Below are 69,918 nucleotides of genomic sequence, written 5' to 3'. Positions count from 1 at the left end.
TTTAGTAGTATTTATTTATTTTTGAGTAAGGGTGTGAACTGTGAACATTTTTTTAGTAAAGCTCATATGAGTTTTTGCCCAAAATATTTCTTCACATTCCTCAAAAAAAAAAAAAAAAAAAAAAAAAAAAAATCTTCACATGGAGAATAAATAAACCATTGGGAATTTGGGACAACTCTCCGAGGTAGTGCTATCGGAAAATCTGAAAAATGTCCACCTCTTTGGGATTTTAGTTTGTTTACAAAATTATAAAATTTGAAAAATGTCCTAAACCAAACTAGTAAGTCCACATTTCCAAATTTTAACACCGAGCTAGCACCCTCTTGTTCCGCCGGAAAAAGACTTTTCCGACACTATTTGCAAACTAGTAAGTCCCTCTTTTTACAATTGTTACTTTATTTTTCATTTCCATGCTAATTTCTGAATTTTTGAATTATCAATCATATTGATTCTCTCTACTTCTTATTTTATAATTAAATGATGAAACCTTGATTCTGTTCTTGTTGTTGCCGGCACCTATAACTCTTACAATTTGAAATTGCTCCTGTTGTATTAATGGAAATACCAAATCTTGATGATAGTTATACTGTACTTCGAGCCATTTTAATTGTTACTCCTCTGTGTTTTTTGAAGTACCCCAATTTGTATATACCATTTTGACTAGTGTTTATTAACCTTTTTTAATTATATTTATTAGAGCGTATCCGTGCTAAACTGCTAATACTGCTAATCCATGTATGTCTATTAAAAGAAATAGAGAAGTAGACTAAGGGCTTGTTTAGTTCACCTTATTTTTACTTATTTTAGAAAAAATAAGTTCAGATCGGATCAGATGAGAAAAAATAAGTTCAGATCAGAAAAATAAGTTCAGATCAGATCATCGTTTTATGTGCAGTTTTTGATCGCTAAATATCTCTAATTTTGTAATGAAAAAAATTCTGAAAATCACATATTAATAAAGTACTCATTATTACAAATCTAACAAGACCCCACTTGATATATTTTCAGTATAGATTATCGTATATTTAAGGTCAAAGTTTGGTCAGATTTGACACTCAGATTAGATCAGACCAAATCAGATCAGACTAGACTAGATCAAATAAGTTTAGATAAGCAAATATAAGGCGAACCAAACAGGGCCTAAATCATAAGATTTTAGAATTGGGTTTTGTGAGGGGTCCGTGTGGTTAAGTGTTAAAAATGACTGCGGGCCTGAGCTGAACAGAACTGAACTGAACCGATTGAAGCTGAACTGAACTGAACTGAATTGAGCTGAAATGAATATTTTATGTGAGAGGGAAATTAAGAGCTGAACTGAACTGATTGGAACTGAACTGATTGGAGCTTAACTGAACTGAACTGAAATTAAGTAAATGTGAACAGGCCCTGCAATCTTGTACTCCGTACAAGATTGCTATGTAAAGATAGTATTGATCTCCATGGTGGCAAATGTGTCGGTCAAATTAGGACATTTAAAAAAAACAAGGTGGGAATGGGAGTATCTTTAGCATTTGTATAATAATTTTATTTTAATGAAACAAACTCAAATTATAAAGACAAACTATGTTACTCGAACTCGGATAGAACTATAGAAGTGTTGTGTCAAGGGTCTGTTTTCAAGTGTCACACATAGCTAAACAGCCATTCTATAATTTCTTGCATGATTTTGGTTCAAGGTGGTACTTGAAGATAATGAAGAGTCTGAGTAACATAGATTAAAATTCATAATTACTTTGTTGATTATTATTATAAGTTGGGAAGAGTTGATTTTGGCTGTGCTAATTTGTACAATTATATATTGTGCAAGTTTTTTTTTTCTTTTTTTGCAAGGACCAACATTTTAGTGAATTATTTTTGTATGGTAATTTGAGCAGCTTTGATTGCATGTTATCTTGATCAATGGAAAAGACGAAGATGGAGGATAATTTGTGCCTTCCACCTGCAGAGAGATCACCCTATCTTGTGTATACGCTCCGGAATGTATGTGGGGATGATGATGATGATGAGTCTAAACCAACTCAAACATTCTGCACTATTGATGAGGGTAATGATGTCAGCGATTACTCGTATATCAAGAGTATCCCTCAACTGCGCGGTAAATTTATTTGTGCTTCTTGTCATGGCTGGTTAATCTTAAGCGATTTTGTAGACATTCTTATATTATTTATGGAATCCGCTCAAATTGGAACTTTTAGCACTCCCTCCGTTGCCAAGATATTACACAGATGATGAGGATCTTGAAATTGATGACCATCCTGAAAAATATAGAGCTTACACATTGATTACATTAGGTGATGAGGATCTTGAAAAAAATAGTGTTGGTAATAATGTGTCTGTAGTTTTATTGTTTTTTGGTGACCAAGTCTTTTCTTATCGACTTAGCTCAAAAAGTAGTAGTGATATAAGTTCTAGTTGGATCATTCATGGACTCGAACTTTTTGACAAGAAATTAACAATACACAATGTTATTACAGTGAACAAGTCGTATATGCATGGGCTCATAATTTTAATGGAGAGGATACTGATGGACCTGATCGTCCATCCATTTTGTTAAGTATTGAGGTTGCCAATGACGCTACTGACTCATTCACTATAAAGTCCTTGCAAATTGATCCGCTGCCACAAAATGGCTTAGTTAATTTTGATAAACTTGTGGACTATTGGGTTGAATCTTGTGGTCATGTATACTATATCTGGTATCTTGTCCGCCGGTGTATGGATTGTCGTATCAGGATGGTGAAGATTTACGAGTTGGATTTGGTGGGAAGTAAATGGGTGGAGGTGAAGTCTTTGGATGGCCGCGCCTTTTTCTTAGGCCAAGATTGTAGCACCTGGTGCTGGGGAAGTAACTCAGGTGATGGCAGTAAATGTGTCCGAGGGGATTGCATTTACTTCACTGTTCCAAAAAGAGATTATTTTGATAATACTATATATTATTGTTACAGCCTGAATGAGGGTGCTTTGAGTATGAAATTGTTCCGCTCAGAGCTACCAAGACATTATGCTCCTATTTGGCTGAATTTGATGCCGCAACATCACAGGTTAGTATTTTAATTGCATTGTTACTTCTACGACATTATCTCTTCACCTGACTTTATTAAGCTGTATGTTTATACACATTATAAGTAACTGATTTTATAAGGTCTTAATTTTTCTAATTGTGGAGCATGCATACTTTGGAATACTGTATGATTTTGAGCATATGATATGGTAAACTAAATTTATGTTTGTTGTATCTTTCTCTGTTTTGGGCTTTCATAGTTTATTCGGCGTTCAGGATACGAAAGGCAAAGAATTGACTCAGATTAAGGAAAATGTAGATGGTCTTGACTGTGAGATGATTAGTTGTAGTGCAAGCTACGATGAGTGCCACAGAGAAGAGAACAAAAGACGAGGAAAAAGACTGCAACTCTGTGAGCTTCCACTCCATCTTATATATCCGATTTCAAAGTATATGCATTTGTTCGATCTCTGGAATTTTCGAGTATGCTGTAAAACCTTTCATGATGCAGTACCTCAACCCCAACACAGAACCAATAACATGCTTCCGTTGTTTGTCGTCTTGAAGAATGATGGCAGATCTTGTGAAATAATAGACCCATCACTTAATTATTCATGTTCCAGCATTTTGCAACTTTCTTCTGACCCTTTTGCTATTGAATTTTTCAAGGATGGGTGGTTACTTACATCTGTTGATTCTAAAACACAATTGAAGTACTTTAATCCCTTCTCAAGAGTTACTGGGGATTTTCCTTCTGATGTTGATATACATCGCTTTACACGCATCGGATTCTCTACATACCCTACTTCTCCTGATTGTGTCACGGTTGCAATTGATGATAGCATACCTTGTGCAGTCAAAATCTACTGCATTAAATATGGGGATGAACTATGGGATAGTTTTATGTTTCGCCGCCTTAACTTTTACTTTGGATCAAGCAGCCCAATTTATATAGCAGGAACATTATACATTCTCGACTCATATGGAAATCTTGGAGCATTTACATTGATAGATGGTAAAGGAAGTTGGAGGGTTTACAATAGGCCGTACATTATTCGGAATTGTAAACGTACGAGGGCCTATTTGGTTGAGAGTGATGGAGAACTACACTTTGTGTGTATTCATGATGATTGGGGACCTTGGATTAAAGTGTTCAAGTTCAATCTTCTCGAGGTTAAATGGCTTGAAGTTAAAAGCCTGGGAAACCATAGCTTTTTCTTGAGTCATACATATTCGTTTTCAGTAGAAATTACAAAGGCTGGGATGCAAAATAGGATCTATCTTTCAAGGCTCAAAGGGAATGGTATACTTTTCTATTCGCTTGAGACACATAAGTATCATGTTTTGGGGACTGAAGATTCCATGGAGCACTTCTCCGGTACCCGGGAGCCAATGCACTGCTGTTGGCTTTAACTTATATACATTGTGCCGTTTTGTGAAATCTTCTTCCACATAATGTAAATCTAAGGATCAGTTTTCCAAAGCAATCTTTCTTCTGTATGCCTGCTTTTGTATTTGAAGCTGGTATTATGATTCCTTCACATTAGCTACTTTGACAAGAACTGAACATCTGCTGGTTTCTGCTGCGGCTATAATACTCGAGTCTTGACAGTTGACATTCCTTGCTTACTGGATTTATCTCTCTAGTTGCTGTCTTTTATAACTTGTTCAATGAAGTTCTTGATCATTTTCTAGTAAAGTAACCATTGAAGCGCCCTGTGTTATTTAGTTTAACAAAGCTCCTTGACAAAGCAAACGAGGTCCTCCCTTAAAATTCTGTTTCTTGCCTTCACTGTCAAATTCTCATGTCTTGTAATAAACTAATAAATGCGTCTTTGTGTCCAAACTCCAAACATTTACCTCGGATGAGGTTCACTTGTGTTTAGCGGGCTGAACACATACACAAATAAGCACGTAAGCTGGCCTAGAGCCTAGGGGGTGCGTCTGAGAAAACCCCTCCGATGTCTATATTAGCTTGGGTATACTACGATTGAAAGAGTATTATTGGCTTAAGAGAGCAAGTGCAATAAACGCTAATAGGAGAATAGGATATACAATTGAAATGCTACTTGGAGGCGTAATTAACTAATTATAGGAAGATGGACCTAGTAGAGTAGTAGTCTAGTACAGTGTTAGTTGGACCTATTAGTGACCTCTGGGTCTAATTATTGGATGATATTAATATTGACTTGTCCAAGCTACCTCAATTGGACCATGGGAGGCCCAAAAGTTGTTATTATGTTTGGGAGATATATATACTGTACACAGAGCAATATTTAAATTTATACTTGTAATTAAAATGAAGCGGAATATATATATATATATATATATATATATATATATATATATATATATATATATATATATATATATATATATATATATATATATATAGATATATTGTCTTTGTTTTTTTTTTGGGGGAAATGCTTCTCACGTTATGTGTGTCAATGAAAAACTTCAATCATTATATGTTTAATTATCAATAAATAAAAATCGTGATAATTGAATGTTATATAAATAAACTATCGATTGAAACAATTCCAACAAACACACAAAAAATTATAATTAATTTCAAATATTACTCAAAGCAAAATAGGTCAATAATGCAAAAAAGTCAAAATATTTCACTTAAATAATACTAAGAGGGTATATACAAAGTACATTACAGTGATTACACTTGTTAATTTTATCACCGTTTTTTTAATTAACCTCAAAATAAATAAAAATTATCAGTACAAGATCCAAAATTTAGCTTGGTGGATGCATATCTATTTTAATCTTTAAAGTTACACATTTCCAACGGATACGTAAAGCAACAAAACAAAGTCTAAAAATGGTATAAATGCCGAAAATTTTCCAATCTCTTTTCGATGTTACGCCAAATTGAATTGATTGAATTAACTGCAAAAAATGCATTTGTATTCTAGTTGATTTTAAGTGCAATGTATTTTGATTGATCACATTGTGTGGAGATTATTGTTTATATAATCATAGGTTAAATTGACTAGTGCCAATTATGAAGATGAGTGCATTTTCTTTTTTTTTGTGCATTGACAAGTTAATTAGGCTATACCTCTAATTCTTAGCCAAATCTTTATGAAAGCTTACACAACTTTTAATATATGCTCCAAATAATTAATTATCTTTTTCGGGGATTAGATGTTATTGCAGCAAAATTGCAAAAGTTGCATAAAACATCGTAGTCTATAGTTGAGTGGCAAAAGAACTAGTTTTATGCAAAAATGACTAGCACTTCCTTATTTTTAGAAAGGGAGAATAATGTGCCGGTGCTAATGAACGAAATATATTACATCCTTGTAAAAGTTTTGTGTAGAACGGACTCACGTGAGTCCGGTCATACAAACAAGGAAAAAAAAATTAAGGAAAAAATAATCTTGATGGTCAGAAATTAGATAATAATAGTCAGATAATAGATTATAATAGTCAGAAATTAGATTATAATGGTCAGAATTTAAATAATAATAGTCAGACATTAGATTATAATGGTCAGAAATTAGATTATAATGGTCAGAAATTAAATTATAAATATAAGATTTTAGATAATATTGGTAAGATATTAAAGTATATTGGTCAGGTAAAAAAAAACCAAGCACCCATCCTATCAACTCCTCACCTGAAGTACCGTCCACCACTCGCTGAAGAAATCTAAGAAGAAGGAGCTGACACTATTATATAAGGTACTGAAATTGCTTGGAGTAAGATAAAAGTATTACCAGGAAAGAGTCTTGGAAAATCTTGAGGAATTATGTGTAGAAGCTAGACTACTGATCTGAAGTCGTCAGATCATGAAAACATTATGAAATACTTCCGTTATTGGATTGATGATGACCAGAAAGTCTTCAACATGATTACTGAATATTTTTTTTCCGGAAATCTGACAGACTACAACAGAGATAATCTTGTAGAAAATACGGCGATCAAGAATTGATATAGACAGATTTTAAGCGAGTTACATAATCTTCATACTCATAAACCGGACTCACGTGAGTCCGTTCTACACAAAACCTTCTCTATATCCTTTGCGATGATAGCCAATGTTAGATACTTAGATAGTTAAAACTTGATAGAGAAATTAATTAGTAATTTACTCTCCATTTTTTTTCAACACACTTTTTTTACGTCGTTTTTTTTTTTTTAAAAAAAAATGTTTTTCTCACTTTGTTTCACTCTATTTATGTTATACTGTACCCCTTTACTATTTTAAAGTCACAATAATTACACCTTTTCATACTCTCTCTTACTTTAATCACCTTTTTCTTACATCCACCATTATACATTTTCGCTCTTGATCTTACACTCACATTCTTCAACAATTCCTTAAAGCGAGTAAAACATAAAAGAACAAGGTAGTAACTTGTTACTACATTTTTTTGAAACAATTGTTACTAATTAAAATTTTCTTTATAAAATGGATTGTGTAGAATCTAGAATATAAGTAGTGAAGCTTTAGAGAGTTGTGGTTACATGTTATAAAATTAATCGAAATCTCTATCTATAAAATTAAATAAAAACTCCGCACTAGGTAATTAAATCAATAGAACTATATAAAATCTTGCATAAATTACTAGTTTTAAATATTCTTTTGTGTCCTTAAGCAAGCCGTTTAAAAATTTCTCTATCCACAACCATTGTATATTTGTATCAAACATATTTAATTGACCATCAAATATTAACTATGATTATTAGAACAAATTGATTATTATAATTATTATTTTTATATATGATTAGTAAATTCTACTAATAATAACATTATTATTTCTCAAGATATATATGGTATATATAAAATCGGTCAAAAGTTCATTCTTGGTACATATACATGGCAAATGATGAAGAACTTTCCATAAATCTTAAACTTTGACACAAGTTTCTTTCTGTTTGAGAGCATCACTGTCAATGAAATTTATTGGGTAATTTTGGCTTGTACTTTAAATCGATACCTTGAGATTATGAGAAAAAATAGGTTATTTATTGCATGGAATTTTTTTAACCATTCAATTTTGCACATGTAGTATTTCATCCTCCCACATAATCATTTAAACCAGTAAAAAATTAAATGAACGGAGGGAATAATAAAGAACGAAGGATAATAATAATCATTAATTCATTAGGTAAGATTATTCTCAATATATAATTTCAACTTTTTATAATATTTGATAACAATGATCAAATACTTCGTATGTTAGTAGTTTAAGTATTCATCGATAATGTACACATTAGGAATTTCCTTTGTAAGGACAGTTTTCTAATTTTTTTTTTCTTCTGACCTTAAAAAAAAGTATGCAACGATAACATGACTTAAATGTGTCAACTTAAAAGAAACGGTTAGTTGAAGTACTCGTTACTAATAATGTTTGTATGATGGGATGTAGCATTTATGGAATTGAAACATTTGACTATGTTTTTTTTTTTTTTTTTTTTTTTTTTTGGCCTTTAACTTTCTTATAAAGGAGAAAAAGTAAGCCTCTCAAAGCCTAAAACAAAAGTGAAAAAATAGGTTGATAATATTATCTGAGAATGTTTTATTTGATACTTCGTATATTTTATGATGCTTGACCGCATTTTTGTTGTGTAGCAAAATATCAAAAGCAAATTGCTAATATGAGATCATCTTCATCTATACTTTACATCTTATGTTCATTTTATTTTTGCATTTATAGGCCATGTCTAATTATAACCCTACTTTATAAAGCAATAATTTCGTCAAAAAAATATGGCTAATAATAATAATCTCAAAGTTGTTGAAATTTGGTCCTATCAATATATAGTTCAAATCAATTCAAAGTAGGGGAAAAATATAAAGTTGTACATGAAAAGATATCATACAAGCAAAGTTTTAACTGTTTAATTATTTGTATCATATAGATGAAACTTTTGAATCCAATTATTTGAGTCAAGCTTTGTAATAGTTATGACAACTTGGATTTCAGTGGAGTAAACTCAATTCATTTTCATCACCAGCTATCTAAAAATCCGTATAGTACTTGCAAAAATCGATTGTGATCAAGTTGGATATGATAATTATCTATCTAATTACACTACTTGTTGATCTTGAATGTGCAATTGCCCTAGTGTGTAGGAGAGTGTGTGTATGTGTGGATATGTAAATAGACGATATTGGAAACCAGATGCATAAAGGTAGAAAACATGTAGCATGGATCATGGTTTCGATTCAAGTTAATATGTGCAGGTTTGATATAACATCATCATGTATGTATGTTGTTAGTCATAAATGGAGCTAGCTATATAGCAAAATTTTGTAAGAAGCAACTCTTTTATTATTATAATTATATGCAATACTTCTTCTATTCAAACTTCATAGTTAGGGCCTATTCTCATTGACTGAACTCAGCTGAACTGAACTGAACTGAGCTGAGCTGAAATGAACTGAACTGAAAATAAACGTATGAGAACAGGCCCTTAGTCATTTTTGATAATATAAATCAAATCAATTATATGACAACTAAATTAGGCAAAAGAAGTAATAAGATTGAAAATTTTGATCTCAAGATGTAATAATTTGGACTAATCCAACCCACAAGCAAGAGGTATCATTAGGTCAATATATTCAAAAGTTAATCATTTTGATGATGTAAATCAAATTAATTATATGACAACTAAATTAGGCAAAAGAAGTAATAAGATTGAAAATTTTGATCTCAAGATGTAATAATTTGGACTAATCCAACCCATGAGCAAGAGGTATCATTAGGTCAATATAGTCAAAAGTTAATTATTCTCATACATACTCTATATCACGAGCAAGGGCCTGTTCATATTTACTGAACTGAGCTGAACTGAACTGAACTGAACTGATTGGAACTGAACTGAACTGATTGGAGCTGAACTGAACTGAATTGAGCTGAAATGAATATTTTATGTGAGAGGGAAATTAAGAGCTGAACTGAACTGAACTGAACTGATTGGAACTGAACTGATTGTAGCTGAACTGAACTGAAATTAAGTAAATGTGAACAGGCCCCCAAGTCATGTTTTTACTTCACCTTACAAAAATAATACTAGCTCCGTTTCTTTTTAGTTGACACGTATTCCTTTTTAAGAAGTTTCTTTTTAGTTGACACGTTTTCATTTTGGGTAAATTTTTTACCTTGCATTTACAAGCTACCCCACTTGCTTTTTCATCCTCTATCACTCTCTCTCCTCTCCTTAATATATGTGCCTAAATCAAACGCGTCAACTAAATAGAAACGGAGGAAGTATTAAGTAAAACTAATTTCAGTTCAGTTAAGTTTAGTTCAGTAAATTAATTTCAATTCCACCAGTAAAAATCAGTAACTTTAAATTAAATTAAAGAAGAAATATTTTAGAGAATCAGTAAAAATAATTTCAGTTCTATAAATAATTTTAGCTCATTAATATTAATTTAAGTTCAGTAAAAATAATTTAGTTTCAGTAAAAATAATTTCAATTCATTAAAAATAATTACAATTCAACAAAAATAAGGTGAAATGAATAGGGCATAAACCATAATAGAACCTAATACATTACAAATTTCAAGCTCTTATACTTAGTGTTAACAATGTAAAGAAAGCAATCTAATTAGTGCATTTCAACCGTGATCCTTATAATTAGGCTTTAAGTGGCAATTTTTGTATACTAACTACTGCAATCTATTTTGCAATTCATGCATGGATTACACTCATGTGATGTCACCAACTCATCTTTAACGTGTTAATATTATGTCATGTTCTATTTAATTTTTCCCTCGTAATTTATACAAATTAATACACAGTGTGTACTCATCGCCTTACACGTCGAAAATGCATCAACTAATACGTTGGTTTACAAAATCTGTTCGCCAACTTAGATAGGCAAAGCTTCTTAATTTATTGCTTTATTAAGTCTTTGTTTAATTGCTATTTCCTAATTGCTTCGTCGTTCTTTCTTTAAATGGACATTAGATTTATAATCTTATTATATAAAGGAAAATAGGAGTACGTAATAATATCTTCAATTGAAAATGATACTACTTTAGCTGAAAGTAGTATTCATATATGTTATTCAATGGTTTGAGATTTTTCAATCTAATTAAAGATTGTCAAATTGGATGTGAGGAAAATAACTCAGTTGGTTAGAGTCTCCTATATGTTTCTAGGTTGTCATGAGATCGAATTGAAGCGCTTTAGATGTGAAACAAGTTTGCAATTCAATCCCACACTTGACAATATAATTCAAGAACAAGCTAAGCAAAGCAAGCAACCAAGCGAAGAAGGAATTTACCATAGAAAATTAAATGAGATAATATGTTCCTCACAAAATATGGCCTCTCTAAAACCCTTTCTAGCGTTTAAAGCTTTTGTGAATACACAACTCTAAATTAATTAAGACAATATTTAGTCTAGTGCAACATTAAGCAATCCAACACACATAAAACTAAAAGTCACGTTGCACAAAATCGCAAACTTAATTGCATGAAAACATATAGCACGATTTGCAGGGGATCAGGCTCCGCATATAGGCCCTTGCACTACCAGTGCAATTGATGAGGCTGTGTCCTGTGTATATGCCACACTTGCAATTGCGCACCGCGCATCACATTTTCAAGCAAGGGGTTGATAAATTTTTGTACACCAATTCTAACACAAATTTCACTCTTAACGTATTGAGATCACCTTGATTCCCTCAACTTAATTGTCAAGGTTTCTTGTTACTAGAAAAAGGAAATTTTGACAATTATCACCTTCTATTATGCCCATTTTAGCAGTTACCATCTTCTATTTTTTTTTTTAAAAAAAAAATTTACCACATTCTCTTTTCAAAAATATCAATAGTTACCACCTTCTTGCCTCCCAACTACTATTTGACGTCATCTCGGACCCACCCTTTACCTTCCCTTCCTATTTCCCTCCCATTTCTCAGTCCTATTTCGATTCTCATCTCCCATTTCACTTTTTTTCCCCAAAACCCCCAAAAAGTGAAAGGGAAGATGAGAATTGAGTTAGAAATGAGAAATGGGAGAGAAGGGAAAGAGTGGGTCCAGAATGACGTTTTGTGGTAACTTTTGATGTTTTTGAAAATAGAAGGTGGTAATTTTAAAAAAAAAAAATAGAAGGTGGTAATTGCTAAAATGGATATAATCAAAGGTTGTAATTGTGAAAATTTCCCAAGAAAAATAACATTTTTTTTTTTGACAATAGAAAATAACAAAAAAATAAAAGATGGTCAAATAATTTGATAAAACAATCTTTTATATGTTTAAATAAAGTTCTTTATTTATAACATATTATTAGCTTGCTTTTAAGAGTTTTTTTACTCATTTTTTGTTTTTTATTTTAAACATACAAGTTTATTACCTTGATATATAAACAAAATATGTTTATTAAATGATAAAATTGTAAATAAATAAATAATTATTTATTAAATGGGCTCACAATTAACCAGTAAATATTTATTCTCTTTTTCAATATCAGAGAATTTACACAACACGTGCATAAGAACAAGAGGGTGTAACACCACTTTTAATTCATTTCAAATCTCTTAAAGACAAGGTCAAAATAGATAGTAATAGTTTATGAAAATATTCTGCAAAAAAATTAAAAAAATATAAAAAAAAGTCACTACATTGAAATAAAAGTCATTTTGGTAATATATAGGTTATGAGAGGTTGATTTTTTTAATGAAACATTTTATACTGGTAAATATGAATAATAAAGGTTACTATGTTAAAATTAGGGTCATAATGTCGTATTCAAGTTCACAATAATATTAAACGTTATACAAGTTTAAATAAAGGTTACTTTGTCAAAAATAAGGGTCACTATGTTCAATATAATGTCAGTTGCATGTGTATAAATCTCGGGTCCACAATAATATTATTGTGGACCACGTACGTCCACGCAAGTCTTTCTGAAAAAACCAGGAATCTAGGATTATCTATTGTTTGTTCCTTAATTATATCACAATCTATAAGTTTAGAGTTGTACTATGATGAACTAACTATAGAATTAGTGACACATGGAAAATTTTCATGCTTAAACTTAATTGATATAGAATAATATACGCCTAACTTATGCTTTTTATTTTTTTTTAAGAATCTAAACCCGTTTACTTGTCGTTTTTCTTACAAATAATCCAAATTGAATCCATGTTAGATTATGGTAGGCTGATGTAGTGATGTTAGATGCAAAGTTAGGGCATATCCTTAGGCAAAATCCCTCTTCGTGTACATAATTGTCTAATATTGTACTAGCAATGCAAGTAGCAAGAATCGATCGAACATAATAATGAAATATATACGTAATAATATATAAGAGTATGATTTAAAATAATGAATTAGCATATAACACTTTTTGTACTAAATCAGGATATGCCAAGCATAATTAAATGACAGTTACAAGACTATTATCTAGCAATGAGACAATGTATGGGTTTTATCCAATTAAAATTGGATATTCTGGTTTATTTAAGTGTTTTCAATTCATCAGTAACACTTATTTATATCTGTTAGAGGAATCGTAATCTAGAATCACATTCTTAAGAGCTATATTATTTCCTATATACTTTGGATAAATTGATTTTGGCATCAACGTTCGATTATTCTTATGAGGATCCATTTTATGGAAAATCATACGATGATTCGTCTACTTAAGAAGATCAATGACGTGACAAAGTTTATTTCTTTACACTTGTAAACTATTCATAGATGAGCACGTTTTAAGCTCGTTTATAACTTGTCAGGTAATAAAACAACGAACAAAAACTAATATCTTAGGCTTGTTTAAGCTTTACATATTCAATAGTAAGTTCTTGTTATTATATATTAGTATATCTCGTTTAATTTAAACTTATTTAAAGTAAGTTTATTATGATCCTGAAAATACCCTAATGTACTATTCTTTCATCTTTAAAAGAAAATTTTAAATGTGATTATACGAAGAAGTCCCAAGTAGGGGCAAACACAAGCTAAGTAGAATTTTGCCAAGTGAGATGAGGCAAGAAAACAAGATCAATGTACGTCTATTTATCTTTACGTAGGACCTTTACCCTTTTTATTTTCCTCAAAATTGGCTTTCTGTGTGGTTCAACAACCATGATTATACATACATGAATGTGCCCTTTTAGACGCCCTTTCAAATTCCGTTGGCCTACTCTATGTTTCTATGTACATGCCCTTAAATTTTTAGTGATTCCTTTTTCTAATTGCACTATTATTCCTCAAAATAAGAATAATTTGTGTTTTTAGAGACTGATATTACCGACCACAATACAATTACTCCTTGATCAAATGCTTTTAGTAGGTTATTGATTTAAGGGTCCAACTCAACTGATTGAAAACGGAGGAAGTATAAGTGTTTGTACTTTAGAATTTGGATGAGCTACCACCTAAGTTACAACTCGAAATCGTAGTCGTTCAATTTTTAATTGGTCCTTTCTACAAACTCAAAAATATAAAGTTACATAATTTTAATAGACTTTTTTTGGTGTTCCAAACGGTACACCCTTTGGCCTAATCCGAATTCGGGGATCAGTTCTGGGTGGTTAGGTTCCACTCCCCTCCCAATTGTTGTTGCGGGAAAATTACATAATTTTAATAGACTTTGTTTAACAATATAAGATTATTAAATTAGCCATATGACATTTGAAAACTCTTTTATTAAAGTGATCCCCTGCATTGGAATTTACATCAATTTTAATCCAACTTTTCAAATATACTAGTTTATAATTAGCATGTACAAATATTTTCAAAGAAAGCTAAGGGAATTATTATAGTATGAATTGAAGTATTTAAAAAAATAAATAAATTCATAGATTTTGAGAAGGAGATAGGGCAACAAAGATGTGGAATGCAAGTAGGGGCATCAAATACATAAAATGCCATCCGACTCATAACATCATATTTCTGGCTTCTCAGTGGTTCCTTAGACTTTGCTCTCAAATGCTTGGAATATCCCTAATTACTTAACCCTTTTTCACAAATTTGATGTATTATAAGCCTCATTAATATGTTGATTAAGAAACCATTAAGATGAGTGTCAAGTTTAAGTGCCTCAAAATGTAGATTATATAATTATCAGTTGCTATCATGGGGATTCTTCTGCCTTTAGTTTTCTAAAAGTTTATATTTGAAACCCATTCCCAACTTCCCAAGGCTATATAGATAAATTATACATGTACTTTGTTAGATTTAATATAGTACTAATTTTAGAGCATATGACTAATTTAATAGGTTCGAATTTATTGATTTTTTTTAATAAAGGTAAGAAAGAGAAAGAACGTTAGGAGACCCTTCTCACGAAGAGAACTTCTAATGTGTCCGATACAAGAATAAGATATATAGGGTTATAAGGTATAATGTCCATGCTATCACTAATCAAATGATCAACATTAGCTATCCAAACAACAACTCGATTTGCTTTACAATATGCAACTCAAATGCTCCAAATGTCGAAATTGTTGAGAATTGAAGAAGACACATATCTATAATAATTAAAGGATCAATTTACTACGGGACCATAAAATTGAGTTGATAACCATGAGATTGTCAGTTGTCACCTTCAATATGAATGTTTTTTTATGCCTTGTTCAATAGCAAGTTTTTCTTCTTCTTCTGATCTTTTCCTTGGACATGCAATTTTATTATGTTGTTTAAGCTATCATCGATCAGCATGCAGTGTGACAATTACGGAGTATTTGTTAATCTATAAGCTTAAGGATTTGAGAATGAGCTATGAATTTCATAATCACCTGAGGCCTAAAATTAGGCAACAATTATTTTCATTTGCCTAAATAAACCCTACATGCATGTTTTCACATTTTATAACAACTTGAATTTTTTAATCTTGTTATCCACTCTAGCTCAAGTAATAGTATTGAACAAGTTAATCAAATGGAGTATTTTCAAGTCCAAGTCAAGTCAATTTCCAATTAGCTTCAAAGTCGTTCATTTCCTAGTTAGTTAAAACCTAATTAGACATCAGAACTCTAAATCATTTGCATAAAAGCTACTTCGTATTAGTTTGACATTGTCATTAGTCTCAAAAAAATTCTCTATATAGAACGACGTAAACACAATAACAACACCAAAGACCGATTGCATTCCCATAAGAATGATATTTCCTACATAAACCAAAAATACATCATGTGATCATACATGAAAATCACTTTCCTCCATTCACCTCTATCTAATACTACACACTCTTGCAAACTCATTTTCTTCATGTACTTTGTAACTTCATTCATTCATTTAAGTCATGTTTGATTATAACAACTTAACAAGTGGTCCTAATGTTAAAAAGGGAATTACCCAATTTATGCTTGAAATTTTCAACAAGCATGTATACCTAATATAAAGGCTACAAATTACAATACAATAATCACTTTTAGTTGGAAATCTGTTAGTGTTATTTTTGGATCTCCTTACTCTAAGTGAAGTTAGAGAGATTCTGGTAATTAGTTATCCAACTATGACCTGAAAATAGTAAAGAAAAGAGGGTGTGGGTTAGGGGAAATAAGGAGCAAAGTGCCAAAAAATTGAAGTTATTGATAATTTGACTAAAATTTCCAAATTAAGATGTATAATTAAACTTTAAGCAAAGTTTTAAAGACTAATGCATATATGGACCATAAGTGGAAGTGCCAATGTCTGCGCAGGTGGAAAAAAAAAGAGGCCATCAACCTTAGCTTTTGTCAACCTATTTGCATCACAACTTACTATGGTTGCACAATCAATCAACCAAAGCATTAATTCCATAACTGGGGTCGGCTACATGAATCAAATTTGATTATTCAGTGTAGTTACAAATATTAGTTTGCTCATATCACGGGATGTAATAAAGTTTTACACTGGTTGTTACTGGCCTACCGAAACTCTTCTCCTTTATCCAGATTTGGGATTGGTAGCAGGAAAACCCATTGGCAAAGTTACACACTTCAACAAAATTACGGAGTATAGTGCAACCATCTCACAACTCCTCGAAACTACTATAAATTTTTGTGGTTGATAATAAATTGTTTAATTTATAATACTTACATTTGATACATTAACATATACAGTAGTTTGAGTAATAAAATGGATGTATTCATTTAGCCTATAGTGATTCGGCTTGCATAAGCCCAATGAGCTGCGGCGTCATAATGCCTAAAGAAGTCCAAATTGCTCATGCACTCTACACTCTTATCTTCTTTGTTTTTGATTCATAGTAAGTCTTAAAAGTATGTAATAAAAGTGTAGCAGTTTTTGGAGTGGAATGAGAAGCTTAAGATCTCTATTATTAATGGTTATCATATAAGTTATTTTGAAATTCAAGAGCGCGTGTATTTAGATGTAGCGTTCAATCGTTCATAACGTAACTAAAGTTCTATGTAGAGGTGATCGAAATTTCGGGCCGGACCGGGCCTTAATGTAGTATCTCATGTCCAAACCCGTAACAAGTAGCATAGTTTTTCGGGCCGGGTTTGGATTTTAACTAAAATGCGTTTTTAGACTTGTCCAAACCCGCCATATTTTCGGGACGGATCGGACTGGGCTAGCGGGCCGAGTCAAAGTTGATCACCTCTAGCTCTATGCTGACTAATACATCCATATAACAAGTTGTTTTTGAAATTTACTTGGAAAACAAACAAAGTCACACTGCTCTCATGTTTGCTTTATTGCAGCAGTCAAGGTTCAAACCCTCATTGGTAACATATTAATCTAATTATGCTACTAGCACCATATGCATGATTAGGGGGGTGAGCCTAAATGTAGAACTTGCTAATAGCTATTAATTTAATTATAGAATTATAGACCAATAGTGTGAATTGCAAAGGAATCAAAAAAGAAAACTTGTTTAGGGCTCTATACATGTGTTCTGCTGCTCTCATTTGTGCTTCATTACTATAATACCTTCCTATAAATACTTCCTTTATTCCATTATTAGAGCAATATGGGGAGGTTACATTTCTCAAATCACACTTTTAAACTTTAGATATTTGTAAATGTATAGTATACTCCGGAATTATTTTTTTTTTATTGTGAAACTATACATCAATATGGGACTAGCAAGACCTCATATAACTGTATTTTTTTTCTTTTTACGTAAACTTAATATTTGGTTAACGAGTATAGTGCAAACGTTACAAGTTTGCAACCATACAGCAAAGGAGAAAATACATGTAACCTCGTATAATTAGTAATCCATGTAATAATCATTCTTTTTATAAATATTGCTTTGTACATGCAAATTCTCTATTTAAAAAGAAAAAAAATATATATATTTTTTTAAAAATAATCAACATGAAAAAGGGGGAAACTTTATAATCAGGTAACATATTTTAGAATTAGGTAGGGTCCCAATATTATGTCCATCAATTTTACCTTTTATACTCTGCCAAATCTCCATATAAGAGCATATAGCAGGGAAGAGGTTACCATATCAGTTATAAGGGCATTTTTCCGGCGAACCTTTGCCACACCCTTGTATTCTCTCTTTCTCTCTCCTCCCTCCCTAAACTACTAGCATTCTAGTGGAACAAAGAACATAGAATATCTTAGAATGTGCCTCTAGAGAATCACTTCCTTTCGCGTCGATAAATACTCGGATTGTGTTCTTCTTTCAAACCCACTCCCTCTTACACATTCTCTCTTAAAAACGAGTTAACGCGAAAAGATGGTGAAGTTCTCTAAGCAGTTTGAGGCACAGCTTGTGCCGGAGTGGAAAGATGCCTTCGTCGATTATGAGCAACTGAAGAAGGAGCTTAAGAAGATTCAGTTCTTGAATTCTGATAAAAACTCTTCTAAGCAACAAAATAAGGCTTCTTTTGCCTCTTCCTTGATTTCTTCCCTAGGGAAGTTCTCCTCATTTGGTCAGAAACATAGAGATCATGCCACAATTCATGTACTTCCCCTGTTTTTCCTCTGTTTTCGAGTATGTTACGTTTGTTATGATGTGATTACAAAGAGTAATGACGTGAAGTTTTGATGTGGTGCAGGTCCATAGGAAGCTAGCATCTTCGGCGAGTAGGGGAGATATGTATGAGACTGAATTGCTGGAGCAATTCGCCGATGTTGAGGCTGCTGCTGAATTTTTCACTTGTTTGGACCGCCAACTCAACAAAGTGAACCAGTTTTATAGGGTTAAGGAGAAAGACTTTGTTGAGAAAGGAAATTCAGCTAAGAAGCAGCTTGATTTCTTGATTCAGGCGAGGAACGAACTCAAGAGGAAGAAGGAAGCTTCTTCTCAGGATTCCAATGATGATCCCTCCATTTCAAGCCAACTCTCCACTAGTAAGCACTAATCCTGTACTTTCAAACACAAATTTTTAAAAAAAGCCGGTGTTCAGTAAATTAGTGAATGGCGGAAGTTGGGACAACCAACAGCTGCCAAACCACCACTCCTGTCGCCACTCCCTTAGCTTCTCCTAAGAATCCGGCGTCCCCCTCCGATTTCGACCTTGCTAACCATCCCAATCCCCTGATTCCTGCGCTTCTGACCTCCCCCCATCCCCCGATTTGTCGAGTTTGAAGTCCGGAATTACAACAACTCCGAATACCTCGACCCCAATTGCATATATACCTTATTGTGGGTTTTTATCATTTCGCCTCATCTACTTTGATGGTGGCAAACATGGCAGCGGCGGAGGTGGTGATGACTATGGCGGCAGAGGTGACGATGACGACAACTATGAAGGGAAAAATATGAGGGCTTGCAGTTGGTAACGGAGAGGGAGAAGGGGGTTGAGGTTTTGATGGAGGAGAGAGAATTTGAAGGTTTGTTAATGGTGGAAATGTTTAGTTTTGAGGAGAGATAAAGATACGGGATGAAAGTAGAGCCATTGGGGTAACCTTTGTATTTTGTGTTTATTTTTTTTATTTTAATACTCTGTTTTTGTGAAAAAAAGGGTCACTTTTGTGAAGAAAAAGGGTCACTTTTGTGGAAAAAAAGGGTCATTTTTGTAAAAAAGGGGTAACTTTTGTGAAAATATGAATCACTTTTATAATAAAAAGGGTCACTTTTGTAAAGAAAAAGGGTCACTTTTATAAAGAAAAAGGGTCACTTTTTCGTAAAAATGTTCGATGTACAATAAAATTACTGTAAACCGGGGGCATGCAAAAGGAGTTGACTTTCAAAAGGGTAAAATAATGGTTCCTCGGCCTCCAAATAATAGGCCACATTTTATTTCGGGTTGTCAGTTCAATGCTGTATTCCATTAAAATATCAAAAAAAATCATTGTAAGTTTTTACATTTCGATACGCCACGAGTAGTCTTTACATTTTAAAAAAAGATATCATTAGTTTGGACGGTATTAATTTCTACACAACTGTTTTTAGAAAAATTTATTTTGTACCCTATCACAAACTCATAATTTAAGGACTTTAAGTGATAATCTACACATAATAAAGTTTTTAAGCCCTTTTAAAATGCATAAAAGTGAGTCTTCTAAGGAATCAAATGAATCAGAAACTTACCTCTATTGTAAAGTTATAACTAATGATTTACATTTATTTTTATTGATACAGCAGAGATAGAGTTGATTGAGAAAGCAGAGGAAACAGAGCAAGAACAGGGCCAAGACAGCTCTTCCACTGATGAAAATGAGAAGAATGAGAATGAATCCCCAAAATCTGATGAGACGGAAAGATCATTGCGACGAATCAAAAGAGATGACAGTGGTTCAAGGAGCTTCTCTAGTAGGGTTTTTAATTGCCAAGGGAAGAACTTAACCATTAACATTCCACTAACGACGCCAACTCGAACCTTCTCAGCTATAGGCTCCTTAGTTTGGGAAGACGTTATAAATCACAATTCTACAAAGAAAGCCAACCCAAGAGGAATTCACATCAACAAAAGTAACCTACATCATGCAGAAAAGATGATTCGAGGCGCTTTTCTTGAGTTATATAAGGGTTTGAATTACCTTAAAACTTACAGGTAAAATTAACTTATCACATGGATAATCACCTAATTTTTGCACACAAAAACCATGATTAGTTACACATGGAACATGCATACGTGAAGAAGATGAACTAATACTCTTAGATAATTGTGTTTTGCAGGAACTTAAACATGCTTGCATTTGTCAAAATCTTGAAAAAGTTTGACAAAGTAAGTGATTTTGCTTTATAAAGATCTTCTTTCTTTTTTTTTTACCAAAGCAAATTGTTTGTTTGTACGTATGAATAACCTAGGAAGTTCTGTTATTTCAGGTAACCAACAAAGAAGTACTACCAATTTACCTCAAAGTGGTAGAAAACTCCTATTTCAACACCTCTGACTTGGTAAAAGTCTAACTCTTTCGAAAATACAATTTTTGTGTGTTTGACTATATATCTTACGTGGTACAACCAATTATCCTTCGATCTTACCAAAAGCCATTTTTTTACGAGCATTGCACCACAAATGTGACGCAGCAATTGTAAAGGAAATCATTTGAAAAACAAAAAAATCCTGATAGACTAGTAGACTTTGCATTTTACTAATGTTTGCATTGTTTTGTCCCCGCATAAATTTGACTGATTGATGAAACAATTTTATCTTCTGAGGCAGCAAATAAATCTCAAGTCTTTCAAGAGACAATGTCAAGTGGACATCTAGCATAATAGTGAAACACCACACACAAGATCGTTAGACTTAGATTTTTATACGCAGCAAAAAGATACGTTGGTATGACATTAGATAGAAATGACCTTATAAATCAACATATAGATTTTCCACTTACCGTACCATGAACTTTTTAGACACCACGTGACTATGCTACCCTCTCATAAAGAACTTCTTTACAACATGAGAAACAAGACCTCATGTTCGTTTACAACATCTACATTAATATGCTAAATGTTAATGCAACATCAAGTATTTTGAGGTGAAACAATTATCATCAACTATAATAGTATAATCATGATTTAATGTTCTTTTTTTACTTGTAACAGGTTATGCGATTATCCGATGAAGTTGAAGAGCTATTTGTTAAGCATTTTGCCAAAGATGATAGGAGGAAAGCCATGAAATACCTCAAGCCAAATCATCGCAAAGAATCCCATGCAGTAACCTTTTTCATAGGTGAATTTTCTTTAACTTCTGTTTCTGCATGTTTCTTTCTGTTTTCAAGCAAAGTTCTAATCAATAATTCAGTAAAGCATGAAAGATAACATATTAAACTCATAAATGAGTTATAAAATCTATCCTCTTTTTGACCACCTTTATATTGAATACTACTTGTTAGTTTAGTATTTCTTAACTACTCCCTCAGTTCCTTAAGATTACTACACGGGTTTATACAAATATTTTAAGAAAAGCTGAATAAACATAATAAACTATACTAACTTACTAAGTGAATGCACGTAACAAGTAAAATCAAACGGAGGAAGTATAATACTAGAGAGTAACATAAAGTAAATAGACAAGGCGGGCCCGTAAGACCACTAAAGCATGATCAGAAGGGCCGTACTTGGGCCACTTTATATGGGTGGAATTAAAGGAAAAGGTAAGGTAAGCATAGCGTAGGCCACTATAACTTAGGGACAAAAACATGATCTTGTTTGGTCTAAGCCCTGATTAAAAAAAGGCCCAATAACAACCAATACACCACAAAAAAATAAATATAGGATCAACTTTGATTGATTTGTGTAATATGCCAACCTAGTGTTTTTATTTGATGTTAAAACATGCTCATAACGGTTGTCTATTGGATGCATGTTGGACTTCCACTATACTTTGTGAATTCCATGAAGAAATTGAAAATCTTTTTGATTGGACTTATGATTTGCCAATTTTAGCACTGTATTTGTTTTTGAAAGACTTTCAAAGTTTTCATTATTTTAGATGATTTATGGAAATAATACATATTTAAGCATGCTTACAAGTTACTCGAGTTTGATTCAATCGAATCTCACGATCGAATTCCACTCGAGTCCTCTATGATCAAGGCTAAACATGTACTTAATATTAGTTTAGTGTTAGTTATTGTTAAAGTCGTGTAGATTTCACATATTTCTCATAATCTTCCCGCTTCCTCACCTAAATAAAAGAATGAAAAAATTAACTAACTAAATGCAAATATATTAGTTCCTTAAGATAAAAATTGAAACTTTCAAGAATGACTTAACCCAATTAGAAGTCTTTAATTTTAGATTAATAAGATTCAAAGATAATGCATTAACAGCACTTATTTATATTGTGCAAATTCAGGTCTGTTTACAGGATGCTTTATTGCACTTCTAGCTGGTTATGTCATCATGGCTCATCTAATGGGAATGTACTCTAAACAATCACCTGACACTGTTTACATGGAAACTGTATATCCTGTCCTAAGGCAAGACTCTCTATCTCCATCCTTTCAACTCTAGCAATCTTTCGAAACATCGATTTTTCGAGCAAAATTCACTAACTGTTACAATTTCATTTACTGTTTTTCAGTATGTTCAGTTTATTGTTCTTGCACATCTTCTTGTACGGGTGCAATATCTTCACCTGGAAAAAGGCGCGGATAAATTACAGCTTCATCTTGGAGCTAGCTCCAACTAAGGAACTTAAATTTAGAGAAGCGTTCTTAATCAGTACTGCTTCCATGACTGCTATTCTAGGGGTCTTGTTCATTCACCTGTCACTTGCATCCAAAGGATACTCCTCTACCCTAGCTCAGGCCATTCCTGGCTTTCTCTTATTGGTAATTTACAAAATCTAACTACCCGTTTATAAATTGTGATAATGATAATGATTTATACTTAAACAACAAAGTTACGAACATTGACATGAATCACTTTTCTTACAAAATCACACATAAATTATCACAAGTATCACCATATTGGTGTTTTTAGGTAATTTATATTAACAATTTTTGTGGTTTCTTTTCTATTTGGCAGTTTTTCGTGCTGTTATTGTTCTGCCCTTTCAACATTGTGTATCGATCAACTCGGTATAGATTCCTTCAAGCTATAAGGAATATAGTTTTTTCACCTCTATATAAGGTACTTAAATCTCTCAGTTAAACTAATTTAATACTAATATAAATATGAGGCACTTTTCGGTATCTAATGTGGTCTGTGGGTGATTCATTTGTAGGTTGTTATGCTAGACTTCTTCATGGCTGATCAACTCTGTAGCCAGGTAATTAGTCCTCAAAATTACCAATCAACTTCAAGTATAATATGCTTATTCTTATCAAAAGACTAACAATAAAAGTAATAACTTCAACAGGTTCCTCTGCTCAGAAATCTCGAGTATGTAGCTTGTTACTACATCACAGGGAGTTACAAGACTCAGGATTACGGATACTGTGTGAGGACTGCACATTACAGAGATCTCGCATATGCCGTTTCCTTTCTACCATACTACTGGAGAGCTATGCAGGTAAAAAAAACAAAAAGAATTTCCTTGTACCAAAAGAACAAAGAAATTTTACCTTAATGAAAATAGGCTAATAATTAGTACATGAAATTTTTCAGTGTGCAAGAAGGTGGTTCGACGAAGGGCAGGCTACACACCTTGTGAATCTAGGTAAATATGTGTCAGCTATGCTGGCAGCGGGAGCTAAGCTGGCATACGAAAAAGAGAAGTCGACAGGATACTTATGCCTAGTTGTAGCCTTGTCAAGTGGTGCCACTATGTACCAATTGTACTGGGACTATGTAAAGGATTGGGGATTGCTACAATTTCATTCCAAAAATCCTTGGTTAAGGAATGAATTAATGCTCCGCAAGAAGTTCATTTACTATTTCTCCATGGTATATATACTATAAACAAATCTATCATTATCAATAGGCTAAATTCTCGAATAAACGTACCATAACCACAAACTAGCTAAGCATGCTTAAAAAAACCCCTGAAGGCCTGAAGATTGAGTAACTTTCATACTATTACTAAGGCTAAAAATGATAAAGTAAAAATAAGATTAGAGAATAATGAGGTTCAAATATTTTAATTTTTGACTAAGACAAAATAATGGTAAATCTTTGCAGGTATTGAACCTGATATTGAGGTTGGCTTGGCTACAAACAGTTCTCCACCCGAATTTCGGAAATGTTGATTACAGAGTAATTGGGCTATTTTTAGCTGCCCTGGAAGTGATCAGAAGAGGACAATGGAATTTCTATAGGTAAAAACTCAAATCCCATCATTGTCAGTTCATGAAAAAGTGACTGACTAATGAACTTTCAAGGTACTAATAGTATATATTCTCATCTTTTCAGATTAGAGAACGAGCATCTAAATAATGCCGGCAAATTTAGAGCAGTTAAACAGGTACCACTCCCTTTTCATGAAGTGGATGAGGAAGAATGATAATATTTTTTTCGAGGCGACAGCAATGACTGAAATGAAAGGAATACAGTTCTGAATCCAGGGGATGGTGGTATCAGGTCCTAATGTTTTCAGTTCACACTGCACTTACAGGACGTGAATGCCACAAAGCATCAACTAAGTTCTTTTGTTCCCCTAATCAAGTATATTCCTAGGAGAACACTTCATAAATGTGCATAAATTGATTCTTCGGATTTTGTTGATGAAAATTAAACTCGTATTTCTTAACAAGACTTGCCTAATCATTACAGTGATATGCCATTTTTATTCTTTTGCAAATCATAATGGTATTTGGGGACTTCAATAAATTTGGAGTTTCTCAAGCATTAATGCCCTAGTCCATGTAGTCGAGTAAGCATGGCACAATCGGAATCTTCAGGTGCTTTGGCAGGCATTCTAAATCTGAAGGTGCCAATACATAAGTAAAGGATATATGATTCAGGAACTGATGTTATATTCTTGGTTCCATTATGCAACTTACTCTCCTACAAAACCTGGCCTAAAGTCTGGTTACAACAATCCAACTACTGGGCTTATCTTATTGGCTCGGAGTTTGTATTGCTAAGATGCCAAATGCTATCAATCCAAGAAAGGCTAGTCACATAATTGTCACTTTGACATATCTTTACTAGCATTATCCCACTGCAACAGATGTGTGCATCTGATTTGATTTATTATTCGCGATTCTACTTGATTAAACACCAATGGGTGCTGACTGAGAGGCTTGTATCGAATTCATGTTTCAAGGAGTTTAGAGCTAAGCTAAGAATATCTAAAACTGCAGAATTACATGTTTCCTAGACTACATGATTTAACAGATGCATCCCCCTCTTTGTTTCAAAATAGGAGGCATTTAACCTATTCAGTAAAATTTATGCATGACTTGGTATGCTTTCTGGTTGGGTTTTGGTCCCATGATCAGAATGTTACTCGGACTTGGGAACCCATGTGCCATGAGTACATGTCCAAGTGTCTGATTTACTATTTTGTGGAAATTTTCATGATTTTGGCCAATTAAGAATGAAATGTCTAAGTGTCCTTAGACATGTCTGAGAGTCAAGGATCCAACACAGGTACTTGAGGTAAAATAAAGGTCCGATCACATAAGGTCAAATTACCAAATGGCAATTGTACCATTCAAATTGTAAAGGCTGACTAAAAATTACTCCATAGTTTATCGTCTTCTTTAGGTGATTTCGACTAAAATTTACCAATTACGCACACAAATGAATAAATACCATAAATTAACTAAACACCTAAAGACAGAAGTATAAACCAACAACTGGTTGACAAATAATAAAACATTACTTCATTACTTAATATTGCATTGGTAATTTCGTCGTATACATTAACATATACTCCGTTGTTAAAAATTAAAGGGGTGCTTTACATGTGTAATGTTCATGTTAAAAAATAATGAAAAAGTATGATTAGAGAATGTTACCCATTAATTTAAAGTACATATTCTTGCCAATGTCTTTTGGTTGCAGAAGAATCCTAAATCAAAGATGATGTAACCTGAAAGATGAACAGTCATATCAACGATTTGCATATTTTACAATAAAATTAATAGCAAAAGATTGGAGCTTGGAAAGAATAACGACAATACCATTCATGGCTTAGATTTGATATTGAAGCTTTGATGGTTCATTCGCTGTCCCCTTAGAAAATTTGACAAGTCCCTCCACACGAACCAAGGCTTTTCCCTCCATCGATTGAAATTAGGGAAGAAGGTTAGATAACTTCAATTTTAAGTTGAAAAAGGAAAATTCTCTTTGGCAAATTATAAAAAATCTTATTACACCCGATTTGTAACGATTAGACATTCTTTCTATTATTTTATAATATGTGTCACGTGTCATCTTTTTAAGCTCTATTAACGTGCCAAGTCATCAATATATGCCACGTGGCCCACGTGTCATGTATTTAAACACTATAAATATGTCATGTCACTTCCACAACAAGAATTAGATTCGACATTTATAAAATGATTACATCATGACTTGAACTTGAAACCAATATGTAGTACGATACAAGTCTTACCACCTTAGCTATCCAATAAAATAATTAAATAATAGTTAACTTGGATAAGATGATTAGTCCTTAATTGTATTATTTGTTACATATCATAAGATAATTTAACAACTTATATTAAATTTTGTTACAAATATTGAATATGGTTCTCCTAATACAAATCTTTATTCAAAATATTACATTTTGAAGACAATTATCAATACATTAAGCAAAAATTATCAAACGTTAATTACAAACTAGCAAACTTGTATTATTGATTACCAATGATAATAATCAAAATTCTTAATCATGGTTAGTTTTTAATACTAAAGTAATTATTTTATAAATAATTTTTTAAAAAAAAAAACACCTTTACCCAGCCAACCAACCACCCCTCCCTGCCATTAGGCCCCCTTCCCCGGCGCCCCATCCCAACGGAGCACACTCCCCTCTTCTGCCAGTGACCCCACCCCCTCCCTTTACCCACCCCGACACAACCCTCTACTTTGTCCTCTCACCTCTAATCGACCCATTCTCTTTCCCCCACCTCAAAACGCCGCCTCCAAACCCTAAATCCTACCCTGAAACCACCCTAAACGGGTTTCAACGTTGTGTTAATTCTTAGCTAACACCATCTTCGATTGCACCATAGTCGGGGTGAATTTGGCTTCTTAGACGGTGGTCTAAACACCTTGTAGCATTTACATACATCAAATTATTTGGCCCACATTTCTTCTCTTTTTCTGATTTTACAAGTATATCTACATACAAAGCATCCCTCAACTCGTTATCGACTCGCTTGATTAGCACTTACTTCTGTGTACCCCCCATAGTCCCTAGATCCACCAAAAAAAAAAAAAAAAAACGGAGAATAAAAAAGATAAACCTTTGGCAAGCTCAGCTAATCACCTTTCCTACCAAGTTAAGCTTGTCTAGTGGTAAGGTTTGTTACCTCACAACCAAAAGGTTGGGTAGGGGTGTTCAAAAATCGGTCCAGACCGAAAAATTGGACCGGACCTGATCGGACTGAATTAATCGGTCCAGTCTTCGAGTTGAGAAATTCATTTTTTCGAAAAAGGTTTGGTCCAAAACCCTATAAAAATTGATTTTGGACCGGACTGATTTTTTACTTAAAAATATGCATAAACCCTTAAATAATGATTAAAATTATCCTAAATATGCCTAGAAAAATTTAATTTTATGAGCTTTTTATACTAATCATACATAGAAAGACGTTATAATATGGTTTTCCTTTATTTTTTTTAGTTTTCCTTAAAAAAAATTAGATCTTTTCTTAATAAATCCTAATTAAAATCGGTTCAAAGCGGTCTGGTCTGGGTTTTGGGCTGAGTTTCTCGGTCCGATTTTTGTTTAGTCACAACTAATCGATCCGGTCTTCGGTTCTTGAAATTCTAATTTTCGGTCTTGTCGGTCCGATCCGGTCTTGGATCGATGAACAACCTAATTATGGGATCACAGTGATCATCAAACCCCACTAGAGGCAATTTGGGGTTGGGATTGCCCTTTACAAATTCTTGTGTGAACCCTGGTCTATCTGTTCTAGATGGACCACCTCCTAAAACACACCCCTATACAAATAAAACACAACTCAACTCTACTCATTCCTCTTCCTGCATCTTTTCTTCTTTTTCTTCATCTATTTTTTTTTTTTTTTGTTAAATTTTTTGTTCCTTCTATACAGAATCTCTCTCTCTCTCTCTTTTTTTTTTTAACAAAAATCTAATATCTTTTTATGTCTTTCTCGATTTTAATTCAAATTTTTTTTTCTTCAAATTATTATTTTCTCTCTCCTCTGTTCTTTGTTTTTTTTTTTCCATTAATTTTTTCCATTGATTTTCTGCATTTAACGTAATGGAAATTGTTGATAATTTTGAAGACATCAATCCAAGTTAGTTATTATGAATTCATTGTGATCAATATTAATTAAATTATTGATTTTGCAATGAATTTGTTCATGAAATTATTGTTTAATATCAATTGAATTTGTTGCAACTAATCTGATCGATTTCAATCGTAATCCATTATGATCTATTAATTGATATTTTTTATTGTTGTCATTAATTTGATCAATTAATTTAGTAAAAAAGTTTGGACATTGCAAATTTTGAACATTTAGTAAAAAAAAAAAACTGAACAATTGCAAATTTTGAACATTTAACAAAAAAAAAACCGAACTGAACATCGAAAATTTTGAACATTTAGTAAAAATATCTGAACAATTGCAATGTACTACATCTATTCATTTTAACATTTAGTAAAAAAAATGAACAATTGCAAATTTTGAATATTTAGTAAAAATATCTGAACAATCGCAATGTACCATGCCTATACTTTTGAACGTTAAGTAAAAAAATCAGAACGATTGCATATTTTAAACATTTAGTAAAAAAAATCCGAATTGAACATCAAAAATTTTAAACATTTAGTAAAAGTATCTGAACAATCGCAATGTACCACGCCTATACTTTTGAACATTTAGTTAAAAAAAACTGAACGATTGCAATTTTGAACATTTAGTAAAAAATCCGAACTAAACATCGAAAATTTTGAACATTTAGTAAAAATATCTAAAAAAATTGTAATGTACAACGCCTATAATTTTGAACATTTGGTAAAAAAAATCTGAACGATTGCAAATTTTGAACATTTAATAAAAAATCTGAACTGAACATCGAAAATGTTGAACATCTATTAAAAATATATGAACAATCGCAATGTATCACGCCTTTACATTTGAACATTTAGTAATAAAATCTTAACAATTTTGAATTTTGAACTTTTAGTAAAAAATCTGAACATCGCAAAGTTTGAACATTTAGTAAAAATATCTGAACAATCGCAATGTACCACATCTATTCTTTTGAACATTTAGTAAAAAAAAATGAACGATTGCAAATTTTGAACATTTAGTAAAAATATCTGAACAATCGCATTCTACCATGCCTATACTTTTGAACGTTTAGTAAAAAAATCTGAAAGATTGCATATTTTAAACATTTAGTAAAAAATCTGAACTGAACATCAAAATTTTTAAACATTTAGTAAAAGTATCTGAACAATCGCAATGTACCACGCCTATACTTTTGAACGTTTAGTTAAAAAAATCTGAATGATTGCAATTTTGAACATTTAGTAAAAAAAATCCGAACTGAACATCGAAAATTTTGAACATTTAGTAAAAATATCTTAAAAAATTACAATGTACCACGCCTATAATTTTGAACATTTGGTAAAAAATCTAAACAATTGCAAATTTTGAACATTTAATAAAAAATCCGAACTGAACATCGAAAATGTTGAACATCTATTAAAAATATATGAACACTCGCAATATATATGCCTTTACATTTGAACATGTAGTAAAAAATCTGAATAATTTTGAATTTTGAACTTTTAGTAAATAAATCTAAACATCGCAAATTTTGAACATTTAGTAAAAATATCCGAACAATCGCAATGTACCACTGCACGCCTTGAAATCGATCGGATTAGCTTTAACAATTCTTCTTTATCTCTACTTGTAGAATAATTTGTCGGGTCTCTATAAAATGTGAAAAATGTTTAAATTATATACAAATTGGAAAAATTTAACTAATGAAGAAATTTAATTAACAGTTAAATGCAAATTCAAAGAAATTTAAAGAAATTTTAGGTTCATAAGTTTTATTTACCTTTCTGCATGTGTTTTTTGCTTTTCTTCCATGGCGATTCTCAAATTTTTAGAGGAGAGAGAAGTTTTTCAACAATTGTAAGAGTAAATGTTCATAATTGAATCTTCTGTCAGGTCATAATTGTCAATAGGGCTGTCGAACGGGTCGTGTCGTGTCGTGTCGGGTTCGTGATGTTAAACGGGTTGAAAAACCCGTGACCCAAACCTAACCCATTTATTAAACGGGTTGAAAATCCTTGACCCAAACCTAACCCGCTTATTAAACAGGTTACCCATGTAACCTTTTACCCATATAGTATGTAATAAAATATAATACTCAATTTCAAAATTAAAAACACATACATCATTAATTCATTAATGATACTACAAGAATTTAAAGTTAGTAATTTTAGCAAAAGTACTATAGGAATTCAAAGTTGGTTGCTTTAGCAGCACAACCATACATAAGAGTTGTCCCAAATTAACAGCCAAATTTTAATTTACCAAAGTTGAAATCTATTTTTTATCCGCCAAATTAACCGCAAAATATTATCTAAATGTATACATGGTGCCCAGGCAATTTACAAAATTAAAAGTTTAGAGTAAAATTTTTGTTTTTTTTTACTACTTAATTAATAGGTTAAGCGTGTCGGGTTCGGGTTAGCGGGTTGTCGTTCAACCCATTTATATAATTGGGTTATGCGTGTCGGTTTCGGGTTGAAAATTTCAACCCAAACCAAACCCTTTTAATTTCGTGTCGGGTCCGTGTCAACCCAATTATGTAAACGGGTCGAGATTACTTGACCCAAACCCGCTTATTTCGTGTCGGGTTATTGTGTCGTGTCAGCTTTTGACAGCCCTAATCGTCAATTTTGGAAAGAAAGAAAATTAAGAGTTTGGGCCGCGTAAAATGAGTTTTGTATTGTATTTGGGCTGGTTGTCCACCTATTTAAGATGGACCAAGATTTACAATAGACCTATTGGATTACTTACCCTTCTCGGCAAATTATAAGATGCACCATGGTGCATATAGTTCTATATGAACCACCAATTAAAATATACCCTCTTTTCTCTTTCCTCCTCTACTTTTCAAATTTCTAATTTTTCTCTCTTTTATTTTCTCTCTCCTCTATTTTATTTTTCTTTCTCTTGAATTTGTTCATCATCATTTTAATTGAATTCCTTTATATTGTTGATCACCATTGAGTGAATTCCTTCATTACAATAGATTAAATTCAAATTTTGTTTTTTTCAACCTTCGATTTGAAGCTTTGTTAATGGAGTTTTTTTACCATGAAGTTAACATGGCGTTGTCATCGAGAAGAAGGTGTTAAGCTGATGGTGTGATTATTTTCCGATGAGATTTCATTATCTAAATCACCATAGCTAGGTTTGAGTTTAGGAAAATGTAGCTTTCATATTCTTTTATTTTTTTTTTTACTGATGATTGTGTATTTTGTTATGAATAGATCTGTATTTGATTATATTTTAGTATTTTGAACATTTTAACTTAAAAATATGAACGTATGTTGTGTTTTCTGTGAATACATAACATGTATTTTTGGAATTACGAACATCTTTATTATAATTCTAAACATGCGATACATTACTTATGAACTTATTTTTATTTTAGATCTATGTATTTTTAATTATATTAAAAAAAAATTGGCATTCTCTACTCTATAATTTATTAATCTTAACATTTAGCATTATGAGCAGTGTCTTCAAGTGCAAAAGTTTTTGAAGGGTGTTCAATGCTTTATGGTTGGGGTTCAGAAGTTTTTGTAGGGGGTTCAATGGTTTTTCAAGGGTGTTCATTGGTTTGTGGTTGGGGTTCAGAAGTTTTTGTAGGGGGCTCAAAGGTTTTTGTAGGGTGTTCAATGGTTATGATTGGGTTAAGAGGTTTTTGTAAGGGTTCAAAAATTTTTAAAGGGTGTTCAGTGGTTTGTGGTTGGGGTTCAGAAGTTATGTAGGGGGTTCAGAGGTTTTTGTAGGTTGTTCAGTGGTTTGTGTTTGGGGTTCAGAATTTTTTGTAGGGTGTTTCGTGGTTTGTGATTGAGGTTCAGAAGTATTTGTAGGGTGTTTAGTGGTTTGTGATTGGGGTTCAGAAGTTTTTGTAGGGTGTTTATTGGTTTGTAGTTGGGGTTCAAAAATTTTTGTAGAGGATTCAGAGATTTTGTAGAGTGTTCAATAGTTTGTGATTGGGTTCAGAAGTTTTTGTAGGGGGCTCACATGTTTTTGTAAGGTGTTCAATAGTTTGTGGTTGGGGTTCAAAAGTTTTTGTACGGGGTTCAGAGGTTTTTGTAGGGTGTTTAGTGGTTTGTGATTGGGGTTCAGAAGTTTTTGTAAGGGGTTCAAAGGTTTTTGTAGGGTGTTCAGTGGTTTGTGGTTTGGGTTCAGAAGTATTTTTAGGGTGTTTAGTGGTTTGTGGTTGGGGTTCAAAAGTTTTTGTAGGGGGTTCAGAGGTTTTGGTAGGGTGTTCAGTGGTTTGTGGTTGGGGTTCAGAGGTTTTTGAAGGTGGTTAAAATGTGTTTGAAATGTTCAGTGGTTTGTAATTGGGGTTCAAAAGTTTTTGCAGGAGGTTCAGAGGTTTTTGAAGGTGGTTAAAATGTTTTAAAGGGTATTCAGTGGTTAGTAATTGTGGTTCAGAAGTTTTTTTAGGGGTTTAGCGGTTTTTTAGATTGATTCTATGTTTTCTGGTGGCTTATCAGAAAATTCTAGGGGCTTATCAGAAGTTTATGGGGCTTTTGTGTTGCTTCTAGTGTCTTATCAGAAGTTTCTGATGGATGTTCAGAAGTTTCTTGAAGGTGTTCAGTAGTTGGTTTATAATTAAATACGAAGTATTAAACAACAAAAGAAGGAAATACACAACATCCAAATAAATTATTATTTCATACCAAAATATTTGATAAAAGTTATACACAAATTATTACTTCATACAACACATATATGGACATAAAAGGCAACGTATATGAACAAACTAGAAATATAATAACAAAATATGAATGTAATGGATATAGAACGATTAACATCAGATTTGCTACTTTTATTGCTCAACCCACCAAAATTGGTCAAAAAGCTCCCAAAAAAAAAAAAAAAAAACAGCAAATCTCCAAATTTTTTATTTTTATTTTTTATTTTTTATTTTTAATAAAATAGAAGAAACTTTATATTAAAGTGGATTGAGAAAGTAGAGTTTTCCCCCATTGTTGAAAATTTTAGAGTTTCTAGTAATTTAGAGGTAAAAAGGGAGAATCAATATTATCAATAAGGGAAGCAAAAATAATCTTAAAAAAAAAAAAAAAAAAAAAAGAGGAGAGAGAAAAATAAATAAATGGATGTTAAAAGTTTTAATTTAGGTTTTTAAAGAATTTAGAGGTAGGAAAAAATAAAAAAGAATATCCAAATTCAATGGTGAAAAAAAAAATGGTTGGGCTTCTTTCTGTTGGGTGCAGGCTTCTTTCTATTGGACATGGATTTGTTGGGCTATTGGGCCTGGTGTACCTAATTCTAGATGCACCATGGTGCATGTAATACTAATTGACCCTTCTCCTCCACTCCCATATCGTCTAGCCAACCCGGGTTAGGTTGGACCTGTGAGAGCCAACCTAATTACCTTACCTCATAATAAAGCTCAGCTAATTACCTTTACCTCCGAATTTAGAACAAATACAACTATGCCTTTTTTTTTTTTTTTTTTTTTTTTTTTTTTTTTTTGGAAGGAAAAATACAACTATGCCTGATTGGCTGATTGCCTGACATTTGAGAAATTCAATCCGTAATTTAGATTCTGAGAAATTCTCTCTCAAATCTCAATGACAACAACTACCCTTCCCGCCATTTTCTCTCTCCACTCTTCTTCCTCATCCTACCACTCAACCAAACTCCATTACTCACCCAATTTACGGCCATCTTTCTCCCCTCCCAATTTCACCCCCAAATCAAACCCTAGGTCTGACATTTTCAAAATTATTCATCAATACTAGCTTTGATTTTCATTCAATTATTAATTTCAGTGTTTAATTTTTAATTTTTTCTTTTGTTGCAGGTTAAGAATTTCCCATGAAGCTGCAATTTCTTCCAAGAAGCAACGCAACTGGGTTCCTTGTTGTTGCAGTGGTAATGCCGATATTAACCCAGATATAGCTCATGATTCTTCTTCTAAGGTATCTACATCATTTTGTTGCTCTTAATTTTTCAATTTCATCTTATGTAACATTAATAGTCTTAGTTTTTAGAGCGGTGGTGCCACCGGGACTAGTAGAATCGTTGCGAATGAGAATGAACATTACGGTATTTAGTATCATGAAACTATTTTAGTCATGGTTTGGCCTTGCATTAGAGAAATAACTTGGAGTTAGTTGACACATTTGAATTTGATAATTGAAACGAGAAAGTAGCATTGTGCACCCCGGTGCACCATCTAATAAACGCTTTGGAAGATATTAATATTAATGAGAATTGAGAACTACCTAAGATGAGACATATCAACTTATTGACACTTAATACATATGGATGAGTTAAACCAAATAACAAGTTCGATTGTTTAGTAATGCACAATTGTTCTTTATAGATAAATGTACCAAAGTTTTAGCTACAACAATCCTATTCAATTACCATTGTGCAAGGTTCAAGGGTCTTTTATACTTCTCATTTTGATGCACTAGTTTAGGTACTACCTTTCCCATAAATGTTAGTTTTAGCATCTCCTGTATGATACGGAAGCCTTTCCTAGATGTTATGTTATTAATTTGACTACTATCCGTATGGGTGTCGTTCTCCCTTGATAGAGAAGAGCAGAACATATCATATGCAAAACTATTTCTGTTGAAATATATTGGAAACATTATTAAGGCTTTAGCAACTCCCGGCCTCCTGGGGATTAAGGATAATATATTTGGGTGTGATAATGGCACTTCATCAGTTCATCTCTAGAGAAGTTTTGACACTTAAATCCAAGTGATAAGTTAGGTTTGTTGTAGCAGTATGCAATAAAATGTACACAGTTTTACATGGAAAATTGTGATACCAAATGCTCTAATCTAGCAGCATATAATGGCCTGGTCGTTTCACAACTGTAGTCTGTAGCTATCCGTCTTGGGCCATAAGATAGAATTGTTCAAGAAAAGTAGATCATGATTGCAGTATTAATGCAGAAAGTTTTACCATCATGATCTTTTGTTTCTTATTGAATGAGTATGATAATGGTATTTCATCACAACCATTACTGTATATATTTATGCTACACATGATTAAGGTCATCATTTTGTTGTACCTCTGTAGGAATCAAATATTAACATACAGCTTCCTAGGAGAAGCTTGCTCGTGCAATTTACTTGTGATGCTTGTGGTGAAAGAACGAAACGGCTGATTAATAGATTAGCCTATGAACGAGGAACTGTGTTCGTTCAGGTATTTTTGAACTAATGTCTTCTGAGAATTCTGTGTATTTTGTTGTGGATATGTGTGAACATAATATGTTTTTGAAAATTTCGTATTTTATCTGCATTGTGAATATGCAACAGTTGTGCCTTCATTATTCAAGTTTGTGTTTGGTGACATGTTGTATTCTAGTAACAATTGTAATGGGAATTGGGAAAGCTTCCAGGTTTTTTTTTTTTTTTTTTCCTTTTCTTGTTTTAGCAGCTTCTTTACTGTTCAATATGCTGAAAGCAAAAGTAAGAATAAACTTTTACGATGTGGTATTGTTCAATCTGATTGCTTGACAAACGGGATTTGAAGTTGTAGACTTGTAGTCCTCAATAGAAAGATACATATCATTCTTTGTTTGTATTATCATCCTTGATGCCCTTTCTTTATTGATGAGCAGCTAAATGCCAAGATGGGGGTTTAGCAGAAAGTTTGGTAAAAAATTATACTCCATTTCTCAAGTAGCATTTTGTTTGCTAATTCAATTATTATACTCCGTAGATATGTTATCTGGTTATGATATGGACTTTGATCCATCTAGTAGGTTGCATAATTTCACATGTTTCGGAAAGCTTCTTAATATAAGCTGTGAATGTCCAACTTCCTTAATATTTCTGTGAAAAATGTCATCAAATGTAATCATATAGTCCTATTTTCATCAGTGTGCAGGGTGTCTTCAACATCACAAATTAGTCGACAACCTGGGTCTTGTGGTTGAATATGACTTTCGGAATGATACTGATGAAGATTAGTATGAATTTTTGGAATACTTATGTCCCTGTTTAATTATGTGGACTTTTTTGTACTTCTCAAACTATCAATAGGAAAATGATCTCTTTTTGGTGAGTGTGTCTCTTTTAATTTTGAAATATACTTCAACTTTTATAGATTTGTTCATATTCTTGAGATTTTGCATAATTAGGAGGTAACTTCAAGTCTTCAACTCTCACTGATCTTTGATCTGTGCTTTTTATTAACTGACAAGATTTTCACATCCATTGGCAATTGAGTAGAGTTCCATAGGAAAGATCAGAAGAAAAGTGATGTATGGCTAGACCACAAATTCGATGGCCCTATATGGCCTGGATTGTCAGCCCTTTTTTTACTCGAGGGCCAACCTCACGAACTCTGTCTGGATCAAATATTACCTTTGATCAAAATATTTTTGTATGTATTTGAAATAATTATGTGTAAGTACTCAATTACATCATTTTAACCGAAAATTTAATTCTCATCTCATAACAAAAAGCCAGAAAAAATGAATGAAAGGAAAAGAATCAATTGCTTATGTAAATCAAGGTTGAGATTACAAAACAACAAGCAGTGCAGCTGCTATGAGTCCTGTTATCCACTTGCTCCATGAGTATCCTTGCTGATAGATAGATATACCTGCATTCTGTTTCCATGACATCATTTAGTTAGAATAAGTTGATATACATTTTGTCTGCTAGGAAAACAAAGTGAGAAAGAAAAGGTTTTTTTATAAAATTGAGAATGTACCAAATCTGGAGAAGGAGCCGGTGACATATCCTCTGAGGTATCTGTGACTGCTGTAGGAGGTGCTGGTGGGCTTGGTGGTATTGGGGCTGGAGCTGGTGCATGGTGGTGCTTGTGCTTATGCTTGTGCTTCCTCTTCTTTTTCCCCTCAGAGGGTGCTGGTGCTGGTGCTGGTGCTGTTGAGGGACCATTAACTGGTGCTAGGCTTGGTGCTGTAGCCACTGGTGCTGGTGCAGGAGCCGACTTTGTGGGTGCTGGTGCAGGAGCCGGTTTTGTGGGTGCTGGTGTAGGAGCAGGCTTTGTTGGTGCTGGTGCAGGAGCTGGTTTTGTGGGTGCTGGTGCAGGTGGCACAGTTGCTGGAGCAGGTGATGTTGCTGGTGGAGGTGACACAGGGGCTGGTGGTTGAGCTGGTGGTTGTACTGGTGGTGGCGGCTGGGTTACTGGTGCAGGTGGTAGTGATGGTGTTTGTACTGATGGACTAACTGGAGGAGCTGTGGGAGGTGATGAGCTTTGAGGTGGCGGGACAGTTGGACTTGACACTGGTGAAGTGGACGCGGGTAATGGAGTTGCTGTAGTTGGCGGGTTTGAAGTAGGTAATGGTGGTGCTGGCGTTGCAATTGTTGGTGATGTTGCTGGTGCTTGGGCTTGTGCTAGTGCTACGGCAAGAAATATACCATATAACATGCAAACACACCTTAGATTAGCCATTTTTTTCTTCAGGTAAAATGCCAAAAGAATGAAGGTGAAATTTATATTCAAAGGAATGATGAACTTGTAAGAAAATGGTTAGGAGGTTGGTGAAGAAGGGGAGAGATACACTTCAAATGGTTACATCTCATCTACTGATTTATGGAAGTTGTGATTTTTAAGTTTACGAAAATAGTACAAACTTGCTTTCCATTTTTAACTTGTGCTAATCAAAGATCAATATTTAATTAGATGATGTTACTTACTCCGTAAATGTTTGTTGATCTTTGTATAACTAAGTACTGAGTACTCTCTTCGTATTTTATTAATTGCTTCATTTCCTTATTTGGAAACATTAAACAGTTGATGTAATTGGCGGGTTTGAACCAGCCCCACTTTTGTTTAAAAAAAAATATTTTTTTATTTATGCTTGCAAATAGTTGCAATAGTTTGACTCTTACACTATTCATTTGTTTCACTTTGACTAATTATAATGATTCAAAACTAAAAAACATGTTAGATTCATCTCAATTTATATTACTTTTTTTTTTTTGACACAACAATTTATATTACTTTTGTATCAAATGTTAATAATTTTTACATATTGGTAATTAAATAAATTAGCGATTAAGATAATGCATTAAATAAAAAAAAAAAATTAACTAGGAAGTACTTCATATTTTCTAATATTGCTTCTAAAATTCTATTTTTGGAGAATTAGGTCAATAATAAAACACAGGAGGAGTAAATTGTTAACTACTCATTGTTAGGCTTGGATGATGCTTCGAACTATTACTTGCACTTTCATTAATGAAATTTTTTTTTTTTCTTCTTGTCACAAAAAAAAAAAAAAAAAGAAACAGTTGTGCATAAAATTCATTATTTAATTTTATGTCAATTGATTTAAAATGCATCATTTATCTATATTTGTTGCAATAAAGAATCATAGTATGACATAGTTCAATGATTAACCCCGTTAAGTATAACCCAAAAGTTGCACATAATAGTTAATGGATGTAGTATATAGAAGTAGTGAATAGTGTAGTTTATCTCTAATTACTACAGTACTGTATTTGTGTGTTTGGTGGCTTGGTGCAACGTTAAATAGATAATGTACATTAAAAAAATTGAATTCATTAATTATTGGTAAGTTAATTATGTTGCTGTCATCTTAAGGTTAATTCGTTAACTATTGATTACTTTTGCTGTTGACGTCGTAACAAACATCACCAATTGCGGATCTACAAGAGATATAGCAGCACTTGTTTATTTATTGATTTATGGGAAGAATGATGGATGGGGTTTTGTGATAATTCTCGCACATTTACAATACAAGTCTTACTAGCCACAAAGCGTAGTGAAGATTGAAAATTGCAATATATATATATATATATATATATATATATATATATATATATATATATATATATATATATATATATATATATATATATATATATATAATAATAATAATAATAATAATTTACACAATACAAGTATACACAATACAACAATAACAATAATTAAAGTACGGAGTATAAACTATTACGGTCATTAATGACTAACACAAACGATCAAAAAGAACTCTACCCAATTAGTAAAATTCATAATTGGAGAAAAAGTAAATGTAACATTAAAAAAAAATTGCAAAAGATAAGTGTAACACTTAAAAAAACAAAGAGGATATCAAAAATTTAATGTCATGCAATATTAGTCTAAAATATCATGCGATTTTCGTTGATATTTGTTGTAAGTTATATAAATAGGACTGTCAAACAGGTTGGTTCATGTCAGATTCAGGTTCATATTGATATCATACGGGTTGATAAACTCTTAAACCCAAACCTTACCCAATTATTAAATGGGTTGAAAATCCTTGATCCAAACCAAACCTACTTATGACATGGGTTACCTGTGTCACCTTTTAAAATTTTAATGACAGCATGAAAATCCTGTACCCATTTAAAGCAACAAATCTTTATGGGAAGTATCAATAAGACGAGTGCTTCCACATCGACCACTTCAGTCACTCTCAGGATCGAAATGCAGCAATGGATAAAGTGGATGAATAGGAACATAAGATGAATAATACACCATGCTTAAGGTCATTTGTAAGACTCAAGAAACCCACTGCTGAGGAGCCTCTCCACATATTTCCCCAGAATATCAACCTCCAGATTCACTTTCTGGCCAACTTTTTTCAACGGTATCACTACATTTTGCTGAGTGTAAGAAACCAACATGAAGTTGAAGCATAGTTCATCATCAAACACATTCACCACTGTCAAACTTGTACCATCAACGGTTATAAACCCTTTTGGAACAATATACTTCAATAATTCTGGACTAGTCTTTACCTTCACCCACAAAGAATCATTCTCTGGATCAAGCGATACAATTTCCCCCGTCCCATCAACATGTCCCTATATTTGAAATAAAAAAACATAATTAAATCAACCATAATGAAACATTAGTTAAACTGTACTTGAATTCAAAGTTAGATAAGCGTAACTCCAGAACCCAAATTTAAAAAATATAAAAAATAAAAAATAAAAAAATCTTAATTAAGAGTATAATTTACATACTCAGCAAGTACATGCAGTCATGCAGATTTACAGAGTGAAAAATGAACCACTAATAAAAAAAAATACTCCGTAAATGGTATAGTGTTCCTTGAGGAAATGCAATTTATCAAGGATGTCTAGGATTTGCAGGTTGCAGTTTCAAGAGTTAACATAACACATTGTTAAGACATTATTCTCTTTGTTCAAATTATTCTCAACGCATACTCAGAATTATGCAAAGCAAACAATTTGTGCTTTATTAGTCATGTTTTATCCTTCATATAGGCAAAATAAGAATGACAACTACTATGTGACAATCAAATCAGCACATCTATAGAGTGCAAAACTACTGAATCCATCTCTTAAAGTTTACCTTTAAACTTAATTCCATTTTAGGCAAATTCCTTTTACTATTTTACCCATCTTACCCCACAATAATTTACACCATTTAATTACTCTCTCTTACTTTATCCACCTTTTTGTACACCCACCTACTTCTTTTACAGTCTCTTACTTTATCCACCTTTTTCTTCAATCCACTCACCACATCAATACTTTCTCAAATTGCCTTAATTTGTATGCAAACAATAAATGTTACTACCTCCGTTTTTTTAAATTTTACATTTTAACCAGCACATAACTTTAGGCAAATTAATTGACTTGAATGTTAAAAGATATAAGTTGGGGTATTAGAAATAATAAAAGAAGATAGACGGATTAATATTTTTATTTAAGTAAGGATGTGAGAGGGAAGAAATAATAATAATAATAATAATAATAATAATAATAATAATAATAATAATAATAATAATAATAATAAATAGTAGTAGATTTGAGTGGAAACTATAAGAGGAGAGAGATATATAGTATTTAAATGGGGAAAGTTCCCAAAAAAGGAAACATAGCACTTAAAAAAACGGCCGCAAAAGAGTCATAAAGAGAAGGGGAAAAATAACCCTAGGACATACGAAGTACAAAGGAAGATTAAAAAAGATGAGTAAAGATTGATTCCTTGCTAGACAATTTATGTCATAAATCAAGAAATTGACCACTTTGTGCAAACTGAAGGAAGATGGGGAACAAAAGGTGACTGGTTGACTTAGCAACATAGCATTATGTCCCATAAGAAGCAACAAATTGACCCAATCTAAATCTTCTTCAAGGCAATCCACTTTGAACAAGAGTGAAAAAATTACTTTTTCTCCAATAACCGGGTGGTTCAAAGTAAGGGAAGCAAGAGCAATATAAATCTAAGATATCTAAGATACGGAGAGAATCTAAAATCCAAGGGACAGAGGTTGTGAAATGTTTCAAGTGCCAAGATTATCAAACTAGTTGCCCTAACAAGAGAGTGATGACCATGGATGATTGATTAGCAAAAAGGGAGCTAAAAGAACACACCAAAGAGGAGGAAGTAAGGGATGTTGAAGACAAAATTACCCTAAGCTAAAAGTGGTGACATAGATTACATTCTTATACATCTTTTACATGCTATTTAATTCCTTCTACTAATAATCAAAGATTTAAAGAGAGCATATTTTCCATCTTATACAACGTTTACTGTTGGAGTGGAAGAGATAAGTTGTTCACAAACCTTGGCTGATGACTTGAATTCAACTACGACGACTTGTCCTATACCTTACATGCTTTGAAGTGTAGATGTAGGCACTAATGTGGAGGTTAATAAGTGAGCATTGGTCAGTCAACGTGTACATCTAGAGACTAATGTGAAGGAAGTGAGCTTTGGTAAGTCAACGTGTACAGATGACACTAATGTGGAGGTTAATTCAGTTTTGTTTGGGTGCCTTCTAATGTTTTGCTGCTTTCTACTGTTACCCCTTTGGTGTACATAATTTACTTATTGGTAACTAGTTTGATCGTTTGATCCTTTGATCCTGAGGTCATGCATGTGGAGTTGTGGACACCAAAATACTTTGTAGCCTTTGTAAAATATTGTGTTGGAGTCATTAAAGCACAAGAACAAGTATAAAGGGCTCTCCTTGCAAGATGTCCTGCAAGATTTCAGCCTAGAAGGGAAGCTCGATGAAATCACATCGAGTTTACAGAGTGCCTTTGTCGTGATCAATGCCGCCAGCATGATTTGGCCAACTACCATGGCTTGATCTTTATTTGTTTTTGTTAATTTTACGATAATTATCTAAAAGCACCCCAATTTTGAATTGAGTGAATTATGGTTTGATTAATCAATGGAGAGGAAAGTTTGAGGCAGTGGAGGAAAGATAGTCACTTGTTTAATGTAAAACAATCTTTTTCCTACAATTAACTCTTAAGTCTGATGTTCCTTCCAAACCATTCCAATTTTGGATTAAATTCTAAACGACTGCAGGAAAGTTATTACCTCCATTTCCCTCATTCCCATTTCAATCATAAGGGATACTGCACCTTTTCCTTTCCCACCAATCCCTTCTATCCAGACAAGCTTTTAAAACAAAGAGTATCTTGAAACTCTCTTTAAGTTTCTTGGTAAATGGTGAAGCAACAAAGCCAGGAGTTGGTGGTCACGGAGCTATTCAATGTGTTTCAGATTAAAGATTGAATCTTCTCCAAAGGACGAAAAGAGGATGCAGGTGCAAGTAAGAAACAGAAACCTAATTTCAAGCTATATCATGCATCTTCTTTAGGTAGATTTGGTACCTTTTTGTTACTGGGTGCTCTTGTATAGTTGTATTAGCAGTTGTAATTTAACACTAATTTGCTAAGTTTGGAGCTTATTCTGGTGACATTTCTTGTTTCAAGAACTAAAATACAACAAGGTGAATAAATGGTTTTCCAAAGGCACAGGGGTGGACGTGCGTTGCAAGGTGACATTTCTTGATATAATTTTGATATGTTGGATTTCAAAAAGTCAGGTATTTAAGTTAGAGTCAAATGGATCTAATCTAAACAAGTTGCTCAAACAAACTAAACAAGAGACCAAACTAGGATTGCTAGATTGGTTAAATAAGCATCTCACCCACTCTCATAAGTTTTAACACAAAACTTCAAATTCTATTAAGGGCCTGTTCTCATTTACTGCTCATATACTGAATTGAGCTGAGCTAAGCTGAACCGAATTGTTTATGGGACTGGAAATTAGGAACTAAACTGAGCTTAACTGAATTGAAATAAAGCTAAAGAGAACAGGCCCTAAGAGGTCCTCACAAGTCACAACCTCAATTGGCATAAAAAGAAATAAAAACCAGCACTTGAAGTGCCTATTATTCACAGCACCCAACATTCATGTTATCTGACCCAAATCTAACCACTAAACCTCAAATAGCTTCAAGATATATAAACAATGTGTCAACAACAAACAATGAATACTTTCAACATGACAAAACAATCACCATATAATTTTTTTTTCTTCGCATTACAATCAATCAATCAATCAATCAATCAAAACCTTAATCCCATAAGTGGGGTCGGCTACATCAATCAAAGCAATACAATGAACTAAAATCAAAATTGCAATCCCTATATCACATAAAATTCATAAATTCACAACCAGAAAAGATGTTAGAATAGAAAAAGAAGGAAAACTGACTTGAACAAAATGGCCACCCATACGAGTAGAAGGCAGGAGAGCTCTCTCCAAATTAACAACAGACCCGGGTTCGAGCTCGACCAACGATGTCTTCCTAAGCGTCTCTGGTGCTAACCCAACAGTAAATTCCGACAATTCTGTATTAAACTCAGTCACAGTAAGGCATGTCCCATTAACAGAAATGCTATCACCAAGCTTTACATCTTCAAGAACAACTTTAGCTCCAATTTTAAGGTCAAATCCTCCATTAACGCCGTACCCCAGTTGCTTAACTTTGCCCATTTCTTCAACAATGCCAGTAAACATGCAATTGATTTGATTTTTGTGGGATTGGGGTTTAAGGGTTTGGTGGGATTTGGGGTATTTGGTGAAGAGTTTAGCAATTGGGTATTTGAAATTTGGGTTGAACTTGAGTTGCCCATTTGAGGGGAGATTGTGGGAGTGGGAGTTGCAGATTGAGATCTTTGGTTGGGAGAGTTTGGAAGAGATGAATGAGAGTGGTACTTCAATTGCCATGTTTGATGAATGAATGAGAATGGCACTTGAATAAAGAATGAAATTAGGGGGGATTAATCGATGCTAATTATTGTTCGGAGCTTGGCAGTTGTTCAAAGGAGAAGCAAATATGGGGGTACGTTTGTCTTTTTTGATGGGATATTGTAATAAGAACTAGCCTTGCTCGTGCAATACACGGATTATTCATAAAATATTGAAATATCAATAATTCATTATAGTTATAATGTGTAATCTGAAACATTATTAAAGAAACTAAATTTTTGGAATTTTAATTGAAAATGAGGATTAAATAAAGAAGGTGGATGGAAAGAAGAGAGAAAAAAGCAAAAAGTTGAATTGAAGAGGGGAGATGAAGATGAAGTGGGCATGAAAGATGAAGTATAAGTTTAATGAAAGAATTAAAGAAAAATTGTGAACTCCCTCCGTCCCAAAAAGAAAGACCCATTTAGGTTGATTACGCGGGTATTAAGGAAGTTAAGTAAAAAGAAGTAAAAATATATTGAAAAGATGAATTTACATGGGGTTTGTAAAAAAATAGAGAGAGAAAGTAATAAAATAACATGGAAAATCGAATTTTTATATGGGGAAGCTAATTTTGCACAAATATTGTTGTAAATTGGTGGGTGTTTTAATGCAAATGGGTCATTCTTTTTGGGATAAAGTTTTGGCCAAATGGGTCGTTCTTTTTGGGACGGAGGGAGTAATAAAAAATTAATAATGTAAGAAGACATGTAACACTTGGGTTAGAGAAAAAGAAATTAAAGTGTAATAGGATGGAGACATGTGTTTTTCTTGGTTAGAGTTTTTAAATACTCCATCCGTTTTTAAATACTTGCTCAATTTCTCCATGTGCGTAGTTTTAGGAGAAAGTAATAAAAATATGGATGTAGTGGGGTTGGTGGAAGAATAAAAAAAATATAAAAAACAAAAGTAGTGGAGAGAATTAGAGGAGAGAGAGTATATGTTGGGTCCACTAGGTGAGAGAAAGGAATTAAATATTGTAAAAGCTTTCCAAATAAGGAAATGGAGCAAGTATATAAAAACGGCCGGAAAAGGAAAGTGGAGCAAGTATTTAAAAACGTAATGAAATTATCAATAATATCTTTAATTATCAATAAGTATAATTTCTAACAATTGAAATTTAGTAATCTACTCGTTGAGACGATTCCAAAAAGTACCCACAAATACTATATGTATATGTATATGTATGTATATATATATATATATATATATATATATATATATATATATATATATATATATATATATATATATATATATATATATATATATAAGTCAAAGTAGAACAAATATTTAAAAGCGAAGGGCGTATGGGTCAAGTAATATACTTCGTAATATACGAAGTATCTATTTTAAGAGTTAATGCCGGTCTGATTTACTAAATTGAGCTGAATTAAACTGAACTGAATATTTTAGGAGAGGAGAAAATTAGGAACTGAACTGAAGTTGAAGAGAACATACCTTAGGGCCTATTCTAAATTGACTGAACTGAGCTAATCTGCCCTTCAAAAAAAAAAAAAAACTGAGCTAACCTGAACTGAATATTTGATGAGAGAACGAAATTAAATTAAGAACTAAACTAAACTGAATTAAATTGAACTGCACTTATTGAAGCCGACCTGAATTGAAAAATAAGGTAAGAGAACATACCTTACTTTAGTAAAGAGAACTTCCAATCTTCCATGTAAATTGTAATGGAAGAGGTGGGTGTTGTTCTGCTCACTTATTGTCACCGTTCACCGAGCCAAGCTATTCTCCGGTGACTTACACATTCTACGCCGCTTCTCTATTTCAACGGTACTTTTTTGTCTCTCTCTTCTCCATTATGTATTTCTTGATTAAAATTAGCAACTTTAGGTTTTTTTTAAAATTTGACATGGGTTTTGTTTGTGAAGTAAAGTTATATGGTTTTTTATTTTCTATTCTTGTTGTTTCCTTGAATTTCTATGTAGTATATGATATTATGATGAGTTATTGATGATGGGTTTTAGCTATTAGTAAGAATTTTGTAATGAGTGAATGTAACTAATAAGAAATTTTTTGCTACGAATTTCTTTGAATTACAGAATACACTTTCTTATCTTACAGACCACATTTGAGCATTGTTGTTTGTCTGGATTTTGTGTTTACAATGCGATTCGTTAGTTTAAATGAAGATGATTATCTCAGCCTTTTCTTTGTTTGCTCATGATTTTTGTTTGAGGCAGAACTTTAGACTTTGCATTATTGTTGTTTGAAGATCTGGTTTGGTACGAAAATTTAGATTTTTCACTCTATGAATTTGGTACTTCACATAGCACTGGCACTCCTTAAAGCTACAGCTGTTTTTCGATCCGTACTATGAAAAGTGAGTTTAATGGCCAATAAGGGTTTGGCAATTTTTATAGTGTCTTTTTAGTTGTGTTTTGGTTTCCCACAGATCATTGGTGAGTTGAGACGATAGTCTTTGTTTATGATGGTGTTTATTTATTTATTTATTCCAATAATATCGTGCTTCTTCATTATGTACTACTTCGTATTAGTTTGAAATTTCATTCATGTTTGATATACAAACTACAAAGTACTATAGTGGACTGACTCTTCTCTAATCAAAAGGCTGGAGCTGCCATAGTCTCTATTAAATTTCTTTTGTATGTTCCAAGACCTTCAACTTTCTTCTCTCTAATTTTCTTTTGTGGCTAACTGTCAATTACATAGCTCTAGGGATCCATACATTTGCTGTACTTATTGATTGATGAATTTGACAGATTGAAGAATAATTTGAGGGGATAAGTTTGGCCCATCAAAAGGCACCATGAACTGTATTTATCTTTTTTCAAGCTTCCAAAAATTAGAAGCATTTTTTGTTTTGGTGAGTTTTTCTTATTACACATATATCATGTAATAACTGTGAATGTCGAATGCCTTTAACTACTGATGTGCAATGTTTTAGGTGTGCTGTTTAGGTAGGAATGGATGTTTCCAGGAGATTTTGGACGGGAGATTGCCTGACTGTTGCTTCTTTACTTGTCCAGAAGTTAAATTGACAATGGCTGTACATTTTCAATCATTGGATTGGTATTTACTTACCCTGTTCTTGCTGCTGTTTTTTGTTTTTTAAGTATCATATATCATTATGTGATGCCTCTATACCTAACCAATCATTTATTATACTTAATTGTTGATTTGGGTGCTAAGGTCCACTCCCAATCTATAGGGAAACCCTGTGATAGGTTTACATAAGTCAGGTAGCCACCATCTTACAAGCCAAAATATAGATGGCATGGTTTATAATGCATGCCATTAACACCTTGTTAAGTGCTCGGTAGTCTACACACAACCTTGAGCTCTCGTCTGATAGTACTATCAGGGGAAGTCTGCTTTGTTCCTTGTCACACTGTCTAATACGAATTATAATTATCTGTTAGGGAGAGGATGGGATTGTAGTATTGTACTATCCGTGTTTTTATTCTGACCTATTGGAATATACATTGTTTTTTTTTATAGCTCATAGCAAGATTTACTCCAATTCATTCTATTTTCTTTTTATAACATCTTCCTTATAGTAGTTTGTAGCAAGACTTGTCCATATTCATTCTAACATTTACCTGAGTATTGCGTCGACGGGTCATCATTTCGGTATGACATGTCTGACATAGAGTGAACAAGAGAATTACTTTTCCTTTCGTGATGAACAGAATGACAGAGATAATACAATCAGAAATTCAATATTTAAAGAGAAATATTTTTTGTCAAGTGTCAATTGATAAAATGGGAGAATCTATACCAAATTACAATTTAGACTACAGACAGAAACCTTATCTGAGAAATTCTCCTATGATAACTGTCTGGAATGTTAGCCTTCTAGGTGGAGCATTTTTAATTTTTATCTTATTCTATACCCTCTTCATTATTCTTTTCCTTTTTAATTTGAGCATGGAAAGCAGTTTATAACTCCACTTTAGGACTCGAAAGTAAGGGCCTGTTCACATTTACTGAGCTGAATATTTAATGTGAGAGGGAAATTAAGAGCTGAACTGAACTGATTGGAGCGGAAGTGAACTGAACTGATTGGAACTGAACTGGATTGATATGAAACTGAACTGAACTGAAATTAAGTAAATGTGAACAGGCCCTAAGTGATCCAATAAAACTTTTGTGTCTAAATAATAACAACATAATATACCGATATTCATCTAATTCATTTACTTTAGTAATTATTTATTTATCTTTTTTTTTGGTTGAGGAATGTTTAAGGCATGTGTATCTTGGAAAATCTTTTAAAAAGGAATTGAGATCATTTCCTCATGAAGGTATGATTATTTTCCAAATCTGATGATTATTTTCCAAATCTGATTATTTTTTATAATTTTATTATGTGGACACGATTTTATTAAAACATCTCTTATAATGTCTATTGATTAGGCTAAAAATTTTCATCTCACTCTAGCATAGTTCTTGACACAAATTAGCCTGTAAACTTTCATCCTTCTTTGGCATAATTATCGACACAAATTAGCCTTTAAACTTTCATCTCTGTCAAGCATACTTATTATTGAAGAATAACCTTTTTAACATTCATCTCTCTCAGGCATACTTGACGCAGTTTTTGGTGGTGATAGTACTGACAAAGACTGTCACTTGGTATATCTCTATCATGATATAATTCCTTTACTCTTGTTGAATTTCCTTAACGTATTTGATTGTGGATTCTTGAATGAATTGTTATTTATGTATGTGTTGGTGAATTCTTGAAGAGTGGGACCATGGAGGGATTAAACGAGAAAGAGGGAGACCAAAGATGACTTGGTTGGAAGGAGTGAGGAAGGATATGAAGTGCATGGATTTACGTGAGGATGAAGTTTTGGATCGTAAGGGATGGAGGAGAAAGATTTATGTTGATGACTACACGGAATAATCAAATTTGGTTCATGTTAGCCGACCCCACTTTTGGGATTAAGGCTTTGATTGATTGATTGATTGATTGTATGTGTTGGTGAATTAACGCCTAATAAAACGTAAAACAATGATGCTCATAAAGTCATCGATTTTTTTCTTCTTCTGATACTACCTGTTTTTAGTCTTTAATCTTTCTTCCACTAGTTAAAATGTTCAAAATTATCTTTTTTGTGTGTTATAGTTTTGAATTGGGGTTTGGTCTGATTTAAACATTTTGTTACATGAACACAAAGGTTGTTGATCTGACTAATATTGTCCTTTTTTACAGCTTTCTCCTTTTTTCTTTTTGACTTGGATTCTGATTATTTCATTTGCTGAATCTATTTTTATTTCTCTGGTTATGGTTATGAGATATGAACATTTAAGTTATTTTGGACTCAGATCTTATACTAAAGAAATATTTTTTGTAATAATCTACCTTGTTATGCTTCTTATTTCCAATTAACTGAAGGCATATGTCATGTGTATCACAGATATGCAAGTTTGGATTTCTAAGTTAGATTTTGCTTCTTTTTTACATCTGGATTCTATAATTTTGTGAACATTAGGATATGTTTTGGGTTTTCATGTGTCATGTTAGTCTCTTGAGTAATTAAGCAATCACTGTTGACCATCAACAGATGCTCTTCTTTAACAATTTAAACTTCCAGGCTTAGCTCTTCAAATAGGGTTAAAATATGATAAATTGATATTAGCTCTAATTTAGGTTTTCCTCGAGATCTAGATTGCTGTTAAGGAGAATTTCTGTCCCATTTCTGTTGGGTGCAGGACTGTGGAGCTAGGGGTTCAGGGGTAGCCGAGTAGGAAGATCAAAGGGAATATTTGTGGTCAAAAGAACACTCATGGGTGTATTTTGTGGGGACATGAGTGGTACTGTCATGCGTCAAGGCCAGTACCATTGGGCTGTTCTTAGGGGCCACGCAGGTTGCGTCTTTGATCTCACTTCCTTGTCAGTCAGGGTTTCTCCCATTAAGTGTGCTAACCAATAGAGTAGTCATTACCTCTTACCTGATTAAAGTCCGGTAGATCTAAGCTTTATAGGATGTTATTTCCGATTCTAGTTAAAGTGAGAGAAGAGGAGAAATTCATAGACTATTGATAATCACTCTTGAGGGATAAAGTTCTGTGGGCTTTGTAATCACCAGCTACTCATCATCAAAGTCCTAGCGTAACATTGTTGTAATTTTCTCCTGGTTCTTGGTTTCCATGTAAATCTGTTGGCTTTTTTTTTTTGTTTTGTTATTTTCTATGTTATTATTGCTCGTTAGTTTGCATAATCAGTGTAGCACTGACATCCTGTTAACCTTCCTCTTTAGATTGACAGAAGTCATATTAAAGTTCTCTGGTCCCAAAAGGTTCTGCATCATTATTGAAAATGAATTTCTTGGAATGTATTCAATAGGTTCCTAAAGATTGCCCTTTCCCTTATTTTTTTACTTGGAAACTATTATTTAACAACATACTCCGAGTCTTTGTTTGTGATCAAACTATTTCCTTTTCTATTATTCACCTTCTCATGTAGAGTTTTTACAAAAAATTCAATTTTTAGCATTGATTCATCTTTTCGATTTACTTATTCATTATCCTGTGATTATTGAAACAGTATTATGATTATATATTGCTGATTAATATAGAAGATTGACTGAATTTTTGTTGCCTGAATTAATGAATACAGTGAGCAAGAACATGGAAGGCGTGGATTATCAATCAGGTCTAAGGGAACATAATATGTCTGAGGTGACTGTGGATAGGATAAGTAGACTTCCGTGGAATGTCCTAGACATTATTCTTGGGAAATTGTCACTATATGATGCTGTCAGAACAAGTGTTTTGGCTACGGAATGGCGATACAAATGGCTGTCCTTATCCAAATTTTTCCTTTATTCTCATTTTATTGTTGATACGTCTGCTTATAAATCTGTAGGATGGGATGTTGTTTCGAATATCATCAACAGATATTTGCTTCACCATCGATTTCACCATCGCCTTCACCGCGATGGTGGAATCAGGACATTTGTCTTGAGAACATACTGTAGTGCACATTATCCTGAGTTATATCAGTGGATACAATATCTTTCCAAACTAGATGTCGAGATTATGTCACTTGCAGAGGTTGGCTATCTATTCTTTGTGGTGCCTTCGTATCTTTTTTTGTTCGAGAAGCTACAGAGTTTGAATCTCGAAATGTGTGCCATAAAGATTCCATCTTCTTTTAGAAGATTTAGCTTTCTTCGTGAACTCTCTCTCAGAAACGTTTCAATTAGTGATGATGATCTTCACCACTTGATTCTTGCCTGTCCTCTCCTCGAGAAATTAGCTTTGTTCCGTATAAATGAGTTAAAGCATTTGAACATCAATTCTCCAAGACTGTTTGAGTTACAAATAGACTTGGGAATGGAGGACATTGTTATTGGCGATCCAACACGTTTGGATTCAGTTCATATAATTGAGTATTCTGTGCCTCAAATTATTAATTACAACTGGCGGAGTGTTATTCGTTGCTTTTCTAGTATGGTTGTCCTGCGAAAATTGGATTTATGTGGAGAATTTATCGAGGTAATTTCATGTTGATGTATTGGATTTTGTTCACTTACTGAATTTTGTTGATGTATTAAATGTGTACACTTTTTATAGTATGTGTAGTGTAGGTGACTAGCTGTCTTTTCTCTCTCTACTCTAACAGATCATTTCTTAGCTCTTGGCTGCTGATTATACATTAAATCTTTTTTTCCTTAGATCTTGGCTGCTGATTGTGAATTTGAAAATTTCCCGTGGAGTAACAATTCTCTGTCACGTCTATGCCTTACCTATCTAAACAGTAAGATTCTTGGAACGTTCAGGGTTTGTCTATCTCTGCTAAGATCCTGCCCAAACATTAAAAAGTTAAAATTATTAGTAAGTCACTTTCCTTTTCAATTTCCATCCTATTACTAGTATCTTTGGAGGTATATCTGGTGTAACTTTTCATCTTCAATGCTACAGTTTGATCCAGCCGAAGGTCCGAGGCTGATCACAAAATTCTTGAAGGAAAATAAAGGACGAGTCTCCTTTCCTGCACTTGATTCTATTGTAGTGAGGTGTTCTTTTGATGCTGCCATGGGATGTAATGTGAACTTCATTGAATTTCTTTGCGCTCACTCCCCAAACCTCAGGTCTTTAAGGATTGTAGGATGGCCTGTGTGGAAAAAGGCCCAGATTCCCAAATTGCTCAAGCGGTTCAAGAAAGTTTGTCCTCGTGCTTTAATTATAATTACCTGTGGTTATAATAGAGTGTAAGGGCGATTCTGCTTTCATGTGCCCAATTCTATTGCAGTGACATTTTCTTCTGACTCTGGTGTATTGTACAATTGTGACCTTCATTGTGCACTCACTCCCATCTTCTGGTCTTTAAGCATTAAAGAGGCCTTTCGGGAAGTCTGTTCTCGCACTGTAGTTCTATGCACCTGTGATAGGGATTTGACCTTGATGGGATCTCCATCTATATCAGTATCAAAAATGAGATTAGTTCATGTTTATGAGCTGTTTCTTGTGCTGCTGCTTGGTAGTAAGAAAAAAGTCTTATTTTCAATAACTTCCTTTTGGGTGAACTTTTATTAGTTATTTCTTTTGTACTTTTAGTAAAAGCAAGACTGAATTAAGTGTTTTAAATTTCAGTAATTTAAGTATTTGTGATTTCTTCTCTTATATCCATTTTTTTTTTCCTTCCCATTTTATGGTTGTTGGCAAGGGTCTGAGTTCTTGAGCGGAGAGTTTTCCTAATACTTTTTTGTTCTACTCACTAGTTTTTTCTTAGTCTCGTAGTTAATATTAATGAAAATTATGAAAAGTTGATAGTGCAATCTAAGCCATTGAGATAAATCATATATATATATATTTTAACAAAAATCTCAAACATGGTCAAAATTCACTAATTTGTCTGACTGCCTCAGCTCACAGGTGACTTAAATTTTCTTTTAGGAGTATCTTTTATTCTTCAAAGGACATAATTTTTTTCCTTTTTTTATTATTTTTTTTATTTTATCTGATGAATTGCTGTGAAATTGTTTCATTAGCGAAAAATCATGCTGATTGCAAAAAAAATTTAATTTGTTGAATACAGTCAGATGGATCAGGCAATCCATACAGCTACAACAAATTGTTAAACTGTCTTTCCAGTGCGATGTAGAGTAAAGATGTTTCACTAATAAAATAATGTAGAACTTCTACAAATCTCACAAAATACGTTGAGTTGTGAGACTTTTGTTTTTTATTTGCATTACTTTCCTTTTAAATAATAATTTTCTCTCTCTCTTTTATCACATGAGCCCATATTTTTTCTCTCTACCTCTCTTTACTCTAAAAATTGCTTTGGAGTTTGTGAAAACTAAAGTGATGCAACTAAAAAACGGAGGAAGTAACAAATAACAACACGGGACATTAGGCTGTTGCCATGGAAAGGTGGGGTGCTGTTCTGGTGTTGTACTTGTGTTCACCTTCACTTATTGTCACCACTCACCAAGGCAAGCTATCCTCTGGTTACATACCACGCCGCAATTTAAACGGTAGCATTTCTATCTCTGTTCTTCATTACAATCTTTTATATACTTGATATAATCAGCAACTTTAGGTTATTTTTGTTTATCCCCATTGAAATTAAGCAATCACTATTGTAGTTACTCTATGATTGTATACCCTTTTATTGCAATTGGGTTTTAAAATTATTGTAGATTTAATTTGTTGTGTTATTACTTAACTTTGACATGGGTTTTGTTTGTAGATTAGAGTGAATTTTTTTATTTCTCTTTCCTTTTCTTCTCGTTTCTTTGAATCTCTATTTTTATATGAATATGATGAGTTATTATTTCAGCTATTAATAAGAATTGTGTAATGAGTGTGATTAGAATGTGATTATTGCTACTGTACTAATTTCATTGAATTGGAGAATAAATGTAGTGGCTGTTCTTATCTTACTAGATTCTAGACCACATTTGAGATTTCGAGCATTATTGTTTGTTTGGATTTTATGCGATTCTTTGGTGTAAATGAAGAATGATTAAATAAGCCTTTTCTTTAATTTGTTTGAGGCAGAAGTTAGACTTTGCATTATTGTACTTGCAAATAGATATCGTAACATAAGCTATATATGATGATGGTCTTGATTGCGAATACTGGAATACATGCTAGTATTTTTCTTATAATGTATACTGCCTCCAATCTTAAAGTTGTTAGGGGTAACTGTGACAAGCAAAACCGAGGAATGTAGGAGAGGTAGTGTAGCAAGTGGGGCATGTTTCAGAATAATGGAAGAGAGAGTGGTAGGAAAGAAACTGTCATAAGTGGAGTTTGTATAAGAAAAAATAGGAAAGATATTATTGCAATTGGGCTACATAGAAAGGAAAAAAAAAAAGAGTTGTCGTGAATGAGCAAAGATTTAATTAAACAGTAAAGATCAGATTGAAATGGAAAGTTTTACCAACTTAATAGAAAATCGTAGTGGTAATCAATGACCTTTTAAGAAGGGAGCCCTAGCTTACAAATCATATTTTTCCAATGTTTATCATGTAGTTTTGTTTGAAATTTAAATCAGCGTTTGATATATACTACAGAAAACTGATACGAGTACTTAAGCGGCTCTTCTCTAATAAAGGGACTGAAGCGGCTATAATTTCTACTACGTAGTAATTATCTTTTGATTCGACTTTATTCTCTTTAATTTCCTTATGTTGCTAATTGTCAATTGTGTTGTCCTAAGAATCCATATGTTTGCTGTTTATTTTTGTACCAAATAATGCTGTAGCTGATCATTGAATTTTACAGTTTTGAAGAATTATTTACGGGGATAAATTTGGCATTTCTAAGGCACCATGAGTTTTTTCTATCTTCTTTTAAGCTTCCAAATATTAGAAGCATTCTTTGTGCTGGTAAGTTTTTCTTATTACACATTTATTATGTAATAATATTGGCTTGACTGTCCAATGCCTCTAACTATTGATGTGCAATATTTAAGGTTTGCTGTTTAGGTAGAAATGGATGTTTCCAGGAGATTTTGGATGGAAGATTGCCTGACAGTTGCTTCTTTGCTTGTTCAGAAGTTAAATTGACGATAACGGCACATTTTCAATCACTGGAATGGTATTTACTAACCCTGCTCTTGCTGCTTTTTTGTTATTATTATTATTATTATTATTATTATTATTATTATTATTATTATTATTATTATTATTATTTTTATTTTTATTTTTTTTTTAAATGATCATACACGGTCTACTCTTAATCTACTAGTAACCCTGTGATAGATTTACACCAGTTAGGTAGCTAACATCTATGTTACTCGGACTCTTTCATTTACCTCACGTGTCCGTGTCGACACGACTCGTGTCGGACACCGACACTTGGACACTTCATTTTTAACTAAAAACACAATTTTTTTCAAGAAAATGGGCGAGTCCGATACTTGGACACCCGTGTCTAATTGGACACTTCATCCGAGTCCAAGTAACATAGGCTACCATGGCATTATTCCTATCAACTAAAATAAAATGTTAATAAAAACTTGATATTTTAATTGTATGCACTTAAATAAATCCAACATCTTAGTTATTAACATTTTGTTATATATAATAGTAAAAAAAAGATGGTCAAAATTAAAGTCAAATGTGTCAATTATTTAGAAACAAAAGGAGAAAGTATCTTAAGTTGTGTTGTAGTAAAAATAATAATAGTTTTTGTTTTTTATTTTTTATTATTATGAAAGTATATCTCTAGGCGAATCTAATAAAATCTTACATGACTAGTAAATTTAAGGGGATTCCTGACTTGGATACTATTTGGTGTTGTCGAATAGTGGACCGCATGCCAGGGAATTTTTTGAATTAAGTCAGCACATGATAAAATTAAGAATGATTGTATGAGTATAAACAATGTGTAAAAAAAAGGTGATATTATGAAACTTTATAATAATACCTATTTAAACATATTATGTTAAATGCTAATATTTTTATTTTAAATGCGTTATTATTAAACTATGGTCAAACTTAATACTTACCTCCGTTTTTTTTTGTTGACACGTATTTCTTTTTAGGAAGTTTATATGTAGTTGACACGTGTTCTTTTTAGGTAAGTTTTATACTTTGCATTAACTAGTCTACCCCACTTGCTTTATCATTTTCTCTCCCCTCTTTAATATGTGTGCCTAAATTGAATGCGTCAACTAAATATAAACGGAGGAAGTATATGAATTGTGAAGAAAAGTCCAATGTGACATTGTTCTAGGACAAAGGGAGTATTTTGTACACTCTTCATTCTTCATTTCTCTCCCAATATGAGCGTGAAGTACAGTTTATAGCTCTAGTTCAAAACTCAAAAGTGAGTGGTCCAATAAAGCATTTGTGTCAAATACAAACAAGATTATTTACTGTTTTTCATCTAATTATTTTACTTTGGTAATTACATTATTGGGCAGAATGCTTAATGGCATGTGTTATCCTTGAAAATCTCTTGAAAAGGAAATGAGATTATATTTTCCTTCTTATGAAGATGCTACTCTGATTATTTCCCAAATTTGGATATTTTATTATGATATTATTATATGGGCACAGTATCATGAAAACATCTCTTATAATCTCTAATAATTAGTCTACAAATTTTTATCTCTCTCTAGCACACTTTTTGACACAAATTAGCTTCATCCTTCTCTGGCATAACTATTAAACTAGCCTATAATTTTTCATCTCTCTTTAGCATACTTCTTAATGAAAATTAACCTGTAAACATTCATCCCTCTCGGGCATAGGCATACTTGACGCTGGTGGTGATAGTATTAACAGAAATTGTTACTTGGTATCTCTTTCATGATATAATTCTCTTTCTCTTGTTGAATTTACATAGTTACTGTGGATTCTTGTATGATTTGTTATTTATGTATGTGTTGATGCATTTTAATTTTCCACCACCTAATAAGACGTATAAATGATGCTCAAGAAGTCATCGATTTTTATTACTGCCTATTATCATTTTTTAGAAAAAAAAAATTATATAATGCCTGTTTTTAACTAGTTAAAATATTTCCCTTTGTTTTTTTTTGTTGTTTTTGGTGGTGTTGTTATTGTTGGTGGTGATGATGGTAGTGTGTGTGTGTGTTATAGTTTTGAATTGGTATTTGGCCTGAATTTAAAAATTTGTTACATAAACACAAAGGTTGGTATCAGACTAATATTGTCCTATTTTCAAAGCTTTCTCCTTTTTGAGTGTTTCCCTGTGACTGGAATTCTGATTATTAAATTTGCTGAATCTATTTTTATTTCGCTGGTTATGATTATGAGATATGAACACTTGAAGTTATTTTGACCTCAGATCTTATTCTGAAGATAGGTTATTTATAATAATCTACTGCGTTATGCTTCTTATTTGCAAATATGTAGGCATATGTAATGTGTATTACAGATATGCATGTTCTGATTTCTAAGCTAGATTTTTCATCTTTTTTACATCTGGATTCTATAATTTTGTGAAAGATAGGATTAGTGTTGTGTTTTCTTGCACCATGTTAATCTCTTTAGTATTTAGACAATCACTGTTGACTGTCAACAGATGCTCTTGGTTTACAAATTAAAATTCCAGTATGAGCTCTTCAAATAGGGTGAAACATGATATTAGCTTTAAATAAGTATTGAAAATACTTCTCGAGATCTAGATTGCTGTTAAGAAGAATTTAGGTGCCATTTCTGTTGGCTGCTGGACTATGGAGCCAGTGGTTCAGGATCTAGGAAGGTCAAAGGGAATGTTTGTGGCCAAAAGAAGGCTCATGGGAGTATGTTGTGGGGAAACATGAGTCGCATGGCACTGTCATGCGTCAAGGCCAGAAAGCAAAGAAAAGTATGGAGCTTGACACCGCAGTGCTAAATGGTGGCATGTATTCATTCCCATGCTGCTTGTGCGCCAAGTCCCATGTGTGCTGCTCTGAGGGGCCATGCAGGTTGTGTCCTTATGATCTTACTTGTCAGCTAAGTGTACTAACCAATCTAGCAGCCATTACCTGATTATAGTCCTGTAGACCTAGGCTTTATAGGATGTTATTTCTGATTCTAGTATAAGTGAGAGAAGAGCAGAAAGTCATAGACCATTGGTAATCACTCTTGAGAGATTTAAAAGTTCTTTGAGCTATGTAATCACCATCTACTCATCATCAATGTCCTAGTGCAACATTGTAGTGATTTTCTTCTGGTTCTTAGTTTCCATGTAAATTTGTTGGCTTTTGTGTTTATTACTATGTTATAATTACTTGTCGGTTTGCATAACCTGTGTAGCTCTGTCATCCTGGTAACTTGCCTCTTTAAATTGACACAAGTCATATTAGAGTAATCTGGTCCCAAAGGTTCTGCATCATTAACGTGAATAAATCTCGGAATGAGTTTAATAGGTTCCTAAAAATTGTCCTTTTACTTTCTGTATCTAAATAGGAACTATTGTTTAACATCATAATCGCCTTTGTGATCAGACTATTACCTTTTCTATGCTTCACCTTCTCATTTAGAGTCTTTACAAAAAATCAATTTGTAGTATTGAATCATCTATTCAGTTTAATACTTCATTTTCTTGTGATTATAGAAAGAGAATTATGATTATGTATTGCTGACTATATAGAAGATTGACTAATTTTTGTTGCCTGAATTAATGAATACAGTGAGCTAGAACATGGAAGACGCAAGTCATTTATTGGGTTTAGGGGAACAGAATACGTCTGAGGAGAATGTGGATAGTATGTCTGAGGAGAATGTGGATAGTATGTCTGAGGAGAATGTGGATAGTATGTCTGAGGAGAATGTGGATAGGATAAGTAGTCTTCCGTGGGAAGTCCTAGACATTATTCTTGGAAAGTTGTCACTAAAGGATGCTGCCAGAACATGTGTTCTGGCTAGTGAATGGCGATACAAATGGCTTTCCTTATCCAAATTTGTCCTTGATGCTGATTATCTTCCTACTGTGTTTAGTGTTGTATATCTTCGATGGGATAAGGTTGCGAATATTGTCAACAGATATTTGCTTAACCACGATGGTGCAATCAAGACATTTGTCTTGAAAACACACTGTAGTGCACATTATCCTGATTTATATCAGTGGATACTATATCTTTCTACACAAGATGTCGAGATAATGTCACTTGAAGAGCTTGACTATAATATGTTTGTGGTACCTTCATGTCTTTTTTTGTTCGAGAAGCTTCAGAGTTTGGAACTGCAAATGTGTGCCTTAAAGATTCCATCTACTTTTAGAAGATTTAGTTTTCTTCATGAACTCACTCTCAGAACCGTTTCAATTAGTGATGATGATCTTCACCACTTAATTCTCGCTTGCCCTCTCCTGGAGAAATTGGTGTTGTTGGGAATAACTGAGTTAATGCATTTGAAAATTAATTCTCCAAGACTATTTGAGTTACAAATAGATATAGGAATGGAGGACATTGTTATTGGAGATCCTGCACATTTGGATTCAGTTTGTATATTGGATAATCCTATTCAACGAGGTGTGAATTACAACTGGCGGAGTGTAATTCGTTGCTTTTCTAGACTGATTGTCCTGCAAAATTTGTTTCTATGTGGAGCTTTTATCGAGGTACTTCTATCTTTGTTCTCTTATTGAATTGTTTTGAAGGATAAAAGCTGTTCACTTTTTATAGTATGTGTTGGTTCTTTAGCTGTCTTTTATTAGCTCTTGGCGATACAAATGGCTTTCCTTATCCAAATTTGTCCTTGATGCTGATTATCTTCCTACTGTGTTTAGTGTTGTATATCTTCGATGGGATAAGGTTGCGAATATTGTCAACAGATATTTGCTTAACCACGATGGTGCAATCAAGACATTTGTCTTGAAAACACACTGTAGTGCACATTATCCTGATTTATATCAGTGGATACTATATCTTTCTACACAAGATGTCGAGATAATGTCACTTGAAGAGCTTGACTATAATATGTTTGTGGTACCTTCATGTCTTTTTTTGTTCGAGAAGCTTCAGAGTTTGGAACTGCAAATGTGTGCCTTAAAGATTCCATCTACTTTTAGAAGATTTAGTTTTCTTCATGAACTCACTCTCAGAACCGTTTCAATTAGTGATGATGATCTTCACCACTTAATTCTCGCTTGCCCTCTCCTGGAGAAATTGGTGTTGTTGGGAATAACTGAGTTAATGCATTTGAAAATTAATTCTCCAAGACTATTTGAGTTACAAATAGATATAGGAATGGAGGACATTGTTATTGGAGATCCTGCACATTTGGATTCAGTTTGTATATTGGATAATCCTATTCAACGAGGTGTGAATTACAACTGGCGGAGTGTAATTCGTTGCTTTTCTAGACTGATTGTCCTGCAAAATTTGTTTCTATGTGGAGCTTTTATCGAGGTACTTCTATCTTTGTTCTCTTATTGAATTGTTTTGAAGGATAAAAGCTGTTCACTTTTTATAGTATGTGTTGGTTCTTTAGCTGTCTTTTATTAGCTCTTGGCTACTGATTATGATTTCCCCCCCCCCCCCCCCCCCCCGCTTAGATCTTGGCTGCTGATGGTGCATTTGAAAATTTCCCGTTGAGGAACAGTACTCTATCGTTTTTGTCCCTTTCCGATGTAAACTGTGATAACATTGGAGTGTTCAGGGTTTGTCTTTCTCTGCTAAGATCCTGCCCAAACATCAAAAAGTTCGAATTTGTCGTAAGTCACTTTCCTTTTCAATTTCCATCCTATTAAAGTACTAGTTTCTTTTAATAGTATATCTGATGTAACTTTTCATCTTCTATGCTCCAGATTGATGGAGCCAAAGGTCTGAGGCAAATCACGAAATTCTTAAAGGAAAATAAAGGACTAGTCTCTTTTCCTGCACTCGATTCTATTGCAGTGACATGTCCATATGAAACTGGCATGGGATGTACCGTGAGCTTCATTGAATTTGTTTGTGCTCACTCCCCAAACCTAAGGTCTTTAAGCATTGCCGGATGGCCTAATATGAAAAAGAGCCAGGTTTCCAGGATGCTCAAGCGGTTCAAGAATGTTTGTCCTCGTGCTGAAGTAATATATACTTGTGGTCATTATATGATGTAAAGGGCGATTCTCCTTTCATGTGCCTGATTCAATTGCAGTGAGATTCCCTTATGAGTCTGGTGTGGGATGTATTGTGAACTTCGCTGTGCGCTCACTTACCAACCTCAGGTCATCAAGCATTTGATTGATCCTTTCAGGAAAGTCTGTTCTCGTGCTTTAGTCCTCCATCGTATCAGTATCAGAAAGGAAATCAGCTCATGTTTATGAGTTGTTGCTTTTGCTGCTATTTGGTAGTAAGAAAAACTTTTTTTCCAATAATTTCAGTGTTTGGTGAACTTCATTTAGTTATTATTACTTTCAGTTCACTTTTTGGATGTTTTTTTTAGTAAAACAAGACTTAAGAAAGTGTGTTTAATTTTAGTAATTTCAGTGTTTCTTGATTTCTATAGCCATTTCTTTTCAATTTTAGTTATTTCAGTATATCTTGATTTCTATAGCCATTTCTTTTTCAATTTTAGGGCTGTTGGCAAGCGTCCGAGTTCTTTTTTTTTTTTTTGGTGTTTAGAGAGCCACAAGGGCGGGGGTGAGAATCGATCCCAGGATCTCCTGGAATCGGGAGGGAAGCTCTAACCACTTGAGCTATCCCTCACTCTTAGTGTCCGAGTTCTTGAGTGGAGAGTATTCCTAATATCTTTTTTTCTTCTACTCTAGCTTTTTTTTTATGAATAGTTTATTATTTTAACAAAGCACGTCGAAATAAATCGAGCAAGGATTTACATAATACGGAGTAATGTATTTTCTTTTATAGAAATTATAAAATATGGTTAAAGTTTCTTAGTCTGTGTCACACGGGTGTGTGAGTTAAGTGAATGCGGATGTCATCCAAGTTTTCCAGTTGCAGCTTGGCTTTGCTCAGAATTCCCCTAAATTTAATCTAGCAATGTAGGACGGTAGAGTATTATTTGATTTCTATCCCTAATTTTGTTTTGTTTTCGCCGCAAAGCGGCATTGTGGTCTCGAAGATGGTGGCGGTGGTTGAGATGAAGACGGGAAGACAATGACGAAGATTGTGGTGGTGGTAAGGATTTTCTGTTGATCGAAGGTGGTGGTTGTGATGGTGGAAGAGGACATTTTAGATCTGTTTTTTTTTTTTTTGGGTTTTTATTTATTTATTTATTTTATTAAAAGGCAAAAATAGCACTGACTGCCAATTTTTGTCAATCGGGCTGATTAACTGGGGCAAGCCCATTTTATTTGGTCCAGCATAGGTTTGCTTTTAAAACAATGTTTGGGACTTGACCAATTTTTAAGATAGTGCTGAGTATATGATATTTCCATTTAAAGAAAGTGTTGCAATTAGAAAAATGGCCATAGATAAAAATTGTTGCAATTAGGAAAAAAGATGGGAGTAATATTTAAGCCACATTTCATATGGCACAATGCCCATCTTGAAATTTTAATTTCACAGTAAACCATATGTCACATTTCTCAATCGTTTCGTCCTTGAAATCCATCCCTGAAAGCATGTGAAATTAACCTCTTAAAATTCAAAGTGAAATATTGAAGGAATAGAGTTAGGATTCAATTTCCGTTTGAATACCAACATGAGATAACGACCTATACATTTTGATGCACAGAGCCACTGATGACTGATCATGTTAGCTCTATCTTATGTCTTTCTGTATTGAGTTCCATGTTCTGCTCAACTTTTCAATCTTTAGCTGTAGGAATGTGAATTTTGATGAGCCATTCTCCGTGTCACTTTTCTGTCTTGTGATGACAGTGCTCTGGGGCGTCGTGGATTCATCTTTGCTCTATCAACAACTATCATCCAGCCATTTATAATCTACAATGTATGTATCAAAAAAAAGTGAGGCTATAATTTTTGAAGCTCGAAATATTAAAAAGATGAATACATAATTTCAACACATCAATGATGTTGCCCTTAAGCGTACTTTGCCGTTCATTTCTTGGAGAGCTGTTGTAGCAGCAACTTCAGTTGTGTACTCAACAAATGCATACCCTTTTGACCTCTTCGAGATCTTATCCATGATAACCTTAACTGTACAGAATGTTTGCAGGCATTTAGCAGTTAGCACAGCAGCTCAACATAGAAATTAAAGATATATAAAAGAAATTGTAAGAAAGCTGTTCAAAACTTCGAATACATAAAAGACCAACCTACCTTCTACGAGTTCACCAAAGGGTTCAAAGGCCGCACGTAGTGTCTTTTCAGAAGTGTAGAAAGACAAACCTGCAAAGGAAAAATAAAAACCCAATGTAGTAGATATATGACAACAAGTGCTTTGAGCTAGGTATATCAACGAGACAGTTGATTGAAGTTATAAAGTATAAACTTCATTTCTTGAACCAGACAAATATATAAGATACTTTCTGGTTAAGGCAAGCAGGCATAAGGAATAAGGAGTTGTGTCTTTCAGAATGGTAGTTAGAGCATATTCAGGTTTAAGCACCCCTTGCCAACCCATCTTCACATAAACTTTTTCAAAACCTACTCTCTGTAGTCACATTAGTCCAACCTCGCATAATTAAGACATATTTTTATGTAGTTAAGGTGACAGATTTTTCTTCATATCCAAAAATAACATAGCATATTATGTAAATATTGATTCCAGACAGAGGGAAAGAGAGAAGGGGAAAAGGAAAGAATTATAACGAATTAGAGCATCTTTATGCTCCACCTGCAAAAGTGCAAAATAAAACCTAGCTCCAAATGCTTGATAATATACAAACGGAAAGGAAAAAAGACAAAAAGCAGAAAGATTTTGATTTTTGAACAATAGAGCTTAACTTTGTAAGTTCACTACATTAGAGATGAAGCTGCAATGTGTTGAATGCTACATAGCTCTTGATCTCCAAGACACGGTATATATTAGTACACCACAGAATTGTTTTGTTTTTTAATAGCCGGATAATAAAATAGTCTTTTAGAGGACTCTCTACGCGAATTATATTCACTCAAGTCAGTAACCAACTATAAGCAGACTAACATTGAAAATTGACTCAATCTTCCTACTGTTTTTGGGCCTTGGTTTATGTTTTTGCACCAGATGCAAGTTTTGGCGCATACGACACATGGAGAGGGTTTAACAAATAAATTGGAAATTTGGAGAGATACTTTAAAGTCAAAGGACTTCAAGAACAGCCAAACAGGAGTATTTGTAATGTGTATTCAAAGAAAGTAGGGATTTCTCTCTAGCTTCCAATTAGATGCTGTATCTCAGATTCTCAGGTCAATCATGCAAAATTAAAGTGAAATGATATAGATATTGTATACCGCATCCATTATGAATAGCCTTTAACAAGGTACTAACAGTTTTCTACAATAATAAACACTTGAAGAGCAAATCCTGTTGAATTAATGCTATGTGGATGACTCTATGTAGCAAATAGTAGTAGCTAGTTAAGTAAACTCAAGTCTAGACTCACAAGCTGCATGGTAATGGAGATGGGGATGAAACATTAGATGATCAATAATACTGTAAGTGATGGAGTTAGACTGACACAACATATATCATAAGGTGAGTGTAGCTATTCTCATTGATAGTGAGATAGAGAATTACACTTTGTTGATTGGGGATATTCGGAGAAAGCACCTTAGCTGCCCCAGGTGAAAATGGGATGAAGTGAAGCTGAGACTTGCGCATAACAAGTATTATCTCATTCGCATGAAAAACTGTAAGTTTATATCTGAAGCTTTTTCATTCTGCTATATGGCTGCTTCCCATTCGAGGATGTGGCTTACTCAAGAGCATATAAGGAAGAATATACAACTCTTAAGGATCTGTAACTGCAACAGAACGTGTATTTTCACTATTTTTCTTATGTAACTTGCATTTCCCCAAAGCTTAAAGGATACATAATCGACAAAACAACAGCTTGGGTTCATATTTATCTAACTCAAATGTCTCATTGTAATTTCTCTATTCTTATGAAGAACATGTCAGTTATGCTTCAATCAATGACAGTGAAACTTCTGCGTAATTGCTAATGAAAAGCTTTAGCCTAAACTTTCTCTGAATGCCACCAAAATTGGATTTGGACACACATGATTCTGTTTTTTTAATTGGCAGGTGTTTGTTGAGCATATTTCAAGGTGCACTAAGTTCCTGATTATCCTTTTCAATTTGATAGTGTGGTATGTAAAAGTAATGCCATTGTCAATCTAAGAGTCAATGGCAAAGCAATAACTCCAAGGTATAACCAGTCCAACAGCCAAGCAAACATTAGTATGCACTATGCACTTCTGCAGTACCAAAGATCATATATATTGCACTTATACATACAGGAGAATAACTACCTGTTATGAAAAGCTTGGTTTTGCTCATCTGTGTTTCTTTTGTAGAATCAGAAGGATTGGATGCCAATCTGTCACCTGCAATCAATTGGGTATTCAGAATGAGAACCCAGATGAAAACAACACTGTATCCATACTGTTATGAGCACAGATGAGGAGAACACCACATACTGATATTAATATTGTTTGTAATTTTAAAAGCATCCTATTATACTGCAACTGGATAACAGTAGGCATATATTTTCTCTAAGATTAATTTCACACAAGCATGCATAAGTTTAACAGAGCAGATCCTAAAAATTAATTGCTCCCACCTCCCAGACGTTGGGATGAGGTTGGAGACTATGAAGACTGTCCATACATCTCTCTCAAAAGGTAATCTATTGGTCTGCCCCAAGCAGATAGTGGTCAGCCAAGGTCAGTGCAACTGAAAAAGGATTATCAGACATACGTCACATACCAGTGCTATTCTTCACAAATTCACATTTTTTCAAATGGACGTGTCTCTTGAGTAAACATATAATAATTAAATAAACATTGCTCTTCGTTCTCCATGCATCAAAAACTATGCCTCTGAAAAGCCCTAAATGGTTTTCCTCTGACTTAATACCCATCCACTTCTACTAATTAATCCGTATCAATTATGTCTAAACATCTATGTTGAAGATATGCTCTTTACTTATAGACTTAATATAGTCTACAGAAAGAGCTGTGCGCCAATGAACATATACTATTATACTCCATGCTGTCAACTGACAAGCAAAACAAATTTAACCACAAGGCTCTAGTGCCCTATAAATTGTGAATAAATAGGAATAATTTGAATTATCAGTGCATTATGAAACAATTATTTATATTCTCCACTTAGAGAACAAATGGAAATGTTTAAGCTCAACACAATAGTAAATGCTCTCCAATACACTGCTCATAACAAATTATGAAAAAACTGCCTGATTGCTATGAAGACGAGACCTCTTAAAACAGGAAAACTATTGGATTGGTAGATAAAGAAAACAAACATTGCATCATATTTTGTAGCAAACAATACATAGCTGGAAAGCAATCAAATAAAGATAGTAGACAAACCTCCATAGTCTTTATTTTCGGACTCAAAATGCTCATCTGGCTTTACAGAAATAACTCCAGGCACAGCTGCACCAAAAAAAAAGGGTCTAAAGTAAGGAACCCAATGCCAAATGATGAATCAATGGCCAAAGACCAGAAATTTTACATACTAGCTAGCTCTTGCACAGATTCATCATCGAGTTTACAGCAAAACCCAAAATTAGACTGCCATGATACATGATACAGACACATTTGCGCATCCTTCTTGCTGTCATTGAACAAATTGGTTACTCAACTAACCATTTCAAAAACTTACAAAGAAGCATGTGAATCCAAGTGGCCAACACTTACTTTCCCAAGACTTTGGTTAGTATGTTAACATAAGAATCAACTGCCTGTGCCTTGGATAAGACTCTACTAGACGGGTTTTCGACACGTACAAGCCAGTTTTTCGAACCCTTGGGGAACAACAATGAGGTCTGGTTGTGAAAATTCGACACAGAAACATCTCGAAAATTTCGAGCACTATAATCCTTCTTAACAGAATTTATATCAGGGTCAGGAATAACAGATAGCACTCCAGGCAAACCTTTACAATACATGCAAATATAAAAATTGAAGCTGTAAAATCCATTAAAGATTAATATTTTATAGCAACCACTAGTCCACTACTGTAACATACAGAATCAAAGGGTATCAAAGAAATTTGAACGCTTACCAGCAATAAAACGAGAAGTTTCTTCATCTACAATACAGCAGAAACCAAAATTTGTATCACAGGAAGCATCATATATGCAACTTTGTGCATCCTTCTCACTGAAAAAATTCACCAACCCCTAATAATTAAGCATTAAATAAATAAACATCAATAACATTAACAATTCAACGCGTGATTTTATCATGAATTCCGAAACTAATAGTAAAAAATGCATTTAAAACCCGAAAACCCACCTTCCTAGAGCTTTTTCCAAAATACTGACATAATAATTGATGATTTCAGCTTTTGATTGAAACCCATTTGGAGGTTTATCCATTATTACCATCCAATGAACATTTTCACTAGAATTTGGGGCAGTTGAATTTAAGGGTGGTGGTGTTGATGTTGAAGCAGCAGTTGTAATTCTTGAAAATGGTAACTTGGGAAATGAAAAATTAGGAAGAAGTAACAAAGAATTATTGAATAAATCATCAGGATTTTGTTGGGTAAATGATAATGAAACTTGAAAGGAGTTTTGTTTTTTGAGTTTGAATGAATTTGAAGAGATGAAAGAATTCAAAGGGTATGAGAATTTTGAGGATGAAAATGGTGAATTTTGATGATAATGGAGTTTTTGAGGTGGGAATGAAGTGCTGCTTAGATTGATGGGTGTAAGGGGTGAATGAAGAAGTTCCATGGCTCACTTCAGTAATGTGGGCAGTAGTCTGTTTAGTTCTTCATTGTTACATGTACATTTATCTCTTTTTTTTTTTTGAGGAACATTTATCTCATTTATAAACAAGTAAACCAACAATTGCTTACTGGTAAATAAATTAAGAGAAATTAGGTTAAATCTCGCAAAAAAAAAAAAAAAAAAAAAAAAAAAAAGAAAAAAAAGGGCAAGCTCAGATAAGAACAATGCATGGATTATGCAAAGGGTGATATGCACATTACATATCTATAATCATAATCTTCCCAAATCACAATTAGTTAAGCAAAGCTTATCATTGCTAGTAATAATATTATTTATGTAGTTAAAAAAAAATAAATAAATATAAAACGAGAAGTGAAATGCTAAATACTGCCGTTCAAATTTATCGCCACCGCCATCATTTCGAGCAAACTGACAATTTTGTCCTTATAAAACCCAAATCCATTTTTCAGCCTTATTTTTTTTCTCTCTCCTCAAACACCAATCACTCACCTTTCTTATCACATGACCACCACATATTTGAGAATTACCGAGAGGCAATTAGCGGCGAGCTCGGTGGCAACTTCGACGGCGGAATGGGTGGAAAGGAGGTGAGTAGTTTCTAGTTTGTTTTTTTTTTTTTTTGTTTTATGTAATAGGTGGTTGGTAACCGAATTTGACCTCCGGTTACCGTGGACGGTAATCGGATTTGACCTCCGGTTACTGTGGACGGTAACCGGATTTGACCTCCGGTTGACCGTGGTAATAAGATTTGACCTAATCCGGTTACCGTGGAGCTGCGGTTGACCCCCGATTCTTTTTCCGTCGAGCCACCTCGATCACCATCCATTTCTCGACTTTCGTTGTCGTTGTAGCTGTCCGGTGTAAAAGGTGGTAATTGTCACGGTTTTGGTTGATGGGCTAATGTTAGAGAATGAAATGGAAAAAAAAGTTAATAAGGGCAAAATCGTCAATTTGCTTGAAATGATGGCGGTGG

The 69,918-nt window shown here is 33.3% G+C and overlaps 8 protein-coding genes and 1 long non-coding RNA gene across 10 annotated transcripts; 5 read left to right on the top strand and 4 right to left on the bottom strand.

The window, feature by feature from the left end:
- Nucleotides 1-158: 158 nt before the first annotated feature.
- LOC145602446 (F-box/kelch-repeat protein At1g57790-like) lies at nt 159-4,598 on the top strand. The gene is made up of 4 exons (XM_081658635.1): nt 159-367; nt 1,875-2,095; nt 2,475-3,041; nt 3,262-4,598. Exons 3-4 carry the CDS (start codon nt 2,716-2,718, stop codon nt 4,412-4,414), a joined length of 1,479 nt encoding a protein of 492 aa, XP_081514761.1. The 5' UTR covers nt 159-367; nt 1,875-2,095; nt 2,475-2,715; the 3' UTR covers nt 4,415-4,598.
- Nucleotides 4,599-18,392: 13,794 nt separating this feature from the next.
- LOC145601363 (phosphate transporter PHO1 homolog 1-like) lies at nt 18,393-25,489 on the top strand. Its single transcript, XM_081657374.1, has 14 exons — nt 18,393-18,858; nt 18,953-19,247; nt 20,482-20,893; nt 21,019-21,067; nt 21,169-21,240; nt 21,892-22,021; nt 23,150-23,273; nt 23,378-23,627; nt 23,824-23,928; nt 24,023-24,067; nt 24,158-24,310; nt 24,406-24,684; nt 24,919-25,055; nt 25,150-25,489. The coding sequence occupies exons 1-14, from the start codon at nt 18,631-18,633 to the stop codon at nt 25,238-25,240; spliced, it is 2,370 nt and encodes a 789-aa protein (XP_081513500.1). The 5' UTR covers nt 18,393-18,630; the 3' UTR covers nt 25,241-25,489.
- Nucleotides 25,490-26,702: 1,213 nt separating this feature from the next.
- On the bottom strand, nt 26,703-26,979 carry LOC145601757 (uncharacterized). Its single transcript, XR_014104433.1, has 2 exons — nt 26,868-26,979; nt 26,703-26,776 (listed from the first exon to the last, which is right to left on the bottom strand). It is a non-coding gene; the product is annotated as an uncharacterized LOC145601757 (long non-coding RNA).
- A 7,739-nt stretch (nt 26,980-34,718) lies between these two features.
- LOC145602156 (uncharacterized) lies at nt 34,719-37,227 on the top strand. The gene is made up of 4 exons (XM_081658323.1): nt 34,719-34,893; nt 34,990-35,107; nt 36,225-36,353; nt 37,034-37,227. The coding sequence occupies exons 1-4, from the start codon at nt 34,757-34,759 to the stop codon at nt 37,121-37,123; spliced, it is 474 nt and encodes a 157-aa protein (XP_081514449.1). The 5' UTR covers nt 34,719-34,756; the 3' UTR covers nt 37,124-37,227.
- Nucleotides 37,228-37,550: 323 nt separating this feature from the next.
- Nucleotides 37,551-38,639, bottom strand: LOC145602155 (uncharacterized). Its single transcript, XM_081658322.1, has 2 exons — nt 37,872-38,639; nt 37,551-37,767 (listed from the first exon to the last, which is right to left on the bottom strand). The coding sequence occupies exons 1-2, from the start codon at nt 38,574-38,576 to the stop codon at nt 37,678-37,680; spliced, it is 795 nt and encodes a 264-aa protein (XP_081514448.1). The 5' UTR covers nt 38,577-38,639; the 3' UTR covers nt 37,551-37,677.
- A 1,647-nt stretch (nt 38,640-40,286) lies between these two features.
- Nucleotides 40,287-45,210, bottom strand: LOC145601700 (riboflavin synthase-like). Its single transcript, XM_081657762.1, has 2 exons — nt 44,664-45,210; nt 40,287-40,978 (listed from the first exon to the last, which is right to left on the bottom strand). The coding sequence occupies exons 1-2, from the start codon at nt 45,177-45,179 to the stop codon at nt 40,661-40,663; spliced, it is 834 nt and encodes a 277-aa protein (XP_081513888.1). The 5' UTR covers nt 45,180-45,210; the 3' UTR covers nt 40,287-40,660.
- Nucleotides 45,211-46,884: 1,674 nt separating this feature from the next.
- LOC145602927 (F-box/FBD/LRR-repeat protein At1g13570-like) lies at nt 46,885-60,915 on the top strand. 2 transcript variants are annotated; one of them, XR_014104648.1, is made up of 10 exons: nt 46,885-46,997; nt 47,948-48,051; nt 48,133-48,257; nt 49,771-49,823; nt 51,814-52,694; nt 52,875-53,033; nt 53,121-54,679; nt 55,935-56,038; nt 56,125-56,249; nt 59,800-60,915. XR_014104648.1 is itself a non-coding variant. In XM_081659071.1 (7 exons), the coding sequence occupies exons 5-7, from the start codon at nt 51,825-51,827 to the stop codon at nt 53,412-53,414; spliced, it is 1,323 nt and encodes a 440-aa protein (XP_081515197.1). In that variant the 5' UTR covers nt 46,885-46,997; nt 47,948-48,051; nt 48,133-48,257; nt 49,771-49,823; nt 51,814-51,824; the 3' UTR covers nt 53,415-54,791. The 2 variants fall into 2 exon arrangements, 1 of the variants encoding a protein (XP_081515197.1); XM_081659071.1 differs by lacking the exons at nt 55,935-56,038; nt 56,125-56,249; nt 59,800-60,915 and having other exon boundaries at nt 53,121-54,791.
- LOC145600414 (uncharacterized) lies at nt 59,811-62,539 on the top strand. The gene is made up of 4 exons (XM_081656312.1): nt 59,811-60,728; nt 60,811-61,518; nt 61,665-61,823; nt 61,917-62,539. Exons 1-4 carry the CDS (start codon nt 59,811-59,813, stop codon nt 62,208-62,210), a joined length of 2,079 nt encoding a protein of 692 aa, XP_081512438.1. The 3' UTR covers nt 62,211-62,539.
- Nucleotides 62,540-63,667: 1,128 nt separating this feature from the next.
- LOC145601517 (organelle RRM domain-containing protein 1, chloroplastic-like) lies at nt 63,668-68,970 on the bottom strand. Its single transcript, XM_081657549.1, has 9 exons — nt 68,485-68,970; nt 68,252-68,349; nt 67,885-68,122; nt 67,704-67,801; nt 67,555-67,620; nt 66,472-66,546; nt 64,336-64,404; nt 64,106-64,212; nt 63,668-63,996 (listed from the first exon to the last, which is right to left on the bottom strand). The coding sequence occupies exons 1-9, from the start codon at nt 68,925-68,927 to the stop codon at nt 63,868-63,870; spliced, it is 1,323 nt and encodes a 440-aa protein (XP_081513675.1). The 5' UTR covers nt 68,928-68,970; the 3' UTR covers nt 63,668-63,867.
- Between the last annotated feature and the right edge of the window lie 948 nt (nt 68,971-69,918).

The sequence above is a fragment of the Chenopodium album genome, chromosome 21 (assembly GCF_948465745.1).
Source record: "Chenopodium album chromosome 21, dcCheAlbu1.1, whole genome shotgun sequence".
Classification (NCBI taxonomy): Eukaryota; Viridiplantae; Streptophyta; class Magnoliopsida; order Caryophyllales; family Amaranthaceae; genus Chenopodium; species Chenopodium album.
The sequence above is the reverse complement of the archived record's forward strand: the minus strand, read 5'-3'. Positions and strand labels throughout refer to the sequence as shown.

What these genes read in the sequence shown, in the direction of transcription:
- LOC145602927 (XM_081659071.1), top strand. Translation starts at nt 51,825, where the DNA reads ATGGAAGGCGTGGATTATCAATCAGGTCTAAGGGAACATAATATGTCT. An exon ending in TATGTGGAGAATTTATCGAG is followed by an intron (nt 52,695 to 52,874) that starts GTAATTTCATGT and finishes TTTTTTCCTTAG; the next exon opens with ATCTTGGCTGCTGATTGTGA. An exon ending in TTAAAAAGTTAAAATTATTA is followed by an intron (nt 53,034 to 53,120) that starts GTAAGTCACTTT and finishes TCAATGCTACAG; the next exon opens with TTTGATCCAGCCGAAGGTCC.
- LOC145601363 (XM_081657374.1), top strand. Translation starts at nt 18,631, where the DNA reads ATGGTGAAGTTCTCTAAGCAGTTTGAGGCACAGCTTGTGCCGGAGTGG. An exon ending in ATTTCAACACCTCTGACTTG is followed by an intron (nt 21,241 to 21,891) that starts GTAAAAGTCTAA and finishes TACTTGTAACAG; the next exon opens with GTTATGCGATTATCCGATGA. An exon ending in CTGATCAACTCTGTAGCCAG is followed by an intron (nt 24,068 to 24,157) that starts GTAATTAGTCCT and finishes TAACTTCAACAG; the next exon opens with GTTCCTCTGCTCAGAAATCT.
- LOC145602446 (XM_081658635.1), top strand. Translation starts at nt 2,716, where the DNA reads ATGGATTGTCGTATCAGGATGGTGAAGATTTACGAGTTGGATTTGGTG. An exon ending in TTGATGCCGCAACATCACAG is followed by an intron (nt 3,042 to 3,261) that starts GTTAGTATTTTA and finishes GGGCTTTCATAG; the next exon opens with TTTATTCGGCGTTCAGGATA.
- LOC145602156 (XM_081658323.1), top strand. Translation starts at nt 34,757, where the DNA reads ATGACAACAACTACCCTTCCCGCCATTTTCTCTCTCCACTCTTCTTCC. An exon ending in ACCCCCAAATCAAACCCTAG is followed by an intron (nt 34,894 to 34,989) that starts GTCTGACATTTT and finishes CTTTTGTTGCAG; the next exon opens with GTTAAGAATTTCCCATGAAG. An exon ending in CTCATGATTCTTCTTCTAAG is followed by an intron (nt 35,108 to 36,224) that starts GTATCTACATCA and finishes GTACCTCTGTAG; the next exon opens with GAATCAAATATTAACATACA.
- LOC145601700 (XM_081657762.1), bottom strand. Translation starts at nt 45,179, where the DNA reads ATGGCAATTGAAGTACCACTCTCATTCATCTCTTCCAAACTCTCCCAA. An exon ending in TGGGTGGCCATTTTGTTCAA is followed by an intron (nt 40,979 to 44,663) that starts GTCAGTTTTCCT and finishes TTTCAAATATAG; the next exon opens with GGACATGTTGATGGGACGGG.
- LOC145601517 (XM_081657549.1), bottom strand. Translation starts at nt 68,927, where the DNA reads ATGGAACTTCTTCATTCACCCCTTACACCCATCAATCTAAGCAGCACT. An exon ending in AACTTCTCGTTTTATTGCTG is followed by an intron (nt 68,123 to 68,251) that starts GTAAGCGTTCAA and finishes TGTATTGTAAAG; the next exon opens with GTTTGCCTGGAGTGCTATCT. An exon ending in AACCAAGCTTTTCATAACAG is followed by an intron (nt 64,405 to 66,471) that starts GTAGTTATTCTC and finishes TTTCCTTTGCAG; the next exon opens with GTTTGTCTTTCTACACTTCT.
- LOC145602155 (XM_081658322.1), bottom strand. Translation starts at nt 38,576, where the DNA reads ATGGCTAATCTAAGGTGTGTTTGCATGTTATATGGTATATTTCTTGCC. An exon ending in CGGCTCCTTCTCCAGATTTG is followed by an intron (nt 37,768 to 37,871) that starts GTACATTCTCAA and finishes TCATGGAAACAG; the next exon opens with AATGCAGGTATATCTATCTA.
- LOC145600414 (XM_081656312.1), top strand. Translation starts at nt 59,811, where the DNA reads ATGGAAGACGCAAGTCATTTATTGGGTTTAGGGGAACAGAATACGTCT. An exon ending in TATGTGGAGCTTTTATCGAG is followed by an intron (nt 60,729 to 60,810) that starts GTACTTCTATCT and finishes TTGGTTCTTTAG; the next exon opens with CTGTCTTTTATTAGCTCTTG. An exon ending in TCAAAAAGTTCGAATTTGTC is followed by an intron (nt 61,824 to 61,916) that starts GTAAGTCACTTT and finishes TCTATGCTCCAG; the next exon opens with ATTGATGGAGCCAAAGGTCT.